We start from the raw sequence: 60,948 nt of genomic DNA on the forward strand, positions 1-60,948 counted from the left end.
TGTTCAATACTGTAATATTTTGAAGTGAATATTTTTTTTATTTATTAAAAATATATAATTTATAGATAATTGTTTTAATATAAGAGACAATTTGTTTCCCTTCAATAAGGAAGTAGTTAATTATTGTTTTAATAGAGATTATGTAAGAGAATCAATTAATTGTAATGTGTGGGAGGGGGTGCCTCAGCCAAAAAAATTGATGGGCCTTTAGTCCTTGTGGGGCCCCTCGGCTTCGGCCTAGTCAGTCTTATGAATAATACGGCCCTGCTCTCCCCTGTTAGCAGTCAGACCTGCCGTCATGCTAATAGAAGGCTTTTGAATATCACAATATCATAAGCCCCTCTCCGTAGGTGTTTTAAATACAGAAATGCTGCCTAGCAAGGCAGAAGAAGACTGCCAGATTTTGACCGGAAGCTGGAAAATTACTGACATGTGAGTCACTAGGAGAGACTATCTTTCAGCCTCCACACCCTCAGAGATGTGCACAGATCCTAAGACAATAGGATCTTCTATAGGGATGCCAGATCCCCACTGGCACCCCCACCCATCCCGCCCCTGCTTACCTGGCCAGCGGGAGGGAGCGTGCCTTCTGTGCGCACTCACCTGCGGCGCTGCGCACTCCCGTGCGCTGCTGCTTCCCGGACTGGGCCCATTTGGGCCCGGATCAGCGCCGCTGCAGAGTGCGGGAGTGCTCCTGCCCTCCGCAGGGGCCCAAAACGCGCCCGTTTCGGCCCAGATCCAACTCATTTCAGGCCCGTTTTGATGTGAATTGGGCCCATTTTGAAGCGCTCTGGAGTCCGAGAGCACTCCTGCACTCCACAATGGCTCAAAACGTGCCCATTTTTGCCTGGATTGGGCCTGTTTCGGGCTGCTGTGGAGCACAGGTGCACTCCCATGCTCCGCAGCAGCTCAAAACGGGCCCGATCTATGCCAAAACAATGAGCCCAGTCTGGGCCAAAATAGGTCATTTTGGGCCCCTGCGGAGTGTGGGCACATGCCATGGGCTGCATGATGATGTCACTTCCCAGAAGTGACATCATCATGCTTGCATGCGCACCCCCACCCCAAACAGGTAAGTGCCAGGCCCCAATCCCCCGCCGGGAGGTTGAGGGAGCCTGGCAACTCTTAATCACCTTAATACACCCTGCTGATCTTCTCCTTGTCCACTTTCCTGGGCTTTTCAGGGCTCTGATGGCCTCACGCATCCAGAGACTGCAAGTCATCAGTCATCACTGATAACTTCAGTTTTGCCCAGGAAGGTTTAATCAGACCTTCCCAGTTTCATTGTCTCACCCCAGAGATGGCTTCCCAATCCTTTGTCTCACCCCGGAGACAGCCATGAGGTTATTGTTTTGGGGCAGAAGATGTGATCTTGTCCCAGGGTATGTTCCACAGTATAATTGGACTACCTGTCCGCCGTAGATTGTGTGCATGCCCTCAGATCCCGCATCCACCCTCAGACTCCCGTCTGAGCATCTCGCTTTTCCTGCCACGAAATGCTGGTCTCCAACGCTACTCTCTCATGGACGCCCTCTTCTCGTCTGGTTGGTAACTACCACCTGACCCTTCAATTCTCTTTCCAGTGTTCCTCCCTGCTTTTCCAGTTACCTCTGTGTGTGCACTGTGTGTTTGATATGCAATTGATCTTTATTATTTTATAAATAAAAATCCTTTGGGCTGAACATCTGGCTATTTATTGAAAGAGTTCTGTTGAGGGACAGTCTTCATATACACAGGTGCGAGATCTCACAGTTACCAGCCTCCCGCTGCCTCTCCTTACATATTAATTCCCCCAATTCAAAAAGAGACCCTCCCCCAATTAGAGTAGCACACCCTCTACCCCTGCCACTGGGCTGGTGGGGGCGGGGGAAGGCGGGGGAAATGGGCCTCCGAGGATGCTCTCCTGGCATGGTGCAATGACATCACTTCCAGGAGTGAAATAATTGTGCAGGCCGCAGGGGTGCTCCCGTGCTTTGTGCCAGGCCAATTTGCATTCCTGTGGCCTGTGTGATGATGTCACTTCCAGAAGTGATGTCATTGCAATGTGCGGGTGCTTTGTACATGCATGCAAGGACCACCAAAAGGTGAGTGCCAGGTTCTCCACCCCTCCAGCTGGGACGGTAAGGGGACCTGGCAATCCTAAAAGAGTTCTGTTGGATCCATACCATTGTTCCCTCTAGGCCAGACTCTAGCATCCTATTTCCAGCAATGGCCCATCAGGTACCCTAGAAGGCCATTGGCTCCATCCCATGAGCAATTCTATAAACATCTATCATGTACACCCTCAGTCGTCTTTTTTTCTCTAAACTGAAAAGTCTTTCCTGGTAGAAAACGGCTCAGCAATCAATCAAAGGATGCTTTGATTGTATAAATCAATTGCTCATATATAAATATCAGGCCTGTCTACTGGGTTTGTTATTATTGTACTTGTGCTCCAAAATTACTGATCTCCCCAATAAGTGCTGTTGACGAGCGTTAATCATGGCCAGTCTCAGAAAGACTTCATACAGCCAGCCTTTCTATGGTGTATGTTCCACCAGGCAACCCTGTGTCCTCCTGCAAGGTGGACTGACTTCCATCTATTTTAATTTTAATTTAAAATCCCTGTGGTTTCCTGCTAGATTTGCCAATGCCAACCTCTAGGTGGGTCCTGGAGATCTCCCAGAATTACAGGTGATCTCCAGGCCACAGAGATCAGTTCTTTGGAAGGAAGTGGCTGTTTTAAGAATGAGCTCTATGGAATTATACCCTGCTGAGGTCTTTCTTCTCCCCAAATCTCACCCTCACCAGGCTCCACCACTAAAACCTCCACAAATTTCCCAGCTTGGCTCTGTCAGTTTCACCTCCCCTTTGGGGAGGCGAAGGTAAAATTTGAGAAACCCTCTGAGGAGCAATCTCTGCGGGCTCTGTCGATCTCTCATGTAGAGAGGTGAAATTGACAGAGACTTTGGCTCTGTCTTTTTAAACTATGCTTCCCAGCTAACATTGTATCTCCCTATACTTGAGCGTCCCCATGTAAGAAGTCTCGTGTAGAGAATCTCTAAGAAACAGCTTATGTATTAGCGAGTCACTTAAATGCTTAGAGGGCTTTCCTTTATTTATGTTTTTATATAGTATTGTTTACACCATGTCCTCCCGGTTAACGTTCTTGAGGTGACTTACATATTGTAAAAACATAGTTTAAAATACAGTATTACAGTCCAGACTGCATAAAGATCCACCAACTGCATAAACATCCACAAAGTATTGTCGAAGGCTTTCACGGCCGGAGAACGATGGTTGTTGTGGGTTTTCCGGGCTGTATTGCCGTGGTCTTGGCATTGTAGTTCCTGACGTTTCGCCAGCAGCTGTGGCTGGCATCTTCAGAGGTGTAGCACCAAAAGACAGAGATCTCTCAGTGCTACACCTCTGAAGATGCCAGCCACAGCTGCTGGTGAAACGTCAGGAACTACAATGCCAAGACCACAGCAATACAGCCCGGAAAACCCACAACAACCATCCACAAAGTAAACCAATAAAAACTATGGAAACATTTAAAAAAAAACGGGTTGGATCTAAATGGGAAGGAGTCCTTCTTCTAACGGACAGATGCCTTTGGATCCAACCCAACCATTTGGATCACAAAGCAAGAATATACCCAAGCAGCATAGCAAAAAAGAAAAGAAATCAATTAAAATTTGAAGCAACAAGATTATAACTCAACCTCCAAAACAAGGTGGGAAATAAGACTGGTTTCTTCTTCTGGTGTCTACCACTCGAATTTATGGAGGGAAGAAATCTCATAGCCGAGGCGAGAACATGTTTACCTGGGATGGAAACAACCCATGACCAGTCACGTCCCTGAAGCAGCAGAATCCTGATCGATAACAGCAAGTAGTGAACTTTCCCTTCCATAAAAACATATAAATTGCTTTACTGGCTCAAAAGGATTGAGCTTATGGCTCTCCAAGCAGCCTCAGATACCATCTGAGTATCATGACCATAGAGTGAGATGTGAGAAATAAAAGCTTCCATCTCTGCAGACCACTTTACCATCAACAGCTGCAAAAGCCGTTTGTGTGACCTGCCTCTGTTGTTTGTTCAGACACACTATTAGAAATAAGTATCCATTGGTCCCAAAAATCATCCCAGAGAAAACTTGATTTATAACCTTCGTAGCTGCTTCTGTATTCAAAGGACAGCCCAGTGAAATCGATGGCCAAGAGTGAACTGAAATATTGCCCAAGGGTGCTTGGCTGGATCCTGGCATAACCAGATGAATCCACACGCCCTGGCATAGCGTTGAACTGTCGGAATGATAGCATCTTCCTGGCGCTATTTCTGACATCATTGCACCACAAGAGCAGAATTGTGGTGCGATGATGTCAGAAATCGCGTCAGGAAGACGCTATCGTTCCAGTAGTTTAGCACTATGCCAGGACGTGTGGATTCAGCTGTGGTGTAGTTTTTAGTGTTTAGGAGGCCTGTGTTCAAATCCTCATGCTCTCAGGAAGCTCTCTGGGTAACACACTCTCCGCCTAACCTTCCTCACAGGGTTGTTGTAAGGATCAGATCGGAAAGGTAGAACCAGTGTCTATTGCTCTGAATCTCACTGAAAGAAGGATGGTATACAAATCAATAGAAGGATACCTCTGAGAAGCCCACAAGGAAGGCATCCCTGTGAATGCCTCTCCCTATCTGCTATTCAAAGGTATACTGCTTCGGTACATGGAGGTTCTACTGACATACCATGGCCAAAGAGAATTGCTAGAACTATCTTCCATTTATTTGTTTGTTTGTTTAGATTTATATTCTGCCCTCCCCACACCGGCAGGCTCAGGGCGGATTGCATTTATATACATTAAAATTACAGCCACAGTTTAAAACATAATAAATACCATATAAATATTTAAAACAACCACAAGCGGCACCAACAGTTCAATAATCCATTTCCAACCATCATTGAGAGATAATTTAAAAGGAAGGATACTTCTTTTCTGGACGTGGATGTTCTAATAGGGAGGGCCCCGTTCTACCCTATTTCGGCCGGCGGGGGCCCTACCCAGCACCAACCAAACGCCTGGCAGGACAGCTCTGTCTTACAGGCCCGGCGGAATGATAACAAATCCTGCCAGGCCCTGGTCTCATTAGACGGAGCGTTCCACCAGGTTGGAGCCAGGACTGAAAAGGCCCTGGCTCTGGTTAACACTAGGCGGGCCTCCCTGGGTCCAGGGATCACTGGTAGCTGTTTATCACTAGACTGAAGCATCTGCTTAGCATGGCATGCAAAAGGTCCCAAGTTCGATCCCTGGCGATTCCATTTAAGGGTCAGACAGGAAGTGATGTGAAATATTTTTTTAATGAAGAGCCACTGATCATTCTGAAAAGATAATAGTGACCTTGATGGACCAATAATCTGATTCAATTGAAGGCAGTTTCATATGGTCATGAATTTATTACTATTTATTCCAACCATATTTATATGCCACTTCTTCTCTGGATAGGTCTTAGAAGAGATGTATTTGATTTGATTGATTTAATTTATAATCTGCCCTCCCCACGAACAGGCTCAAAGCAGATAACATCAGTATTAAAACTTACAGTAAAATTTGCATTAAAACCAAAAATAAACATATAATTCAATAATAAAACCATTCCAATGGCCCATATTTTCCCACGCCCGGCCAAACATGTGAGATGAACAAGTATCAATGGTCCAATTAGTGGAAAAATCAGGGTGGGGATTACATGACCCTGCCCCCAACGGGAGACTGGCAAGAAGTCTCGCCCATAGCCCAGCCTCAACCAGCCTCAGTGTAGAGGTTAGAGTGCCAGACAAGGCCTGGAAGACCCGAGTTCAAATTCCTACTCAGAGCCAAGCTACAAGTGACGGATGACACTTGAACGGCAAGTGAACAGACTCGCGTGTATTCCTCCCTGTTCACTTGCGTGATCAAGTGTAGCGCAAGTGGAGCGCAAGTGAACAGGGAGGAATACATGCGAGTCTGTTCACTTGCCGTTCAAGTGTCATTCATCACTTGTAGCTTGGCCCTCAGTCTTGAAACTTCCTGGCAGCGATGGTGTCATTCAGCCTGACCTCTCTCACGGAGTTGTTGTGAAGATAAAATGGGGGAAAGGAGAACTGTGTCCACAGCCTTGATTTCCTTAGAGGGAGGAAAACGGGATGAAAATGTCACAGATATTTAGTCTTTGCTGAATTACCTTGCTAAAGGGAGACCAACCTAGCTAGCTCTTTGTAAACGGCCTTACGTTTATTGACCGGGGGTGTAAGAGCAGTAATGTGTTGATATAACCATTCTGTTCCCACCGAGCAAGATAGGATTTCCTAGAAAATCAGTGCGGAAGCCAAGAGGGAAAAAACGGCTTAAGGATTGAGATTCCCTTTCAGACTCCCCTCTCTGCCCCGAGAGAATGTCTGGAATTTCATTTCGAAAAGCAAAGAGAGCCTGTTTGCCTACTGACAAAAGGCCACTCGTCCTTTGCTGTGACAGATAAGAATTGTGTGCTTAAATGAAGCGGCTGCATCTTTCCCATTCGTACACCTTGAAGCTTGGAGGGGGAAAGAGTAGAAGCGACGTTTACACAGCTTTATGAAAAACTGACGTGTCAGTATTTGGGGAGATAAGCTGCTCTCCTCTGGACTTCTCTTGAGCCCCAGACTTTGCTGAGAAAATACTCCGTGAATGCTAATCGCCATCACTAAAGCCGGGGCAGAAAATCACAGCTTTTCAGAACTAAATTATGCCTTGACTGTCCCTGGTGTTCCAAGACAGGAATTATATTGGGGGCTGAGGGAAGGGAGGTTTCTTTCTGGAGCAGTGTATGTCTGAAGATTCGCCAGGTACAGATTGCATTGGACCCCACGGATCTATTCAAGTCCAGCATCCTTCCTCTGTTTGCACTTGTAGCATCTCCTGACTGGTTGTCCAAGAAGGCTCAAAGCTGGACCACAGAAGCCAAAACTACCTTCTGCTCCTGCCATCCAACAACTGGCATTCTCAGGCATACTGCTTCTGAAAATGGAGGTTCCATTTAGTCACCATAGCTAATAGCCATAATAATAATAACATTCTATTTATATACTGCCCTTCTGGACAACTTAATGCCACACTCAAAGCATTTTACAAAGTATTATTTTTATCCTCACGACAATCACCCTCTGAGGTGGGTGAGGCTGAGAGAGCTCTGAGAGAGCTGTGACTGACCCAAGGTCACCCAGCTGGCTTCAAGGGGAGGAGTGGGGAATCACACCTGGCTCTCCAGACTAGAGTCCTGCCGCTCTTAACCACTATACCAAACTGCTCCATTGGTGGACTTTTCTATGAATCAGTGCAGTCCCCTTTCAAAAGGCATTTAACTAGAGGCCATAACCTCATCCTGAGATATAACAAAAGCAGACAGCAAACGCCTGCAGCAGCACTGCAACTGGAGCAGGCTCCTAAGGGCCCTGGGCCACCCCCTCTCCCCCTTGCCCAGCAGGTACTATGCCATTGTAACAAGTGCACCCCCCTTTTTGTCTGTGAAAATGCATTGTTTGCGAGAACTTGGCTTTTGAGTAAGTACACTGCTGCAGAAAGTGGACAGAGGGCTACACCGTTATCCTTAGCCTATATTGCCCCCCGTAAGCCTTTAAATGTTTATTTTCCTAAGGGGTAAAAGCAAAAAAAAAAAATCTACCTGTTATATGGCTTTATTTGTTCTTCCTGGGAGTGAGCCACTGTTCAGCTGTTACTGTATCCCATGTGAATCATTCCATATTGTGGAGGCAAAGAGGTTTTCCTCCTCGAGGTCCCTTATGCGTAGTTTCAGGGTTGCCGAGGAGGTGGTTTTTGCCGTTTTTTCAGAGAGACACACACACACAGAGAAAGGCTTTTCTACTGAATCAATATCAGCTCTGTCAGACCTGAGGCAAATGGGCTCAGGGAAATTCAATACAGTTTACTACAGCGGAGTTCCCCCTCCGCCAGCAAAAAAGTTCCTTGATTAACTTTGTGGCATTTTTTCCAGCTCAACCGCTATGGATTCACAATAATGCACAGTCTACTATTTCACAGGACAGCATACTTTAGTCACCTTGAATGAGTCTATTAGATTAGGAGAGTAGACCCCTGTCGTTTGACCGTCTGCCCAGAGAGTCTCACCTTAACGCACTTTAATTAACTGTGAGCAGCAGGAAAAGTATATATCATATAAGGGAAGTACAAAATCTCACCTGTCGTTTCCAGGAACTTTTCCCCTAGGGGTTATCAACTCTGGGTTGGGAAATTCCTGGAGATTTGGGGGCAGAGATTTGGGGAGGGAAAGGTTTGGAGAAGTGAGATACCTCATCAAGGCCTAAGGCCACAGAGTCCACCTTCCAAAGCAGCCATTATCTCCAGGGTAACTAATTTTTGTAGTCCGGATATCAGCAATAATTCCAGGAGATTTCGAGGGCTCTACCTGGTCATTAGCAACCCTAACCAAAAATGAGGGCACCCGTTCACGATATCACTCCCTAAAGGTGGATTCGTACAATGTCAAGGTGGACTAACACCTTGGTTAGTCCACTTTAGGTTAAAAGTAAGATAAATTAGGGCCGTATGATATAAAGATAAAACACAGGAAAAATGATTGATTAAAAATTATCGATACTAAAGTGTGGGTCTAAGTAAGGAGAATGAGCAGAAGTTCATGGGTGCCATCAGAGAATTCATCATGAGCCAACTCGTTAAGCACCTATTCTGGCCATTGTCCCCCCCCCCCCCCGCCGGTCCTCCGAATCATACCTTACTGGCAACACTCACCTTGGTTCATTGGTCCTCTTAGATCCTGAACCCTGCCCCCATCCCCCAACAGCAGTACCAGGTCTTGAGAACAAACTATGGAGACTTTTGCTCTTATTACATAATCTCAAGACCGGAAGGAAAATGTGATGGATTTTCCCCATCAAAGTCTCGAGAGTGATGTCTGCACAGAAATTCTTGATTAAAGGAGATAGGACGGAGAGAAGCCAAGATGGAGACGATTATGGCGTCTAAAATTAGAAAGGGAGCTAAGCCATCAGTTGAGCATCAAATTGAAATCCATATCTCTTTGGAGTCTTCAGAAGTTTACATTTCCCTTCTATCTGTTCCCCTCTCCACTTTCATCTTGGGCTTTCTGATACGTCGCCTGTCTGGTCCTATCTTGAGCACAATTCTCACATGCAATTCCATCAAATACTTTTCTTGTGGGTTTCGGAGCCGTTCAGAATCAAGAGGCGGCAAACAGAGAGCATCTGTTTCAGATTGGTACAATGGCTGGCATTTGACCAATGAGAGAGAGGCATACTTTTCAGTCTTCTGTACATGAAGGGCCGCATTTTTGGTTCAATGACTTCACCTCCATTAGTAGTAAATGTTCTGAATGTGATCAGAATTAATAGTGTACACCAAAGACAAATGAGAAGCTATAAGGAGTTTTATGTTGATTTGGAATGGATATTGCCAATGAATTAAAAAGGAGAAAATGTAATAAATAGTTCATTGAAAACAATTTCTGGAAGCTCAGGTTTTGTCAGATATGTCTGTCTACATATCTGCCATGAGTATTTTCTGTGCTCTGTATTATGGGATGATCCTCTGAGAGTATGGGAAGTGGCTTTTGGGGGCCTGTCTACCTGAGGGTGCTTATCTCACAGGCAGGGCCAGTGCACCCACTGAGGCCAGGTAGGTGGTTGCCTCAGAGTGCAGGGTGCCGGAGGGGGCACCGGAGGAGGCGCTGGGGGTGGGAGCGAGCTGCAGCCTCCCAGCCCTCCTGCCCTGAGCTGCTGCTGCTGCCAGCTCACTCCCCTGGCCAGGCGCAGCAGCTGCGGGCAGGCGTCTGGGGCGGCGCAGAGCAACCGAGCGGGAGAGCTGGGAGGCCACCTGCGTGCCGTCCCAGCTGCCCACCGCAGCAATCGGGCCGGCTCGTGTGCACACCCGTGATGATGTCACATGTGATTTCATCATGCAGGCTGGTGTGCGCGTGCACGTGCGCACGTGCACACACGCCCAGCCGGCCACGAGCACCAGAAACCCTGGCACTGCTCCTGCTCACAAGTGCCTGCTGCAATGTCTACTTATTAATTTATTTATATCAATTTATATACCGCCCATCCCTACGGGCTCTGGGCGGTGATACGTCGGCGGTGATACTTTCATTTTTACAGCCACTTGGGAATGTGTCTTTGAGTAACGGCTCCTCCTGGGAACCAACAAGAACTTCATCGCTTCTACAGTTTTTCCCGCCTCCTGTCTTAAAACCCCTCCCCCTCCCCCTCTGGCTCTTTTGTGCCAGAAACACAACCGTCCCTGTCCTAAAGGCGGAAACCTTCCCTATAACTAACCCCTCCGACCTTATACACGTCACTTCTGCCAATGCCCTTGTCTGTGTTTGCTGATACTGATGGATCTCTAAGAAAGTAACTTTAACTCATACCTTGGAGTGTGTGTAGTGGAGTGCCATGGGGATCTAACTGCCAGAACCTGACAGGTTTTATCCCAGGAAATTGTTATTACTGGTTTCCTGGAAGAGTTAAATTTCTCACACTCCTGCAGGGTGAAACATGCACATCTCTACGTGCGCGTACATCTGTGCAGGGAAAGGACAGTGCCATTCGGGGGACACTAGGAACTGGAAAGCAACATATCAAGGGCACCCCCAAATCCGGATCTTACTCTTTTTCACATGCAATGTTACAATATAACGTAGCAGTGGCAGTTGACGGTCATATCATATAGGTCAAAGAAACTGTTATGGGGAAAAAAATGTTGGCAATTGAAGAAGAACCCTCTTGGGCTTTCCCACAGTTAATTATGGTGGCAATGTGCATCTCCGCACGAGTGTTTTAACGTATCACACAAACCCATATCTCACTGCATTCTTTCACATGCTAAATAATAAGGGACAGTCAGCAGAAAGTGAAATGTAACTCTAGCTGTTCTCGTATTGAGGAATTGTCTATGTGGGAATTTAAAATATGTCAAGTCTCTGCTAGAAACGATAATAAGGTGAGCAGAATGTGGCACGCTCGGCCCCCAGAAACGTATTTGTCTTTTGAATTACTCCCAGCAGGCACATGTGAAAAGTTTACCACCCCTATTATGATTTGCAAGGGGGAAAGGAAATCTGAAGACAACACCCAAGCCAAAGATTCTGGGACGTCAAGGCCTAGTTCTGGCCCCTGTCTGCGATCTCCTGTCTGCTGCTGCACTGGTTAGGTTACGATGGCAATCACTCACCTGCTGAAATTATCGACTTACCGACCCCTTAAGGCCTCATGTAATGAGCTTGTACGCTTTAATTGTTTTAATATGGATTTGTGGGGGGTGTGCCCCCCCTTCCTGGACTTATTAAAGCAGCAGTTGCAACAAAGTGACCGCAGAACACTGAGTGACAAGCCAAGTCACCATGTTGTGATAAAAGCAAAAGAGAATAGATCAAGCAGAAATACGACTTTTTGCTCTCGAATCGCTGACCTGAATTATGACCAGTGTGGAAAGCCCCCTTTTCTCCTCGGGGGAAAAAAAAATCACAAATATTGCTTACCTCGCTAATGAGGTCATTTTACGGCTGGCAGTAGAGCTATCATCCCTTATTAAGCTTTCCAGCTGTTCTAATTTGTTATGACTATCCAGAAATGACCCTCTATGATGTCCTATAGCCACAATGCACAGAATACAGTCTCCAAAGCAGCCATTTTCTGCAGACTGGAGATTAGTTGCAATTCCAGGAGAATTCCGGGCATCACCTGGAGGCAGGTAACCCTAGGTGGAGACCAGGTGTATTCTGGTTGATCAAGTTATTATGGGGTGAATAGAATATTTTTTTTAAAGCCCAGGTTAAAATATTGGGCTTATACAACAAAATACTTGATTCCAAGCCTGGTATTTTAAAAATATTTGATAGGTTGTAAGATCCAGAGGAGTTAGCCGTGTTAGTCTGTAGTAGCAAAATCAAAAAGAGTCCAGTAGCACCTTTAAGACTAACCAATTTTATTGTAGCATAAGCTTTCGAGAATCAAGTTCTCTGACAAAGAGAACTTGATTCTCGAAAGCTTATGCTACAATAAAATTGGTTAGTCTTAAAGGTGCTACTGGACTCTTTTTGATTTTGATAGGTTGTTAAGCTACTAGATAGCTGGCAACCACAGACATGGGTTTTTAACCTGATATCTTGGTGTCTGTTGCGTTTCATACTGTTTCCAGTTGGATGATATATACACTCCAATATACATAGGCTGGCTTTACAGGCTCTTTTGGGGGCTAGTGAAGTACATTATTTGCATCTCTGTGTGTGTGTTTATGTGTGCGTGTAAAAATATAAGCTTTACAGGTCAGTATCTGACAGCATTGGCGCATTATGTACAGGGCTTTTTTTCTAAGAAAAGAGGTGGTGGAACTCAGTGGTGGAACTCAGGACCGCATAATGACATCACTTTGGATCAGCTAGTACAAGGGGGGAGTTTTTTAAAGTTTAAATCGCCCTCGGCAAAAATGGTCACATGGCTGGTGGCCCCGCCCCCTGATCTCTAGACAGAGGGGAGTTTAGATTGCCTTCCGTGCCGTGTCGCAGAGGGCAATCTGAACTCCCTCCTATCTGGAGATCAGGGGGTGGGGCCTCCGGCCATGTGACCATTTTCAAGAGGTTCCAGAACTCCGTTCCACCGCATTCCAGCTGGAAAAAAAAGCCCTGGTTATGTATAACATGGCAATGGGTTAGGAGCATGATTCAGCGGAAGTGGAGCACTTTGGATTCCCATCAATTTAAGCATGTCTTATATCCTTTGCATTGAAATCAGTGGGACTCTCAATATTTTATTTTGGCTGTCTCACGTCTAATATGCTTCCCCCCTCCCCCCACCCCAGTGTACTGGGGTTTACTTAAGTAATTCAGCACAGTGTTCAATACATATCTTTCCAAATAATCCTTTGTTTGACTTACAGGTAACATGATTTGCAGGGACTCTGTAATGTCTTCAAAGTTAAATAAAATAAGATGTGTTTTGCAAGATCAGATTAATATTGCATTAGATCCAACTGTGCCAACTCTGATATTTTTTCCACTTTCTCTTTTCATAGTGAGTTAGAAAAATACAGGGCGAGGTTTTCCGCCCCCCCCCCTCCTGTTTTTTTGCTCATTTAATTTTACAACTTGCATGAAAAATAAGCCTTGGCCCCAAAGGCTCAGCCAACTTTACAAGAGGAACTGACCTGCGGAAGTCAACAATGTAAATTGCAGCAAAAGCTTGGGATGCGACTCCCTGTAATTCATACAAATTAATGCTTTGCAAAACGTAAAGAAGTTAATACCACTGGCAGAGAGAGAAAGGTTTATTTTAGCTGGGTTTTTTTTAGAGCAATAAAAGAACAGTTTTTCTGAGCAGGTACAATAAGGAGGAAGGATTTCAGGTTAATCATCTAACCTAATGCAGTCTGTATAAATTTCCGTTATAATGGGCTGAGAGATTCTCCCAACCAACAACAGCAGAGTAGCAGAAACATCTATTTAAGTTAAATTTTATGTTTATTCTACTTTGCTGTGGGAGTACGTTACACCTAGCATGGGTGAACTGATTTCACATTCATTCATGGAATCATAGAGTTGGAAGGGGCCATACAGACCATCTAGTCCAACCCCCTGCCCAGTGCAGGATCAGCCTAAAGCATCCCTGACAAATATTCATCCAGCTTCTTCTTGAAAACTGCCAATGAGGGGAAGCTCACCACCTCCCTAGGCAGCTGATTCCACTTTTGAACTACTCTGACAGTGAAAAAGTTCTTCCTAATGTCCAGCTGGTACCTTTGTGCATGTAATTTAAGCCCATTGCTTCGGGTCCTACCCTCTGCTGCCAACTGGAACAGCTCCCTGCCCTCCTCCAAATGGCAGCCTTTCAAATACTTAAAGAGAGCAATCATGTGCCCCCTCAATCTCCTCTTCTCCAAACTAAACATTCCCAAGGCCCTCAGCCTTTCCTCGTAGGGCTCAGTCTCCAGACCCCTGATCATCCTCGTCGCTCTCCTCTGCACCCTCTCGATTTTGTCCACATCCTTTTTGAAGTAAGGCCTCCAGAACTGCACACAATACTCCAGGCGCGGCCTGACCAAGGCAGTATAGAGAGGTTCATTCATTCATTCATTCATTCATTCATTCATTCATTCATTCATTCATTCATTCATTCATTCATTCATTTCCTGTTTTGCCCTCAAAGGGACCCAAAGTGGCTAATAATGTAGAATTTGATAGATCATTTCAGGCTGCTGTGGGAGGGAGGGGTGTGTGAAAGTCTCCATCCATGGGTGGAAATCCTTATTACTGTAGAAAAACTCCTGTGGATCTAAACCTCCACCTGGCACGAAGCTCTCCAGAGTCCCAAACAAAGGACTTTCCCAGCACCTGAATCTCTTTATCTAGAGATGCTACAGGTTGAACTTGGAAACGTCCACATTCAAAGCCGATGATCTATGAGTCTCTCCACACAAGACGCCTAGGCGTGTGTTCCTCAAGTTCCGGAAGATGCAGTGTTAGCTGGGAAGAATAGTTTTGAAAGACAGAGCCAGTGGAGATCGCTCTGGAGGGGATTGAGTCTCTCACAGCCTTCCGCCGCCTCCAGCATGCTGGACTGTCTCCCCTTCCGGAGCTTTTGCCCTGCTGCTCTCGCTGCTTAAAACTTTAATTAACTGAGTCTTGGCAGGGCAAATTCTCCAGAAGGGGAGACAGTCTGGCACTTCAGAGGCGGCAGAAGGCTGTGAGAGAATCTGTCCCCTCTGGAGCGAACTTTGCTGGCTCTGTCTTTTAAAACTACACTTCCCGGATGACATTGCATCTCCTGACATGAAAAACACCTGTTAGAAGTCTTGTGTAGAGAGACTCTAGTCTCTGTACACATCTCTGTAGAAAGGAAATGTGTGAATATGCCTTACACCATGTGTCAGCTTAGAACTTAGTTTGCCCTGCAGAAGGGAGCTGCTGCTTTAGCAATAAAGTTCACACAAGACTAGTTGTTTTAGAAAAAGAAAGAAAAACAGAAGTCCTTTATTATGAAGGAACTCCACGTGTTTGTGTGGTGCCTTTAAGTCATAGCTGACTTAAGATGGCCCCTGGTGGTGTTTTCATGGCAAGATACTATCAGAGGTGGTTTGCCATTGCTTGCTTCTGCAATCCTGGTCTTCTTTGGAGGTCTCCCATCCAATTACTAACCAATTACTGACCCTGCTTAGCTTCTGAGATCTGATGAGATCAGGCTCACCTGGGCTATCCAGGTCAGAGCAAAGGAAGTCCATCATGGATAGGAAAGTTATAAAAGGTTCTAGCTATCTCTCGGATCTAGGATGGAGAGAGTTTGCAGAGAGCACATCTTGGCCTCATGGTGGTTAGCGAGAAACAAGAAGAAGAGTTGGCCATAAAGAAGGAATCCCTAAGAATAGCATTCTGGGAGACAAAGAGACAGCAACAGAGCAAACAAAGAGAACTGACTTATTGAGGGCCAAGTTACGAGTGACGAACTAGTTACAAGTGGAGCACAAGTGAACAGGGAGGAATACACGTCAGTCTGTTCATTCGCCATTCAAATGTAATTCGTCTCTTGTAACTTGGCCCTTAGAGCCAAGCTACAAGTGATGCCTGACACAGGTTGGACACTTGTCAGCTTCCCTCAAGTTTTGATGGGAAATGTAGGCGTCCTGGTCTTGCAGCTTGGCTCTCCGACTGCTGTCCAATGGACTTTTCAACTGTCACCTGTCCAACATTCCGCCAAGCTGCCTACGTTTCCCATCAAAACTTGGGGGAAGCTGACAGGTGTCCAACCTGTGTCAAGCGTCACTTGTTGTTTGGCTCTTAGTCTTGCTAATTCTACTGCCCTTCCCTAGAGCGCCCATGCCCTCTATACAAAGGAACTTCACAGTCCTCCACTTCCAACAGATTGATTGATTGATTACATTTATAATCTGCTGTCCCTGTGAACGGGCTCAGAGGGGATAACCTCAATAAAATTTGCATCAGAACCATAAATATACAGTTCGGAAATCAAACAACTCTAGATGGCAGCCCCTATTTCCAGCCGCCAACCAATACCAGGTCTGGCCACCGTCCTGCAGCTTCGAATTGTATGCTCTGGCTAGCAGGAGCTGTGCAGCGTCTCAGGCAAAGAGAGATCTTGCTTGGCACCTCCTGCTCGATGCTTTCACTGGAGATGGCCAGGACTGAAACTACCGCATGCAAAGCCTAGACTCTCCCTGCCAAAGGTGGGTGAAGCTGTCTTCTGCTGAGCCAAACCATTGGCCCCACCAGCTCAGTTCTTACTACAATAACTGGTAGCAGCCCTCCAGGATTTCAAGCCGAGAATGGTCTTTCTCAGCACCTGTTACCCTTTAACTAGAGACAGCATTGGCAGGAAGTGAATTGGGACTCTTCGGCATTCAAAGCTCTACCGCTGAGCGCCAGCCCAGTGGTTGCTTGATTGTGGCTTACTTCAAGGTTTGTGCCGGTGACAAGTTTCCACCAAACCTGTCGATCTCCTCTTTCCAATCTCCCCTTCAAGCTGTTCAGTAAAATGTTGAGTCCTTAATACACTGATTCAGACCTGGGAGGGAAAGTGCTGTAATTAACAGGCTTCCTTGCCTCGACACAGACAAAGGGCATCTCTTTGCTCAGCATTTCCTGGCTCGTGCATATTTGACAAGGATCTCTCCACCTGTGCACGAGGGAACCCAGAAACAACTTTACCCCCCCCTCCCCAATCTCCTGGGGGTGGTAATTGCTTTTCCTGATAGCTGCAATCCTCATCAATAAATCATCTTTTTTAAAAAATGTTTCTCTTGTAGCTTCTCAAAGGAAGCATGCTCAGGATTCCCTCTTGCTGCGGGGGTGAAAAGTTTACCGGCAGATTTCTCCTTGTTTTTAAAAAGCCAGACTTTGGGGACAGTATTGCACAGCACCTGTTTGTGATAAATGTACAGTTTCCCCTCCTCCAAAACTCGAAATCTCTCTTTTTAATGCCAACTGCTGTTTTCAAAAACAGGAATCTGAGCTCAGCGTGGACGCAAAAGCTCAGAGGCATGGCAGGCAGTTTCTTAGGGCAATGCACAGTTGCTTCAGTATAAGCCCATTGAAACTAGAGGGTTTAGACTGGGGTAATTCTACATAGGATCGCACCACTAGTCTTTGGATTGCATGATAGTAAAGGCCCACTTTCCACTGCAAAATCCAGCCCTGAAAACTGTAGGATAAAGAAAAACCAGATCCAGCAAGCTTGCCCATCGTAATTTTTTTCCAGCTGTGCTGTTTCTTTTTGAAATTTGTTAAGTCTGTACCACTTCAGGAGAGAGACAGAGGCACACTTGGGTAGCTAGCGTCCCCGCTTCAAAATGCTGTTGGGTTTCAGTTTGCAAAGAAAGGGGAAGGTTTGATCCCTGTGCGACCACAAGGAGAGAGAGCCAAACCCAGAGACGTTAGAAAATCTGCCATCTATGCCAAGCTGACGGCATGTTAGGTGTGACATGATCGCCTGGGAGTTCTGTACTTGGCTAGTTAATCAGCTGGTATTGAGTGATCCGAAGTTCCCTATCTTAATCCATTAAAATCCTTTGGATTTAACGGCCAAGCAGCAAGTAGGTGTCAGGAAAAAACATCAACACATAGGGTTGCCAAGTTTGAGTTGAGAGATTCATGGAGGTTTGGGGTTGGAGCCTGGAGACGGTAGGATTTGAGAGGTCCTTCATCAGAGTATAACACCATAAAGTCCACCCTCCAAAGCAGCCGTTTTCGCCAGGGGAACTGCTCTTTCTGTCTGGAGATCAGTTCTAATTCCAGGGGACCTCTGGAGTTGCCTCTAACTTGTCACCTTCAGCTCTCCAAGGAACATCTACTGCTTGCTAGATGACAGGAACTTGTTAGAGGCCAGTCCGCGGTTCAGCCGGGACCTCAGTTCAAGTCTACCATTCCATTAGCCTTCCTTTGCTGAACTTCTTTGCTTTTGGCATCTGTTTGTAGACCTTCACTGTTCTTGCATTGTCAAAAAGAATTTCAGCTAAATCCATTTGTTGTAATTGCTTTTTTTTAAAAGCACAAACACTGGTTTTCTCTGCAATTAAACATAAAACAAGCCTTCGAATTTACCCTTCCTCTCACTAAAAAAAAGTTCTTATAGGATCTTGCTTACCCCTCCCACTTCCACTCTTCACAACCCAGCCAAAGGTGTCTACGAGACATGCAGGAATCTGCTTCTGGCCCAGCTAACACGTCCAATTTCACACAGTTGCTGATGCTTTTGCTGGACTCGCAAAACCAATCTCCCAACCTGTCATAGGTCAGATGGCTTGTTAAAAAAGGAGAAGAAAAACAAGGGTGGGGGGAGAGAGAGAAGAACTCTTACTACCTCCTGAACTTTTTCTTCAGTTCTGTTGGGGTGTTTGCTTGCTTGCTTTTATTGCAGCGTCTTCTATGTTTGCAATCCGCTTTCTGCATTATGGTATGTCATGCTTTAGGAGCCTTTGGGGGGTGCTATTATGTTCTAATCTGTAATTGTAGTCCTATTGTATTGAAACCTGCAGAAACTTTTGGCAGCTGTTGTTAAGTTACACGATAACTAATTTTTTGGGTTCTCCTCCTGTGGGGTGAGGGTTGCTGTTTATGACTTATGTTGTAAAAACAGTAAGAAATAAAGTCCTATTTGTATCATTCGTTGCATGCCTTCCGCTGTCTGATTGAACTCTTTTTTAAAAGCATAATTTGACTGAGGAAGGCGGGCTATACATTAAATAAATAAATGTGTGTTTGTGTGTGTGTATGTGCTTTTCTTTGTGTGTGCTTTCCTTTAGCAAACGTTACGAAGGTTATTCCAAGCACGGAAGGCCCATGAGGCCCTGCCAGGCCAAATGGCTTCCTGAATCTTGCCAGAGAAGCCATAAACACAGACCCAGACAAATGTTCCAAAGGTAGAACCAAATAGGTCTCCTCCTAGACAGCATATAGATGGAAGCCCCATTAATGTTTAGCAAAGGGGAAATGTATACTCATGAAACAATTCCTTCCTGGTGAATTTTAAGACTATAAAATTATGTACCAGCCCGCCCACGCTTTCATTCTTTCATGATTTACCAATTGCTAATCAATTTCCAATTCAGAGAGTTCAGAACACACAATCCCCCTCAAGTTGGGTCTGTGTGAACGTGGCTCATTTTTGAACTGGAACTTGAATACACATGCCCCAAGAGTAAAAAAGCTTGATTATGAACAACTGGCTAAAAGAAACCCTGAAATTTTGGTCATCTCCTATATACCTTCCACAACCACAGAGCCAATATGGTGGTAGAAGTGCTGAACTAGGGAGACTTAATAACAATAACATTCGATTTATATACTGTCCTTCATGACAACTTAATGCCCACACAGAGCGGTTTACAAAGTGTGTTATGATTATCCTCATGAAAATCACGCTGTGAGGTGGGTGGGGCTGAGAGTGTTCCGAGAGAGCTGTGACTGACCCACAGTCACCCAGCTGGCTTCAAGTGGAGGAGTGGGGAATCAAACCTGGTTCTCCAGATTAGAGTCCTGCCGCTCTTAACCACTACACCAAACTTGCTTTCCATCAGAGGACACGGCATCTTCCAGTTACATTGTAAAAAAAAACAGATGAATGTTTACACTTTAAGATTAAGCAGCGGGAAAGAAAGGGAAGTTCTTTAAAATGAAACTTCTAGAATCTGACATAATCCACAATGGAAATTTAGAGGAAAGAATCAGAAGAATATATCTTGAACTTATGCAAGAAAGTCTGACTTCAGAAAATGTTCTTTGAAGATTCTTCACCATGCGATAATTTCATTACAGTTCTTTCTCTGCCAGCTACGGAGAGTCTTCAAGGGCTGCCTTATACCAACCACATTGCAGTAGCCCAGTTTGGGACATACAGAGTTGTGAAAAACATCCACCGAACGGCCTTATCCAGCAATAGCTGAGAAAAGTATCATCATGATGTGTTAAATCAGTTTTACCTGTCATCAAAGGTCAATTTCTTATTAATTTTGTCCCAGCTAAAAATAACTTAATTGCTTTCATTTTTCAAAACATTTGCTAATTATTGTGAGAACGGATGGAACGTGGATGGAGTTTTGTGAATTTGGGTTTCGGTGGCATTTTCAACCAGAATTAAATATTGATCTCCCCTGCAGATAATTTATCGTTTAATTTAGAAAAAAATGAAGAGTTTTCATGGGTTCTGAATGACACATCCATTTTTACTCCATTTAAATACAGGAGATAGACCTCTCATAATTTGTGGGAGAGAGGGGTGCAAATTGACTTCTCAGAAATACTGGTCTTCTTTTACTACTACTTTTTTTTTCTGAGCACAGTTCAAAGTACTGTTGCTTGGTTTCCAAACCCCAAAAGGCCTGAACCTGGTGGCTGACAAACTCTGTTTGTGTGCCATCTGGACTTGCCTGTCTCAGAGGGCAACAAAACAAAGAGGATATTATGGTTTGCCTTGATTCTGGAGTACTGACGGTACTGGCAGTGGAATCCAAATCAGAGTAACATCTAGGGTTGCCAACTCTGTGTTGAGAAATTCCTGCAGATTTGGGGGGTGGAGCCTAGGGAAGGCAGGGTTTGGGGAGGGAGTTCAGTGGAGTATAAAGTCATACAGCCCCCGCTCTAAAGCAGCCATTTTCTCCAACGTAGCTGATCTCCGTCACCTGGAGATCACTTGTAATTCTGGGAAACCTTTAGGCCCTCAGTCCAACGAAATCAATGGGCTTTGAAAGGAGTATTTTTTTTTTTTTTAGGACTGCACTGTTCATGAGTGAGAGCCCCGTGGCGCAGAGTGGTAAGCGGCAGTACTGCAGCCCAAGCTCTGCTCATGACTTGAGTTTGATCCTGGCGGAAGCCGGGTTCAGGTAGCCGGCTCAAGGTTGACTCAGACTTCCATCCTTCTGAGGCTGGTAAAATGAGTACCCAGTTTCCTGGGGGTAAAGTGTAGATGACTCGGGAAGGCAATGGCAAACCACCCCATAAACAAAAGTCTGCCAAGAAAACGTTGGGATATGACATCCCCCTATGGGTCAGTAATGACTCGGTGCTTCCACAGGGGACTATCTTTACCTTTTACCTTTCACTGTTCATGAGATAAATTAGCCTTTTGAGAGGGGTTATTTTAAAAATACATACACAATGCTGAAAATGCCAACTTTGTTTTCTTGACATACTATTTATTTAAGATTTAAGGCATTAAAGGAGGCTTATGTGATTCTGCTAAGGAGCTGAAAGAGCGAAAAAACTTTCCCCATCCTCTGCAGAGAGAAGCACGGTTTTCTAGAATGGATCGAGCAATGGAGTTCTTGGATTCTTGTGGTCCCCAGAAAGAGACCCTCAAGGAAACAGAACAAGTTCCTGATTTCATTACAGGCACCCGCTGATAGATAGGTAGAGGGAGGGGGAGGGAGGAAGGGAGAGTGGGAGAGAGAAGGCAAGAGAGGGTGAGACAGAGACAGACATTTTGCAAAATTTGTGCAAATTCATATACAGTGTAGATTGCTGAAATATTAAGCCCCTCTCAAGTGACTTCCGAGACACTTGTTTCTAATTCTTCCATCCTTCAATTTCTAAGACTAAATAGCTTATTTAATTTGCATGCTGCTGAAATGTAAAGTCCTGTCTTGCTGTGTCTCCAAGGATCCCAGCAGATACAGAAGTTGGAATGAAGGAATCCTTTGGGAGCCAAAGTTTCTTCCAGTCTTAGAATGAATGAAGACATTCCCCAAACAGGATTACTCAATCAGTTAGGATGTCTGTCTAAAAAGTGGTACCTAGGAGACCTTTTTCGGAAAGGATGCGTTTCTAGGGATACAAACTTGCATTCCTCATACAGACAATTTGTTTTCCTTTTTCCAGATTTCCATTGTTATAAAAGGAATTATAGTCAACCATGACAGCAAACAATGTTATTTTTGTATTCAAACATTACTATTAGATGCAATTCAAGGAAACATTGGTAGTAATTCTATCAATCTCCTGATGATAAGAATTGCTTTGGTTGTGCCGTCTCCAGGATTTTGGTCGGTTTGGGAGTGGGGGCGGGGGAAGGATGGCAATCCACTTTATCTTGCAAGGGCTGAGAGTTTGTTTCTTAAAGATCCATAATTAGGGAAATGCTGAAGGCAGCAATCCTATGTTCTCATGTGGCAGTAAGCCCCACTGGATACAGAGAAACACACTTCCAAATAAAAGTGCAGCAGATAAGAGAGCTGATATGGTATAGTGGTGAGACCAGAGAAACATGAGTTCAAATCCCCACTCTCTTGCACCAGTGACTCTCTCCAAGCCTTATTTACCCCACAGGGCTACTAGGAAGGAAAAGAAGAACAGGGGACAACATGTGCTTTACCCTGAACTCCTCAGAGGAAAGGATAATACGGTAAATAGGATTTAATTGTAAACAGGTTCACAAAAAGGTACAAATGAATCCATGGGGATTTGGGGTGAAGGGAGTATATCATCTCCTCCTATGAGTCCCAAACGGAGATGGACACAAACTGGGGAAAAACCAAACCATACAGTTCATGGTTCATTGCATTTCATGAACCACGAACTTTCCGAACCTGCCCCGGTTCATGAACTGGTTTGTTTGGGTCATGAAAACATCACTTCTGGGTCAGCAGAAGGTCACTTCTGGGTCAGCAGAAGGTCTGCAGAATCTCATCCCCCATTGCCTAGGAAACTGATTGATCGGCGCCAGACTGTCTGCAAAACAAACCAAATGGACCAGCCTAAAATTCGTGGCAGTTCGTCAGAAATGGGCTCTAACAAAGCACCGGTTTGCGAACCACAAACCGGCCCGGTTTGTGCTGAACTTTGGTTTGTATTTCGGTTCGTGCCCATCTCTAGTCCCAGAGTTTGGTGCCCATGTGGCACCAGTACACTTCTCTTGACGATGCCATAAAAAGAAAGAATCGCTTCAATAAGCATATTTAACATTTTAATCCAAATTGCTGAAGAGAGTCTCTGTTCCTCATAGTTTGTGTCCATATGGTAGTACATAAAAGAAATCCTTCCTGGGATTTTGATGTTACGTGACGAAGCACAGCAAAATCTTACAACAGCATCAGAGATGACGAGCGTTAGGAAGTGCAGTGTTTAATCGAGTATTGCAAACAGTGCTTAATAGATTAAACAGGGTGTGAACAAAGTCAGCTGTTTAATGAATGCATTTTGAAAGAATTCAGATGCCACCAAAATGCATATTTTTTTTAAAAAAAGCTGTCTGATGATGATTGATTAGAGTAGGACAGCTGATTATTAATTAAACTGGCTCATAACGTTCACTGGATGACTTCGTGGATTCCAGTGTTTATTTTGCAGCCTAATGAAATGTCAGAATCGCCTACGTATCAATTTCTTTGTTTTTGTTCATTACCAAATAAATGTAAATGTAACCATTATAAATATTCAAGGGGGGGGGTCTTCATTACAAAAAAAGAAGGGGGGCTGGGAGTCAGACAATTAGCCTCAAGTATACTCAAGGTGAAGCAGTGAAAATATTGTGTCATTTGCCAACTCATGTATTCAATAAAGCTAATTTCTCATATTCAATCTAAATCTTTTCTGGCTGAAAAGAGGTGCCATTTAAGGAAAATTCACTGGGAGTTCTTCATCTTTGAGATATGCCTGGCTCTCATCTAGTGTTCTGTTGTTTACAGATGTGCAGGGCTTTTTTTCAAGGAACGCGGTGGAACGGAATTCCAGAACCTCTTGAAAATGGTCACATGGCTGGTGGCCCCGCCCCCTGATCTTCAGACAGAGGGGAGTTTAGATTGCCAAGCGGCACGGAGGGCAATCTGAACTCCCTCTGTCTGGAGATCAGGGGGCGGGGCCACCAGCCATGTGACCATTTTCTCTGCGGGCAACCCGCTGAGATCCACCACCTCTTTTCCCAGAAAAAAAGCCCTGCAGGTGTGTATGTATATTAGTCTATTCTTTCCTCCTAAAGGAAAAAGAATCAAGCCCTTGAAATAAAGCTGCAGAAATGGTTGAAAGGAAACGCAAGTTCATGATGTCATGGACACCAGCCAATAGGTGCCTTCTGTTCTACTGTTATCCTGCTATTTCTCCAAAAACTCAGGATAGCCTTTGCTCACCACATTTTTAGCTAGGTTGGCTTAGAGAAAGTGACTGTTCACAAGCTTACCCAGTAAACATTATAGCTTAGAGGAGATGGCACTCCAAAGGTACACAGGATTGCACTTAGAAAGAAATATGATCATTAAAAACTCCACTATTGTGCTGCCACAAAAGTTTATCAGTCCGTCATCTGTTGAGAGCCAGACCAATCCATTCAAAGATTCCCAACCATAAAGGGGAAGATCTTTTCACTACTCCAAAATATTAAGGGAAAGTCAACACATACAGCGCATTTTGCCATGTGAAAAAAACTTTATCGGTCCTATTAGGTTCACACGTTTGGACTGTTGGGCGTCTACTGTAACCTGCTGGAGGGGGTTTCTTCAAATTTAATGAAAGAAAACTTTCTCCTGGAATGAATGACAACCTTGTAGGCCTTTTGATGATATGAAATGTAGCAGAGTATAAGGAAGGGCTGGCCGCAGGACTGGAGAAGGCTTTTGTGAATTAAATAACTCCCAAGGCCAACCAGAAATTGTCTGCAAAAAGCTGGGGTGGTGGTGGTGATTCAAACCAGTTGAAAAACTCCTGAGAGATGCCTCTGGGATTGACAGTTGCCCTGTTCTACCAGAGTTATACATCTGACTTTCTTTTAAAATTGCTTTTATTTCCTTCTTCCTTCCTTGGTGAAACTGCCCTCCCCTTGTGCCCAGAAGGTCATTTCATTTCTCATCCTGCTTCCCAGAGCAGCCTGCTTTTCCTTAATTTTATTTAATTGATTATAACTAATTGGCTCCCACTATAGGGACCAATGTCATCGCAACCTGCCAGGTTTTTAATTTTTCCTCCCTGCTAAGTTGGGTCTCAGGTGGAGATCTGGAAATTAAAACCTCTTTCCTTAAAAAGAAAAAAATTAAAAAGGAAGGGGAAAGGTTGAAATGAAGGTTATTAACTGGATTTCAGGGTTTGCCTTGCCTTTGGATGATACCCATTTAAAAGGCAGAGTCCATCATTTTGTCCCCATGGCTAATACTTGCCTTGTTTCTTTCTATCACAGGAGTCAAGAGGGAGAGAGGCAAGGCAAAAAGCTAGGCAGTCTTCTGTTATGCCTGGGTTCCACTCCAGTGGAGTACACACTTGTTACAAAACAGTAAAGCATCCAGTAGCGCTTTTAACACTAACCAACTTTATTGAAGCATAAGCTTTCGAGAGCCACAGCTGTCTTCGTCAGAAGCATCTAAAGGTCTTAAAGGTGCTACTGGACTCTTTACTATTTTGTAACAAGTGTGTACTTGTTACAAGTAGAACAGAGAGAGCTCTTCATTGGGCCTGGATCTAGGACCATAGAAAGGTACTTGCCTGCTTCTGCCATCCCTTAATATCAGAAGGAGTCTGCAACAAGTGTTTTCCATGGCCATAGATCCAGAGGAGTTAGCCGTGTTAGTCTGTAGTAGCAAAATAGTAAAGAGTCCAGTAGCACCTTTAAGACTAACCACCTGTATTGTAGCATAAGCTTTCGAGAGCCACAGCTGTCTTCGTCAGAAGCATCTAAAGGTCTTAAAGGTGCTACTGGACTCTTTACTATTTTGTAACAAGTGTGTACTCCTCACTGGAGTGGAACCCAGGCATAACAGAAGACTACATCTGACGAAGAGAGCAGTGGCTCTCGAAAGCTTATGCTACAATACAGGTGGTTAGTCTTAAAGGTGCTACTGGACTCTTTACTATTTTGCTACTACAGACTAACACGGCTAACTCCTCTGGATCTATGGCCATGGAAAACACTTGTTGCAGACTCCTTCTGATATTAAGGGATGGCAGAAGCAGGCAAGTACCTTTCTATGGTCCTAGATCCAGGCCCAATGAAGAGCTCTCTCTGTTCTACTTAAGTTGCCATTCATGGGAGAATTTGACAGCTGGAAGAGCCAGTGGAGTGTCATGGCGAGAGCGTCATAGTAGGACCTAGAAAGAGTGGGATCAAATTATCACTCTGCGATGAAGCGTGCGGCATGGCCAGGGCCCGGTCACTCTTTTCCAGCCTAACCTACCTCGCAAGGTTGTAGTGTAGGGTTGCCAGCACCAAGCTGGGAAATTCCGGGAGATTTGGAGTGTTAAACCTGGAGAAGGCAGGGTTTGGGGAGGGAAAGGATCTCAGCACAGTACAATTCCACAGGGTTCACCTTACAAAGCAGCCATTTTCTCCAGGTGCAAAAGCAAGAAACGGCTGTTCCTGCAAAAATACCGATTGGAGAAAAGAAGGGAAAATTCCCTGCAGGAAACAACAACACTCAATGTGCAAAATATCTCTTATATTAATAAATATTTGATTTACAAAGTGCACGTGCCTCTTACTTCTTCAAACATTGTTACAATTCCATTCGTACCCGCAATTCCTAAACATACAATAATACAAAAACAGCGCAGTATACAAATAAATTTAAGAGTAGGTGGAAACTCAGTCCAGCTTAAGTCCTTCAAGTACTTTTTTAGTAAGTTTGTTCATTCTTCTCATAATGCTGTTTCAATCCCAGGTTCTTCCAGGTAGGTGATACCGTTCTCAAAGTAAAGGGGAAAGAGGGGCCGCCACGCTCGATCTGGGGCCGGCTACGAACACAGATTTCGTAGCCGGGTAGGAATGGAATTGTAACAATGTTTGAAGAAGTAAGAGGCACGTGCACTTTGTAAATCAAATATTTATTAATATAAGAGATATTTTGCACATTGAGTGTTGTTGTTTCCTGCAGGGAATTTTCCCTTCTTTTCTCCAATCAGTATTTTCTCCAGGTGAACAGATCTCTGTGGCCTGGAGATCAGTTGTAATTCCAGGAGATTGTAGGATAAAATGGAGAAGGGAGAGCCACGTACGTTGCCTTGGAGGATAGAAAGGCACTCGATAGATAGGGGAAGCAGTTGGTAGGAACATCTACATTGGGCCTGGATCCAAGTCCAGCTAAGAGTTGGCACCGACAGGGGGCAAAAATGACCCAGTCCTCCCTTTCTGCCATTCCTGTGCCTGTTAAAAGTCTCCTTCTCTCCAGCTTCCAGCACCCATCACTGAGACCTCTGTGAGAAGGCTATCCATGTGCTTCAACCTGATACAAACTAAGACCCTCCAGCTTGCAATTGCTGTCCATTGGGTCCTTCCATTATGTCAACATCACTGGGCGTATCCAACAGCACCGGCTGGGATCCAGGAAGTATAAGAGCAAATCCTTGCAGCGCCATGATGCAACTTGCTAGGTAAACTCCGGGCCGTCATTGTCTCCCAGGCTAAATGATATTGCAAGCCCCGTGCCAGCGTGATGACATCACTTCCAGGAAGTAACGTCATTGCACAGGTGTGGGGATGCATGTGCACCTCACAGCAATAATAATAACAACATAATAATAACAGGCCTGTTTGGGGCCAAATTCAGCCCACTGCAAACTATGGGCGCTCTCTCGGGGTGGCGCAATGACATCACTCCCGGGAATAACATTGTTGCACCACCCCAGGAGCAAGCCCAGGACACCCGTTCCGATGCCTGCCAGCCAAGTAAGTGGAGGCGGGGACAGAGGATGAAAGGGGGGCTCTTCCGCCTCCACCGGGGGAATAGGATTCCTCGGTACAACTGAGTTTCCACTGCATGCAGCTCACAGATTTTGTTTTGTCCTGCCTTTTCTGGCTTTGATCTGTCACCATTCAAGGGCGTTCTAGTTTATTTCTCAGGCCAAACGTTGCTAACTCTTAAAACCAAAAAGTTCTGGTATTTCTTCTCAGCAGCAGATTAGATTTCAGTGCTGAATGTAAAATGATTATTGATTTTGTTTAAAATAAGGAGATGGTTAGTAACATTGGCATTTGGTTAATTGTACAAATGACATTTCGATAACCAATTGGGACAGAGCCCAATGTTTTCAGTTTTCAAATAGCCTGAAAGACCCTTTCCCACACCCAGCTGCTTTCTTGTAGTTTCAAGTGTCATTTTTCTTTTGTTCAAAAGGTTTCTTCTTTTGAAGAAGATGGCATCAGGCAAACAACCAGATTTGACTAGCGGATGACATTACCGAGAGGAAATGATGTCACTCGTGGCTTCCTGTATAGGTCTCTTTGGATTAGCTTTGTTAGCCCTTAGTGCTGTTGTCCCAGAGCCAAATCTGATTGGTTGAATGATGACATCATGCAACAGATAAATGGGTAGTTTTGAGCCAAACAGAAACCAGTGCCGAAACTGCAGCCTAGAAGAGCTTCTACATTGCCGCATTGGGATGACAGCCTCATTTGTGGCCAGTCCTCCTCCGTTTCCACCCAAATCCCCTTGAGAGATTGCTAAAAAGGATGCCTTGCTTTCTATAGCAGTAAAAAAGAGCAGAAGCGCTTATAAGACAAAATTTGTGGTAGATGGTATCTGAAGAAGAGAGCTGTGATGCATGAAAGCTCCTACCCTACCACAAATTTTGGTAGTCTTATAGGTGCTACTGGACTCTTGCTCTTTTCTACTGCTACAGACTAACACAGCTACCCATCTTGATTTTGCTTTCTATAGGGAGAGATCACGTTAATAAAATGAACCCACCTTTTGCTTAAGCCCTACTGAAAACTGGCGTCATTTAGAAAGAATAATTCGACCTTATTAGGACTTTTATTTCTTCATAAAAATTTCCCGTCATTTTTTTCTCCTCCTCCTCCACCCCATTGCTTCCTTTGTTACAGTAGAGTGGCCTGTAATTATGCCTGTTTGAACTTGGTATTCCTTTTAGGGTTTTCCAAAAAAAGGCTTCTTTTCTGTGCTGCCTTCTATGCACTAATCTGTTTGTTTTCCTCATATGCTCCTTTCTGCAGCTTGCACGGTGAGTAAGCAGGCGAGCTGCTTGGTTTCGTTTCTGAATTAGAAGTAAAATACGTGGCTCCTTGCCACTGTGGAAGAGCTGGAGGGTTTTTTCCCTAGTTTTAAAGGGGGGGAGGCATTTTCCTATGTGAGTGTGCTATATAGTTGGATCGGTAATTATGAGTTGCACTAGAGCACCATCTGCTGTCAGTCATTATGTAGCTCTTTAAGACGTTTGACATGGCTGCTGGTGGCTTTTCTAAGTGGCATTCCTCCACTGATATCTGAAGATCTCCTGCTTTAAAAAAAGCAAACACCTCTCCATTGTTCACTGCTGCTCCTGGAACGGGTATGAAATGCCGCTTCATTTTTCTCCATTCCTTCCCCCAAACCCAATTCTTTATAAAGTCTTTAGCCTAACCTCTGAGCTTGCTTCCACAAAACTCAAACATCATGCTATAACTAGCACGTTTCCATTATTTTCCATTCTCAATATCCCTGTTACCACTTTTTCTACCCTGATCTTTTTGGAAATAATGCAGTCCAAGTGCACTAGCAACCTGAGCTGGATAGCCCAGGAGAGCCTGATCTCATCAGATCTCAAAAGCTTAGCAGGGTCACCCTTAGTAATTAGACAAAGGTTGCAGAGGCAGACAGTTGCAGCCACCTTTGCTAGTCTCTTGCCATAGAAACCCCACCAGGGGTCGCCATAAGTCAGCTACGACCTGAGGGCACTCTCCACCACCACCAAGTTCATTAGCACACCATTTGTAGGGAATTTTTCTGCAGTCTAGAAGCCCCCTCCTCCTTTATTTCAGTGTACTTTCCCTGCATCTATTTCCTGCCAAACAACCAGAGGGCTTTTTGAGGTTGTTTTAAAAAATTGGTGCTTTCCACAGTCATAGATCCAGAGGAGTTAACTGTGTTAGTCTGTCGTAGCAAAATAGTAGAGTCTGGTAGCACCTTTAAGACTAACCAACTTTATTATAGCATAAGCTTTTGAGAACCACCGCTCTCTTCATCAGATGCATGATGAAGTGAGCTATGGTTCTCGAAAGCTTATGCTACAATAAAGTTGGTTAGTCTTAAAGGTGCTACTGGACTCTCTACTATTTTAAAAAAATTGGTAATTGCTATAGCACTATAATACTCTTTTGTCACTTAACTGTTTCAGCATAGAACCACTATAGCACTATAATGCTTGCCTAAAGAAAAGAACAAAAAAAGGGGGGATGGTGGGTTATCATGGCAGCCGTGAGGCCACACATCTGAATGGCAATGCAGTAATGGCAGAACATGTATGCAAGGAAAAAGTTATAAACAAAAACTCTGGAAAGTGAGAAGAAAATTCTCACACTTGGAATCTCTGTTTCCCACATTGTTGCCTATGCTTATGCAGTGGCAATGAAAGCCGCATTAGAGAATCTCTTTAGTCCCTCAACCATCTTAAAGCATCTTCTAAATGCAAAGGGCCACTTCATAAATTACAAAGTACACCGGTTGAGTCTGAATTGCAATTTTGAGTCAGCTGTAACTCAGGGTAACCAAGGAGGTTGGAACAACAGAAATAAATATATATCAAATTGTTGAAAATAACTAAAAATGTAAATTAAAAAATTAAAGTAAAAGCATCATATAGTTGTACATATATGTACTAAAATTAGATTAAAAGCATCATATACTTGTACATATATGTACTAAAACCTTGTATATACATAAAATAAAATTGTTAATATACAGGTATAATAGTATACCTAATAGCCATATGTACAAAACAAATTAAACCAGATGCATTTCAGCCCAAAGGCCTTCCACAATGGCACATAAATATCAAAGACAGCACTCCACCATTAAAACACCTAAATAAAACATACATGACCTAGCACATATTAAATCTGAAACAGAGAGGAAGAAAGGTGTGTATAGGGGGTGGGGGGGAGTATAGTGGTTAATATCAGCATGGTGAGGGTAAAACCAATACAAACACATACATTTTAATAAAAATTACTGTTGGAAATGTTTAGCCGAGTGAATAAAGCACAGCAGAATAATACAGCTCAGAGTCAGACACGTTTGTGTTTATCTTCTAAGAAAAAGGTTTACTTCTAGAATAAAAAGGGGGAAAGGTTACATGGAAAACAGCAGCCTAACTAAACTCCACCTTGCTTCTTTTGTTCTCTCTTTGTCTTTCTCTGCTGCTCTAAGAAGAAGAAACTGGGTTTTCCTCAAAGTGATTTTGGAGGGAAAGGTCTACTCTACTCCGAACTGGCTCTATGTTAAACTTGCTATCATTAGCCCACAGAAATGTCAGCTTAACTCTTTCATGACAGAAGGGGTGACACAGGGCAAAACCCAACCATTACTCACGCTGAGATGACAGCTGTAACACAACCACATGTGAGTTGTGGGTTCTCCTCAGTTCCCATTCGTGCTGTGGACAATTGGGATCACAACCACTCGGCGTGCAGAGAAGGGGCTTTCCCCAGCTTGGAATGGCCTGGGGATGCTACTGAGGGTCATGTGTTTCTCCAGCAGGCCCAGCAGCACACCCAGCCCCAGAACTGGGAAAATGGTACAAGGGAGTAGGCTAAAGTTTCTTCTCCACATGCACCATGGTTCTGACCCAAATTGGGCACCACCCTATGTTGCTCCATGGAGCCAGTTTGGTGTAGCAGTTAAGAGCGGCAGGACTCTAATCTGGAGAGCCAGGTTCGATTCCCCACTCCTTTGCTTGAAGCCAACTGGGTGACCTTAGGTCAGTCACAGCTTCTATAATAATAATAACAGCAACAACAACAACATTCAAGTTATATACCACCCTTCAGGACAACTTAACACCCACTCAGAGCGGTTTACAAAGTATGTTATTATTATCCCCACAACAATCACCCTGTTAGGTGGGTGGGGCTGAGAGAGCTCTGAGAAAGCTGTGACTAGCCCAAGGTCACCCAGCTGGCTTCAAGTGGAGGAGTGGGGAATCAAACACGATTCTCCAGATTAGAGTCCCACACTCTTAACCACTACATCAAACTGGCTTTCTCTTCTTCCAGGTGGGTCCTAGAGAATTGCAACATATCTCTAGACTGCAGAAATCAGTCGTCCTGGAGAAGATGCAGCTTCGGAGGGTGGACTCTATGGCATTGCGCCCCGCTAAGGTCCCTTCCTCCCCAAATCCCACCTTCCTCAGTCTCCACCCCGACCCCCCCAAATCTCCAGGAACTGCCCATCCTGGATCTAGAAACCCTGTCTGGAGTACTGCCATTCAGCAGGTGTAACAGGGTCCACTAAACCCTTCCTCAATGAATTTTGGAAGTTGTAAGGAGTTACTTTTGACTACATTCATGACTTATTGGAGTCACATAGGAGCTGGATGCCAACAGTTGTCCAACAGGACCCTTATCAGCTCATCAGATGGAAGCGTTTACATCGACAGCCAAATGTTCCTTGCAGATGAGAGATTGTTACCATAACTGCCGCAAAATGGGCTCTCAGTTTATTTTAAGCCGCGTAATGCACTTGCTCAATATCCTTCTGATTATGGCAGAGATCTGAGCCTTTGCTTGAAGAGCACAGCCTTGCGTGTAAGTCTTGTTGATGTGAGTGTTGCAAATGTATTATTTACGCTCTATATGGGTCTCCCCCTCCTTTCATCATATAAGGCTGCACGGACTCTTTCCCAGAGAGCGCACAGCTTCAGGAATGACTGCAGCTCCACCTAAAGGTGAGATATGGTGGGCTCAAGCTGCATCCCGCTGCTACCCATTTTTCATTTTGCAGAATCATTTCTGGGTTTTCGGGATGCTTGGTAGACTGCTGTAATTTCTCTGAACACATTTATGGCATTCTTTCTTGGAAGCAGAAACTAGAGTGTGTGGTACATTTTGCAGAGAACTGAGAAGTGCTTGAGGAGTTCACAGCAGGTAATTTCGTTCTCCCCTGTTTTTTTAATCATAATTATAAGGAATAATAATTGTTCGGATGTATTAATTATCTATACAAATGCCACTGCAAGGAGGAAAAAAAGAGCCGAAAAAGCTAGTGACTCAGAGCGCAATCCTAAGCAGAGTTACTCCAGTCTAAGCCCATTGAAATCACTTGGTTCAGACTGGAGGAACTCTGCTTAGGATTGCACTGGCTGGGCGTTAGTATTTAGAAGAATGCGGCAGTTTTCAAAACCTGCCAGTTCTCAAAGATTGAATCAGATGAGATTTCTTGAAAAGAAAAAGACCAGGCTGCAGATCTTGGGACTTGCAATAGACATGAGGAGTTGGCATGCCATAATGTGGACTCTGGAACAGTGGTTAGAGAGGAGGCCCTGCTCACGGTCCCTGCTGGATCAGCGGATCTGGGTGGAAGCCCACTGCTCCATGTCTGGGTTCATTCTATGGGACAAGGTACCCCCTTCCACTATCGCTCCAAGCATCCCAGAGCAAATGAGCCCAGATAGAAGTCAACATCTGGCAGAGGGCTGGTGTGGCTGCAGGGGATCTCCTTTTCACAACCATTGATCCTAAACTTAAGTGTTTCCAGGGTCAGGACCAACACTGGTGTGCCAGTAAGTACACAGCTTCAAGACCTGCCTGAAGGCAATCTCCAGAGCGCCTTAGCCAGTCCTTGATCTCTGTTGTTCAGCTTCTTGTTCCAGCTGTCTGGCTGGACAGCTTCCTTGGTGTTCAGCAACTTTGCTCTAGAATCTGGCTCTAGCGCTTGTCTCCTTTTCTCATCCTACCGGGTAGTTTCCCATGAATCCAATGTTGCCGTTGGAAACAGCAGCGGCACAGAGGGCCATCTCAACTCCCCTCTGTCTGGAGATCAGGGGGCGGGGCCACCAGCCATGTGACCATTTTCTCCGAGGGCGACCCACTGAGTTCCACCACCTCTTTTCCCAGAAAAAAAGCCCTGATGGAGATGGATCAGTTTCGGCATCTCAGAGCTAGACAAGTTGCTACAAGGCAGTGAAAGTAGATGTGTCGGTACCTGGAGGGTGAGAGGAGAATAGAAAAGTGGCCTCTCTGAGTTCATTAGAGAGGTCGATTTAAGTTAAGTGTCAGGAAAGGCTTCCAACAGCCAAGCTCTGTGGGTTCTTCTTCCATTTCAAAGACTTAGTGAATTTGTAATATAAAAGTGCTGCTCCTTTAAGAACTCAAATTACCCAGACTAAATATTTTAGTTGGAAACAAGCAACATTTTTATAGTAGTGAGGTGCTACAGAAAACCTTTGCTGCATTTAATTTAAGCATAACTCTTCTCCCCAGAACCGACTCCTGATGACAACAAACACCTGGTTTTGCAATTCTATAGCACAAGCTGGTTGTGTCAAGGGATTGATGGGATTGTGCCCATGTTGTCATTAACCCCCCCCCCCAAATTTTAGACATGGACAGAGATTGGAACTGTGGCTCTCAGTTCAGCAGAGATTAAGTGACACGAGAAGCCAGTAGGGTTCCACCTGGCCTTGGAAGGTGGCTGCCACTAACTGCTCACTAGACTAACAATAACAACATAGGATTTATATCCCGCTCTTCAGGACAACTTAACACTCCGAGTGGTTTATAAAGTGTGTTATTATTATCCTCACAACAATCACACTGGGGATGCCAGACCCCCAGTGGGGGCTGGGGATCCCCCACCCCCACCCCTGCCCCAACTTACCTGGCCAGCAGGGAGCGCACACCTTCCATGCACACTCCAATGCAGCACTGTGCGCTCCTGTGCTCAGCCACTGCCTGGATTGGACCCATTTTGGCCTGGGTCGGGGCTGCTCCACAGCAGCCCAAAATGGGCTCTTAACCCCAAGAGGTAAGTGCAGGGAGCCAGTCCCCCCTGCCAGGAGGTTAAGAGGGACTGGCAACCCTAAATCACCCTGTGAGGTGGGTGGGGCTGAGAGAGCTCTGAATGACCCAAGGTCACCCAGCTGGCTTCAAGTGGACAAGTGGGGAATCAAACCCGGCTTTCCAGATTAGAGTCCTGCCGTTCTTAACCACTACTCCAAACTGTCTCTCTATTTGTTGCTCAGGTACAGTCCAGTTTGCTCAGAGATTTTTTTCCAGCTCTGTTATGCCTGTCTCCAAACCACGAGCCAGGCGACTGGTAACTATCTTCCTAGGCAAATGGCCCTCATAAACCTGCCATGGGGCATGGGATTAGATCCGTCCAACGCCATCCAGTCCTCTGATATTCTTTGCATCTTCCCACTGTCTGTCTTGCATGTGCAATACTAGAATGGAAAGTAACTTCTGGCACCATCAGGATGTAGAGACAGATGGATCTCAGGCTCTGTTCCCTTGTGCGCGTGTGTGTTTGTGAAGAAATCTGATTTTTTCAGTAGAGATTGTTTCAAGTGAAGCTGTTTCTTCTCACCAGGGAACCAAATGCTGGTGGGCCTCGGTCCAAACCTCAACAAATTGCCTTTGTTCTTCCAATTAATTTTGCCTTCCACTTAGTGTGCAGCAAACGTATAATTAGCTATGAAATGAGACTAGGAAAAAATGTTATTCTAAGAAGGCCTAGGAAATACCCTAAAGAGACCTTCAAGTGGGCTTTACCCGATGCTCCATCATCTCTGCTCCAGCTGTAATTACCATCTAACCTGCCTCGTTTAAGGCTGTTTTATGGCGTCGGGCTTCCTTACCATTCAAAGAGCTGTGGGAAAGTGTCACAAGGAGGATTTCTGCAGTGTGAAAACAGAATCCGGGACTCCAGGATGGCAGCAAAATGGGAGCCTCTCCTTACTAGCTAGCTCTAGCAGGTGTCATGTATGCCCGCCTGCGTATATGCCAGGAATGCGTTTCGCATTTTGTGCTGATCATAAACGTTTGCTGAAGTTATATTCTGTGCACTGTCCTAATCATCTGAGAGTGTGTAAACTGCTAACATGAAATGTACAAAAGAGCCAGTAGGGGTTCTCTGTTATCTGTAGAAGGTATTTACTTTCACTTGTACAATAAGTGTCCTTGAATGCAAGCTGCGGGCAGTGAGCAATGTATCTTTTCTCAGAGACTGAGATGATTTCATTCTGTACTATGTCTAGCCTAAACTAATCAGTTCCCATGTAACTCTTTGGGGTTTTCGTGCCAGAATGTTAACGGACCCAAAGGGCGGGAAGTTTCCCTATAATTAACACTACCCCTTTTTGAATAGTCACTTCTGCCAATGCTTTCGTATAGATCACTTGGACTGTATAGATCTCTAATAAAAGTTACTTCAACCAATGCACCTGAGTGCTTGCTGTGAGGGACTTGGGGGTCTACCTGCCAAGGACTGACAGCAGATCTTACAGTTTCAGGATCTCTTTTGTATGAATGGCCAGATACAATTATGTAATGAAGGGATGAAGATTTCTATAGTTGGATTCTATAGTTTACACAGTCACTAACTCCCCTTTTCCAGATTCAAGATATTGCATCCAGGCAACCCAAATTCTATTAGTTATATTGTATCCCTCTCCCAATTTCCATCTGAAATTGTGAAGTCGAGAGAGAGAGAAAAGGAAGTGGCCAAGTAGCCCAGCATCATGCCCGAACCTAGAGTATGCTAGAAAAGAGCAAGAGTCCAAGAGCACCTATAAGACTAACAAAATTTAAGGTATGGTAGAAGCTTTCGTGAGTCACAGTTCACTTCTTCAGATGCAGTGAGCTGTGACACACAAAAGCTCATACCCCTACCACTAATTTTGTTAGTCTTATAGGTGCTACTGGACTCTTACTCTTTTCTACTGCTACAGACAGACTAACAAGGCTACCCATCTTGATCTGTCTCTAGAGTATGCTGTGTGAACCCTTCCTTCAAGCACCTTAACTGATGCCAATTGTTTTGTCTGCCAATTTGGGACCAAAAGGAAAAACACAATCAATTAATTCAAAATGCTACACCAAGAGAAGGGAGAACCTGTGACCAGGAGACACTTTGCTTGTAGCCCGGAGAGCTCTGAAGCAATGGGCGTCCATGTACACAGCATCTTCCCTTACAGTAGCCTTTAGAGTCCACTTGCAGAATTCAATATCTAGCTTCTTTTCCTAGCCACCTAACCACTCTTTCAACACCTTTTTAAAACCTTCCACCCTCAACACCACAGCTAGTATGTTTCTGGCTAATTATTCAAGAACTGAGCTGGCTTTCCTTAATATTCACCAGTTTAGCTTGGAGCCTTGCAGTATGACGGGGCCCTCCCGTGTCTCTGGTGGGCACTGGGATGAACTCTTTACTTTTTGTGCTTCGTTTAGTTTGCATGTTTGCCACTCGACATCACAGTAGGTGAGAATATTGCTTGATGACCTGGTAAGCACTGAATGGGAAAAGCTATCAGGTTTACCGAATAGCTTTGATTAGGGTAAATGGGTAAGGGGAGGTATAGGGAGGCGTTGATGAGCTTAGACAGGGATTTTCTCACAAGCCTCATTATCTCCACACCTCTCCAGGGTGTGGAGGGGCAGTCAGTCAACCAACCACCTTTGACTCGTGTTTGGGTAGTTTTCAGGCTCCTGCCCAGTTGGCATGAACTCTGCCTTCGGCCAAACGGTGTCTTGGTCTTATGGCATAGGAGGAAGGGGTTTATGATATTCCATCAATAAACTGCCCTCTCAGTATGAAAAGGGGACGGGGTCTGACTGCTAATGGGGGGGGGCTTTTGGTGGCCTGCGCCCCAGCCCTCAGAAATTCCAGAAATATCCTTACCCAACTGTTAATTCTTCCTCTTCGAAACCTTCCAACATTAGCAGCTGAATTACATTAGCACAGTTACACATGTGAGCGTTCTCAGCAAAGATGCTTGGCTATGCGAGAGAGTGACGGCAAACTGCAAGCGTGACTTAATTGTGCAAGATCATTACCGAGCATCAAATTAACCCCACGGAGTGTAATGGAGAGCCACATGTGCTTGCTGGCAGCACGTCTGTCCTCCCCCCAGGGGAATCGCTTAAGTGCTTCACACTTCCTTCCACCAGCCTGAAACGTAGCCACCGCTGGGATCAGCGCTCGGTGTCCAAATTCCCAAATCGTTTAGAGCAAGAAATATATTTGTGCTTGGCTCCTGGGAAGGCAGAAACATACGCATCAGAATTAGAAATGGGAAGCTGGATGAGCAGATAATAACATCGAGGGTCCCAGGTGCTATTTACCAAGCATGCTGCACACATGATTTATGGATAACTGCAGCTAAAACGCCAAGGGAATTTACTGGGGAAGCATCAGGGTGGTTGCTCCCAGTACTGGTACAGGAGAGTAAGGGCCAATTTAAAGGTGATGGAAATTCATGTAGATGCTTCAGACAGCTAATAGAATATTTTTAAAGACTCCTGGCCCATGAGTTGGAGCATCAATCATGCCCAGCAATGCCTTTGGACTCCAGATTACAGCATGTATCACCAATCAAATTGAGTTAGATTTTTTTTTTCATTTTGGTTTCTGGTGCTGGATTCAGCTGGGTTTCAAGACTTGAGATCTTGTTTTATTTTGGGCTTGAGCCACACTGCCACAGATTTTTTTTTCCTTGTTGCTCCACCATCTGTAATATGGGTCAGTGCTAGAGCTTCTGCCTTGCAGGGAAAAGGCTCTGGGTCTAACCTCTGGCATCTTTAAGAAAAAGATATCAGGTGGCAGGTACTGAGAAAGACCTGTCTGTCCCTGAGACCTTTGAGATTCATTGCCGGTCACAACAGACTATACTGACAGATGGGCTGACTTGGTATAAGGCAGCTGCAGGTTAGGGATTCACTAAAAAAATGCATGATCAAATGCAAATGATCAAAATGTGAACTCGGGAACGTCCATACACAAATACCAGAAATGCTCTGGATCCAAGAAAAATAAATCTGGACATTCAGCAGTAGTTGGAAACTTCCTAATTTTGCCATTTGTTTTGGCCCCTGGTCATCTAGCTTCATTTTCTAGGTTGTGGGAAGGTTGGGTTAGCAAAGGAACGGAGTGGCAGAGCATCAGCAGATACTTATTTGAAAGGGACATAAGGATTGTCCTGTTTGGCTTTTGGTGGGTGTGTGTGCTCCGCATAGACCAACCTGCCAATCATTTCTCATCATCATCATCATCTTTATTGCGATAGCTCACAGCTCTAGCAATTGGCATCAACAACATCAAGACAGCCAGTTTAGTGCAGAGGTTAAGAGCATGGGTCTCTAATCTGGAGAGCCGGGCTTGATTCCCCACTCCTCCACTTGAAGCCAGCTGGGTGACCTTGGCCTAGTCACAGCTCTCTCGAGCTCTCTCAGCCCCACCCACCTCACAGGGTGTTTTGTTGTGGGGATAATAGTAACATACTTTGTAAACCACTCTGAGTGGGCATTAAGTTGTCCTGAATGGCGGTATATAAATCGAACATTGTTGTTATTATACAACAATCACAATAACAGGATTGTCTTGCTTCGCTTTTGGTGGTTGTGAACGCTCAGCATAGACCAATCTGCCAATCATTTCTGCCAAGCATCACACCATCATAGTGGTCTTAAGAGGACTTTCCGATTCTATACAAACACGGTTCTTGGTTCCTAGCTTTGCTTGTACATCCTGGCAGAGAGGCAGGACCAACAAGAGGTAAAGAAACTCCCCCCCCCCCCCAAGACAGGTAAGCAGCAGCACCGAATGACCAGTTATCTGCCAACAGATCCAAGGAAGCATTTCCCTCTGTCCCATGCAGGGTGGCCAGGGCTGCAGAGATTGGGGTAAGGGGAATACAGACAGGTGCCTGGACTTCTCTCACCTGCTCTGCCCCACTCTTATGGCTTCTGAGAGAGAGCAACTATTTATTTAATGTAGCTGTATTCTGCAATCTCACCAAATATCCTAACATCGATAAAGAAAGAGGCTAAAGCTTTGCTCCTTACAGCTTTAGGTACACACACACACACCCCAAACCAGATACGATCCAAAGACTGCAACCCAAAGTCCTTTTCTGGAAAGGTTGACAGGAATTCTCCCCCTGGTAGAAGTTCAGATTTATTTCAAAGCTCCTTCAGCCCCTGCTTGCTACTGGAGGGGGCAGGACAATGGCCTTCTTATCCAAGCCCTGACTCCTTTCCTGGCAACTCAACCGGGATGTACAACTGATTCATTTCTCTTTGGCTTCTTCTGCCCTTTGCTTTATTTTTTTAAAAAATTTTTTTAATTAATTTCCATTTTTTAAATATAACAATAAAAACATATCACAAATAGCAAGTAACAATAAAGAATCTACAATTACAACTTGTAACTGCCCTTTGCTTTATGAATGACTTTGTTTCAGATTAGTTTCAGGTGTGTAGCCGTGTCGGCCTGCAGTAGAACAGCAGGATTTGAGTCCAGAGGCACCTTAGAGACCAACAAGATTTTCAGGCCATGACTAGGCTTTCAATAGGATAGCTTACAGATGGATTTGCTAAGCCTTTTTAATTCCTTCGTGGTAAACACACAGCCTTGTGCAGCAATCACCTTCCAAAGATGCACATCGGCCCTTTTAATAGGGTAGCACGGAGGCTTTATGTTTGCATGGCATCTGGAGGAGAACTGGATTTTAATAATATGGAGTAAAATAGTAAAGAATCCAGTAGCACCTTTAAGACTAACCAACTTTACTGTAGCATAAGCTTTCGTGAACCACAGCTCTCTTTGTCAGATGCATCTGACGAAGAGAACTGTGATTCTCGAAAGCTGATGCTACAGTAAAGTTGGTTAGTCTTAAAGGTGCTGCTGGACTCTTTACTATTTTGCTACTACAGACTAACATGGCTAACTCCTCTGAATAATATGGAGTGTGCACTAGAGGGCAGTCTCTGCCATGAAATAACTATCTGTTGCCCCGCTAATTCTAGAAGATGACAGGCATAAGATAAGCTGGTGCCAAGAGTAGCGCGAGATGCTCCTTTCCTGCCAGCAATCCCATTTAGCAGGCACTGGAGAGGGCACAGGGTCTCCCTCCCTCCTCCCTGTGAAGTTATGGGCCCCTCAGATTAATGGGGTATTCATAGAGTCTGGGAGATGATGGCAGAGCTAAGAGGTGTTCGAGGAGGGAGGAAAGAACAGAGAAGCAAGTGCAAGAACCTAAGCAGTCAATTAATAAACCAGGGCCAATACTAGAGGCAGAGCTGATCAAGCAGGAGGGAAACATTGCTCAATGCAAAACTGAGTTATTCAAAAAAGGATTTTTACTCAGATAGGTGGGCTGTATTGTAGGGAGGGAGTCTCAGAGCCGAACCAGACGAGACAAATTACATGAGTCTATGCGACTGGCCAGATTCATTTTTTCGCCTATGTCTCTTTTACCCCCAATGAACTCGTGTCTGTGGCACTGCTCTGTGCATGCCCTGCTCTGTGCATGCCCTGCTCTCCCTGCCCTGGATAGGACACCACTGGCAACTTTGCCAGTGGTGAAGAGTCTGGGTGTGCTCCTGGATGCCTCCCTGTCGATGGAGGCCCAGGTCACGGCGGTTGCCAAGTCTGCATTTTTCCATCTTCGTCAGATCAAGCAACTTGCCCCCTACCTGACGCCCCAGGACCTGGCTACAGTGACCCATGCAACGGTCACCTCCAGGCTAGATTACTGTAACTCACTCTACGCTGGGCTACCCCTGGGCCTGATCCAGAAACTACAACTGGTCCAGAATGCGACAGCGCGGATCCTGACTGGTATATCCTACCAGTCACATATCACACCTGTCCTGCGCCAGCTGCACTGGCTTCCGGTTGAATTCCAAATCAGGTTCATGGTATTGGTTCTTACTTTTAAAGCCCTGAGTGGGTTGGGACCGTCATATCTTTGGGACCGCTTCTCCCTGTATGTTCCCCGGAGACCGCTTGTATCAGCGGATGTTTACTGGTGGTCCCCAGCCCTAAGGAAGCCCGCCTCGCTTCAACCAGGGCCAAGGCCTTTTCAGTCCTGGCCCCAGCCTGGTGGAACGCTCTGTCAATGGAGACCAGGGCCCAGAGGGACATATTATCGTTCCACTGGGCCTGTAAGACAGAGCTGTTCTGCCAGGCGTTCAGTGGTTGAAGGAGGCAGTGCCATGTTGGCCTCCCACCTTGGGGGGGGGGGTTTCTCCCCACCATTGCACGTGGTTAATTTATTTCATTATTGTTTTGTATGTTGATTTTAGTATTGTTGTTTTCTTGTTTTTATTGATTTTAACTTGTTCACCGCCCAGAGCCCCTGAGGATGGGCAGTATATAAATTGAAATATAAAATAAAAAAAATAAAATGTGTCTGTTTGTGTGTCATTTGTATCGTGTAGTTCAGCTCTCAGATGCTTCACTAATAAATTAGGTACCATAGACTTTACCACTATGTTGCCTTACATACTATCTGTTGCTTTAAATATGTGCTCCTAAGTGCTGCCTGTGCTTCATGTTGCATAATGATAGTCCTAGAATTGCTTATGTTCTGTTTCAGCATTTCTTCAACTCTGTATTGGATTCTTGCTAATGCTATGTCTTTGTAAACGTGTATTTATTTACCCTATGGCATTGCTTATGGAAATGTCCTTGATACCGACTGTACTAATCCCACACTGTGTAATCCGCCTTGAGTCTCAGTGAGAAAGGCAGACTATAAATGATATAAATAAAAATTAAAAATATACAGGGTTTGCTTCAGAGAGATTTTCCAAGAAGCCTAAAACTGAGTTCTGCAGAGATGGAACTTTTTCTCCAGAATCCACGACTCCCTGATCCAATGCCCTCTACCCACACTTGCCATGATTTCTGAACAGCAGTGCTTACATGCACTTCAATGATGCTTACTAGAACACCCTTTTGAAGATCAAGTAGTCCAAGTCCAGATATTGGCTGTGTCAATCAGAACTCCAATTCTGCTTCCTTGTATAATACCAAACAGCTGCGGGGCAGGGGTAAGGAAAAGATGAAGAAAGCCACGTCTTGTAACAATCTAATTCTAATCTTTATCGATTGCCTGCCTACAACCCAACATTCTGTTTTACACAAAGTTCTAATTCAAAGAGTTTAAGTAAACAGAGAGAGAGAGAAATGGTGGAATGGCTGAGACGAAATTCTCACATCACGAAGCTCAGCAGGTTTCTCCCCTGGAAAAATAGCAGCTCCATATGGGGCATGCTTAAGCTCTTTCTCTCCGCATACCATGGTCCCACTGCTAATCAGGGGTCTTCACATGCCAGTGGTGTAGTGGATAGAGCAGTGGGCGAAGATTCAGGGAGACCCAGGTTTGAATCCTTGCTTCAGCCCAGGAAACTAGCCGGGTGACCTTGGGCCCATTGCAAACTCTCTGCCCGGCCTCACAGCATCGGTTTTGTGGGGAAATGGAGGAGGGGAGAACGGAGGCCTCACTTCAAAAAGGATGTGGACAAAATCAAGAGGGTGCAGAAGAGAGTGATGAGGATGATCAGGGGTCTGGAGACTGAGTCCTACGAGGAAAGGCTGAGGGCCTTGGGAATGTTTAGTTTGGAGAAGAGGAGGTTGAGGGGAGACATGATTGCTCTCTTTAAATATTTGAAAGGCTGTCATTCGGAGGAGGGCAGGGAGCTGTTCCAGTTGGCAGTAGAGGATAGGACCCAAAACAAAGGGCTTAAATTACATGCAGAAAGGTACCAGCTGGATATTAAGAAAAACTTTTTCATGGTCAGAGTAGTTCAAAAGTGGAATCAGCTGCCTAGGGAGGTGGTGAGCTCCCCTTCACTGCCAGTTTTCAAGAAGAGGCTGGATGAATACTTGTCAGGGAGCTTTAGGCTCATCCTGCACTGGGCAGGGGGTTGGACTAGAAGGTCTGTATGGCCCCTTCCCACTCTGTGATTCTGTGAATGGTGTTCTAAGCCACTTTGAATGTCCCAGCTGAGGGAGAAAGGCAGGATATAAATAAATAAAAGGAATAGAAATAATTTTTTTTAAAGCCTATCCCAAACGCATCTTGTTGCATGGACTTTGTAGCATGAGAATTGGTCCTGAGTTATGAAGCAGGAAATCTCTTACTCCACTGCTTTGACATACTTACTCAATGTCTGTAGAGAAGCCACCTTGTCAAGAGGCTATAATCACATACACAGACACACATCCCCCCCCTCCCTGCCCAAATTTGGGGCTCCAAAGCAGCCATTTTCTCCAGAGGAACTGATCTCTGTAGTCTCGTGATTAGCTGTAATTCCTGGAGATCTCCAGGCCCCAACTGGAGGTTGGTAACTGTCCACCTCCCCATGTAGGTTACAAACAGGAGTGTGTGTGGAGGAAGAACACAGTACGGGGGGGGAAGCTGGGCCAAGTGATGGGAACAGATGCCCCAAGTACCTATAGAGAGCAGGGGGAAAGATGGATCTACATGGATTGTCATGAATCCTCTGTTTGTTTGTTTTTAAAGAAAACACTTCCAGATCCAACATGAAATCACATATCATAGCCAAGTCCATAGACTGAACGCAGTGTTTCATACCAAGGGTTTTCTGAGGTTATTTTTTAAAAATTGGTAATTGCTATAGAGCTATAACACCCTTTCCTAACTTATCTGAGTAATTAGTTGGAAGAGAATTGGATTCAAATAATATCGAGGATTCACTATGCAAGATTTGCTTGCATTTCGCCGGGCCTGTAAGGCATAGCTATTCTGCCAGGCATATGGTTGACGTCGGGCGGTACCCCCCCCCCCCGTGGAGGGGGGGTTAAACTATTCCCCCATGTGAACGCAGATGCTGCTGCCACACTTATTATTACGGAATGGATTTGCTCTGGTAACACCACTGTGTGATACACTAAACTTTTGCTATGTGCTGCTTTTTAAATTTTTTTAAATTATTTATATGTAATAGATGTAGATGAGATGATTGTGTTTTTAAGGTGTTTTTAATGATGTGTATTCTGTTATCCGCCCTGAGCCTGCGAAAGCGGGGAGGGCGGAATACAAATACAATAAATTAAATTAAATTAAAAAATAAATCACTAGAGGGCAACCTCTGCCATGAAATAAGAATCTGTCGCCCTGCTAACTCTAAAGATGAAAGACATAAAACAGGCTGGTGCCAAGAGAAGTGGGAGATGCCCCCCCTTGTACCAGCAGTCCCATTCAACAGGCACTGAAGAGGGAACAGGGCTCCCTGCCTCGTCCCTGTGAAGTTATGGGCCCCTCAGATTGATGGGCTATTCACAGAGTCCGGGAGATGATGGCAGAATTAAGGAGGGAGGGAAGGATAGAGAAGAAGGTGAAAGCAATGAATGCAAGAATCTAAGCAAAGCCTTTCCTTGTTAGCTCAAAGCATCATGTATGGGGTCTCCCCTCCTTCCAGTTTATCCTCACAACAACCCCGTAAGGTAGGTTTGGCTGAGAGGTTGCCCAAAGAGTTGAGCTCATTTGCTTAATACTGAGCCAGCCCTTTGGTCTGTGAAGGTGGGTATTGTCTGCTCTGATCAGCAGCAGCTCTCCTAGATCTTTCACAACATCTTCTACTGGACCCTTATTACTGGGAGATGCCAGGGGTCGAATTTGGGACCTTCTGCAAGCTAAGCAGATGCTCTGCCTCTCAGCCACATCCTTTCCCTATGAAGGTCACCCAGTGAGCTTCAATGCTAAGTAGGGACTTGAACTCGCATCTTCCTGCTCCCAGTTTGACACTCTGACTAGTCCACTGGCTCTGGTACCACAGGCAAAGGTAGAATGAATTCCCAGTCCAAATTACAGGTAAGTGGGATCACTTACGACAGCTCCTCCTCGCTATTTTTTAAAAAGCTCCCTGCAACTTGACAAACTAATACATCAGGGAAAAGGTTCTAGCCCAGCCTTTACCTGTGCTGTTGGTTTTCTGCAGGCGGGGAGTTTTTAATGTAGGGGAACTTTCACATGTAATCCATTCTACCATGTTGATCTGCTATCACGTAGGCCAGGCAGAAGTCTATTAACAGTCCTAAGGGGAAAGGGTAGAGCAAGACAGAGAATATGTTTGCACAGATTCCAATTTATATCCCCTAAATCTAGTTTTAGGGTTCCATCTCCCAAGAATTCGGCACTGAGGTTGTGTTTTGATTTTAGCGACTTTAGGGAAGACAAACTGCAAAGTGGTTAAGCTTAGGAAGCTGATATTTCGGATTACTCACATTTTCCGCTTGAGCACACTATTTTCCAGGGTAAATAGCTGACGTATTCAGCAGAGCAAATCATCCAGTGCTGAGTAACAGGAGAGTTCGTGATGTGCACCGTGATGCGTAATGCGAGATATCATAGGAATCAGGCCTAACTACAGACAGTACCTTGTTAGAATTGGGTATTTGTCACCAATCCCTTGCAGTCTGCTAAAAACATGACTTGTAAACTGAAAGAAAAATCATCTGTGAACTTGTAATTGCTGGTGGGGGACAATATAAATTGCAGTCTTTACTATACCTTCAGTGCCATCCTAAGAATGCTTTCCTGGGAGTAAGCCCCTTAGAATAGCCCCTAGAATAGAATTCCAAGCACCCCCACTTAGGATTGCTCTCAAAGGGGCAAAGACTAACAAAGCTATTTAAAAGAAAAGTTGCAGGCAGTGTCATCCACAGCATCAAATCATGTTCTGTAACACTGAATCATGGCGAATACTGGGTTATCTAAAACAACTTAAAAAGAACTCAGTGCCACATGCCTATTTATTCACAACTTTTATCTCGCTCCTTATTGTTTTTAAAGGGGTAAAAAAAAATCAAAAATGGTAGTAGAGCTGTTCCAGGGATAGTCTGTGTCTTACAACTGCACAGGTCTTAACCAATCAGTGAATTGGATATTGGATGACAGAATAGTGAGATAAAGAAACCAATAAATAATTGAACAATGCTTTGTTAGAAGTTCGTTGGAGTGGCTCCTATGCCTACTTTTCCACTCCACTAAGCAAAGTTTTGAAACATTTTTCCAGCCTAAGAAGCCTTCTTCCAATGCTAAGTGGCTTTTCTTCCAATGCAAAGACCACGTAAGTTGGAGGAAGGCTCCTTAGAAGAAGGTTGGATCCATGTCAGTTCCTTTATATATGCAAAAACACGCGTGTTATCCTAATTTCTATTTTTCCCTGCATCAAATGAGCTCAGGGCAGCACACGTGGTACTTTCATTTATCTTCATAACAGGTCTGTGAGATTTGGCTGGGATTGTTTTTGGCAAGGAGGTATTTGAACCCATGTATCTCCTCATCCTGGTCTGCCACATTAACAACTCCACCATGCAGGCTCTGTGCCATTCTGCCTTTTCAACTTCGGCCATCTGCTCTTTCTTCCTTCTGAATGACTGCATAACCTCCCCTGCACCAGGGGACTTATAATGAAAAAAAGATGGCAGAATTTCCCTTGGCAAGAAGATGCATGGTTGCTGCTAATATGAAATATCCAGAGCGTGATGTCGGATTGTAAATTAGAGAGGCAGCTCCGAGAGGAATAAACTCCTCATTTATTATTTGATTGGTTAAATATTTGTGCTTTCAGCTTTAAAAAAGGAAAATTAGTTGAGCTTTCTTTCCGCTCCTTTCTCCAGCAAGCATTGTTCCTTGTTCCGTGTCGATAAGCAATGAGTAAATGGAATACTAATGCACAGTCTTCATTTTAAAAGAAGACAGACTTGGGGAAGTTAGAACGTGCCCCCCGTTGCAAAGTATAAACATTCTTCTTCATCCGTAACTTCTGTGGTCTTAATCAGAGACTCTCGGAAGAAGAATTGTAGGCTATCTAGTTCAACCTCCTGATTAACACAGCAAACCCAAAGGTAGGGCATTCCTGGTAGACAACTATCCAGTCTATGAAGACCTCCAGTGAAGGAAGAGTCCTGTCCCCCCCAGTAACTGCTTCCGTTCTCAAACAACTCTTACCACTAGGGTTTCTCCTGAATTTCAACCAAAATTGACCCTCTTGTAACTTAAGCCCATTAAATCTAGCATTGACCTCTCCGGAACAGCAAGAACAAGTCCTGGACTTCCACCAGATGAAAGTTGTTCTGGCATTTGAAGAACACCATCATGCCACCCTCTTCTCCAGGCTAAAAGCCAGTTCCTTCCACCTTTCCTTGTAGGACTCATTTTCCAGACCGACATCTCTTTGTCATTGGCCTCCTGCTGATCGTACTGCAATTTGTTTATCTGTCTTGGCAAAAGTCGTTCAGTTTTAGAATTGTGTAACGACAAAGCGGATTTGCTTGGTGTAGGAGGAGGGAGGAGGTTGGAGCAGATCACCATCCAAGTCCTTCTCCTTATAATGCTATGAGTCAGAGAGTATACGGCCTCCACTGTCAAAACACAACTGTTTCACATCATCGAAGGAGCCTCATTGGATCGGACTGAACGCCCACCGACACCGTTCTGTTTCCAAGAGCTGCCTCCCAGACACTTTCGGAAGCCTACAAGCAGGACACGAAGTAGGACAAGCAACCCAGAGTTTCTCTACACAAGACACCTCGGCATGTGTTTGTCAAGTGTAGGGAGACGCAATGTCAGCTGGGAAGTGTAATTTTAAAACAGAGCTTCAAGAGACAGATCTGAGAGTCTCTATATGCAAGACGTTCGTCCAGTGGCACCTAAGAGTTTCTCTACACACGACGCCTCGGCACGTGTTTTTCAAGTGTAGGGAGACGTGATGTCAGCCGGGATGCGTAGTTTAAAAAGACAGAGCTGGCAGAGATCGCTCCTCAGAGGGTGTGTTAATTTTATCTTCGCCGCCCTGAAGGCTCTATCAATTTCACCTCTCCAGCCAGCGAGGAATGGAAATGGGCTGGAGCTGCCTTCCAGAGCCGGGCTTGGACCTGGAGAGTTTCGTATGGGCTGCAGTTTCCCTTCTGGCATTTCAATCACTTCACACAGCTCCAGTGCATAGCAAAGCCTTTGCCCTGCTGCCGGTTCTGTCTTTTTAAACTATCCTTCCCAGCTATCATTGCATCTCCTAACACGTGTTCTTCACGTGCCAGATGTCTTATACAGAGAGACTCCCAGTCTTCCTTGCTCCTGCTGACAGCAGTTGGCATTCGAAAGTATGCTGTTCCTAAACAAGGAGGTTCCATTAACAGATCTGCCTTCCGTGAATTTGGATACTCTTTTTCTAACCGAGTATGTGACCGTATCTTGGGTCAGTGAATCCCATAAAATTCAGTCCATCTTCCACAAAAAAATTAAAAACGCATCCCTTCCGTCTGTCCTGAACTTACTGGCGATCATTGTATGACAGCCAGTGGGGTGTAGCTCTTATTGTATCAGACTAGGAGTGGGGAAACTCAGGTACAAACCCCCTCTCCTAAAGTTTGCTGGGTAGCCTTTGTCCAGCCATTCTTCTGGACAGCCTAGCCTACCTTATAGAGTCGTTGTGAAGTCAAAATAGCAGAGAGGGAGATCCATGTAATGCTGCCCTGAGGTCCTCAAAGAAAGGATGGGATAAAAAAATTTCAGACACATGTAGGGACAGATATGCAACATTATGTGCTCTACATAAAATCCAACTCTGTTTTAGTGGCATTTCAGTTTTTATTAAGAGTGTTTTTAAATGAGACGATCAGAAAGTCTAAGGCTGGTGGTACAAGGACAGGTTTGTTTTGTTTTTTTTTACACAATCCAGCTTTGCTTTCCTAACACAACACATTTTGAGAAACAACTGTCAATATACATAACCTACGCAGCAGCAAATTTTTACGAGTGGCATGCTTTCCAGTTGTGGCTGTTGGAAAGTGGCGGGGGGGAGCATCTTTCGTACAAGATAAGGGCTGCGAAATTCTAGGCTATTCACACATTTCTGCCATATTTTATGGAGTCCAAAAAACCACTCTCTCTTCTTACTTTTCTCACCCTTTTAAGCAAATGCTCAGCTTTGAGTCGAAGGAAATAAAACAAGTCTGCTATAGCAGAGAACACAAAAACAACCTAGACGGCATCAGCAGCCTACCGAAATACTGGCCACCCACTGCTGCAATGATCTCTTAAGGGCCGAGATGGGAAACCTGTACCTGAGCTCTACCATTCAGACTACAGGTGGGGGCTCACATGACCTAACCCCACTGTGTTTAACATTACCTGCACAGGGGTCCTAGCCAACCCTCCCATGACAAGCTCTTCCATGTGGAGGGGTTCTTTTTCGTACAGAGAAGCAATCAATGAGATCGGCCTCTCCCCTGCTCCCTAAAATGGCACAGTCCAAGCCCCAAACACAGGTTCATCACCTCTGTGAGAATGAAGCCTGAGATGAATGGCTCTTCCCATTATACCTGCATACATGGGATCCTAGCTTATTTCCGCAGCTGCTGGAAGGACAAGATTAACTTTCCACCACCTGCAGATTTCAGTTCTCAGCTATGTGATGATGCTCTCCGTGACGATTTATACTTGCATGAAAGCTCCCTTACTGGCAAGGAAATCTTGCCTGGAAGGAGTTCCTCATGTAGCTTAAAACATCGAAGTACTTAACTTAGGAAAAAGGTGACATTATCTACCCCGGGGTACTGGCCGTCTGCTACACAGTTATGTGGGGGAGGACTGCAGGCATCTTACTGTATCCACGTTCAAGAAAAATGACTCCACTTTATACATCTAAGGGCCTACAGGGATTGCATTGTCCGTCAACAGCAACCTCTATTGACTAGCAATACACAAGCTGTGGGACTGAACCTCTTTCAAGGTTGTAGAACACGTCTTTGTGGGTAAGGGAAGGAACTGGGGGCAGGTGAAACGTTCTCCTCCATCCACCCCCCTTCCCAATCCTTGACTTCAGAGGATTGAATGGTTCTTGCTAAAGAACCCTCACTGATCCATATGGGTTTGACGATCGTAAGCACCTTCCTAAATCATCCCCTATGCCCCCCATTCATAACCTGATTTAAGAAAGAGGAGAACGTAGGAAGAGCTGTTGCTTTCTTCTAACGACGAGTCCTCTTTTTGCAGTTTCAGAAGGAAACTCTCTCCTGATGCCAGTGTTGGTTTAGCACCCCCGTTTCCCCAATTCTCACGTGCAACAGCAGACTGCTCCCCCACTAGGCAAGAGAATCTCAGCCCGTTCATTTGTGGGGTGGATAAACAAAATACAGAAAATGATCCTCTGTTCTCCAAGTGTTCAATCGGTCAAGGAACACACTGCTCCCGACTGATCCACCTACACTAAACCTGTCCAATGCTGGTACATAAACAATGGTATTTTCTTTCCCAAGATTCTCTTGCCCCCAAAGGAATCACAGGAGTCACGTCTGCTGGTGGTCGCGCTTCCTATTAAAAAATGATCTTAAAATGAGCTGGGGGAAATATCTGCATTTTTTTTGTCTAGAGCAGCACTACAAGAAATCCAAAGCTAGTATAACTTTAGATTTAAAAAAGCAATCGGTACAGTAAAGAGAGAAGGGAGAGAGGGGATATAGGACTTACCCAAACTTGGCCACTCTGCTCTGCTTCCACTTATCTCCCTAAGCTGAGGTTTTTCACAGCAGCTCATGTGGGTAATCTTTATGATAAGCTACCTTTCTTAAACGAGTCTCTCTCACACTCCAAATTATTTCTCTGGCAGTGGCAGCTGCAATTTATTGAAATACAAGCTTAATATTTATATTATCTATCTAAAGTCACTAGATGAAATCCCAAAATGTTTGGACTGATGATAACAAAGAGCGATGGCTCATAGTGGCCGAATGCCCAAAGCTGACTGCTTGTTGTGTTAAATTGAATGGCGAATGTTGTACTCGCTGATTTTAGAACACTGAGTTTTCATTCTTGTGCCTGACTCCACAAAAATGCCTCATGCACATATGACAAATATGTTGTTCAGATTGATTAGAAATTTTAGCCACCCAAGTGAGAAGAATTACCAAAAGAACTAAATGCAAAACTTCGTATGAGGAATTTTTTTTAAAAAAATGTGATTTCACAAAAATCCACTCAAATATTAGTATTTTAGTTGAACTCCATCAAACTGAGTTTTTAATAACTGAAGCATATAGAACGTGACCATTCAAAAAAGTGTGCGAAATCCACAAATATGCAATAAATCAGAATAGAAACTGTTCCAAATCTAGCTATACAATGTATATTAGGAATGCAAGTTCTACAGCTGTAGAAAAATGCTTTTACACACAGTATTTGAAAAATAAAAGCCCAACAAACGCCGTCTTGAAATCCCTGTAAGCTTGTAAAAATTTCTCTTTCCAGCACCCATCCAAGATTATTGGCAAGCTGTTAATGAAAATAAAAGATAAGGTGTAGATTAACCAGTTCAATACCCGAGAAACCACCTGTGTTCACAAGGCATGTTAGGAACAGTCCAAAAAACTTCTGACTAAAATGCTTTTCAGTATGCAGTTTATAACATGAGAAATGGCCACTTTCAGATTTGAAAGGCTGCTTAGCTATTTCATTCGAGAAAAAATAAAATCTGATGAGAAAGTCCGGCAAGTTCAGTGTTTGAGGACAGATATTGTGGAGGCACTTTCTGTCAGGCAGGAAGAGCCTCCTCTTGGCAAGAAACTCTTCTGAGTCTAATGTATTGTCGAAGGCTTTCACGGCCGGAGAACGATGGTTGTTGTGGGTTTTCCGGGCTGTATTGCCGTGGTCTTGGCATTGTAGTTCCTGACGTTTCGCCAGCAGCTGTGGATGGCATCTTCAGAGGTGTAGCACCAAAGACAGAGATCTCTCAGACACTGAGAGATCTCTGGACACTGAGAGATCTCTATCTTTTGGTGCTACACCTCTGAAGATGCCAGCCACAGCTGCTGGCGAAACGTCAGGAACTACAATGCCAAGACCACGGCAATACAGCCCGGAAAACCCACAACAACCATCTTCTGAGTCTCTTGTGTCAAACACAGGCACCTTCCACTGAAGAAAAACACCTCTGGAAGCACAATAATTTGGCAGGACTGAAACTTCTGCTTACAAAAGTGGCCAGCCAGATTCATCAGACTACTTGCAACTTACAGACAGAAGGTGGTGGTGTTCCTTGGTGTCTGTTTTTCTGAAATATACTGTTTTTGTTCATAGAAGTTCATGGCCAGCAGCCACTGACAGAACTATATTCCGTAAATAATGTCCTTTAAGCTGGCAGCCATCATTACATCTTGGGATAATGAATTCCCTAATGTTGAGGAGTGGTTGGGACAACCACAAAGCATCCCTTCTCCCTGGCACTCTCCGGCACCAAATCCAGCATCCACCAGGCCCAGACAGGCCATGAACACAGACTCTAAAGAACCACATGCCAGTCATGTGATCAGGGGAAACTGGTCTTTTAAAGAGTCAGCCAATCAGTGACAGTTCACCCCTTAACAGCTGGTTGTTTTACAGTCAACTGTCCAATGGCTCCACCCTCAGGATGGGAAAGGGGGAGTGGCTGGGAGAACACAGCTACAATGCCACTACTGGTCTCCCATGGGCACAGCCATAGGGCTTCTGGGAAGCGCCTCAGGTATGGTTAAGGCTTTAAAAAGTTGCAGAAGTTGGACTGAATCCATGCTGTTCACCCTTTTCAGACCCATGCAGAAACACAGGCCTCACTTTTACTTTCTTTAGAAAAATGTATATTTATTTTTCTCCTATTGCAAGAATGAATGGAAGGAGGAAAGGAAAAGACAGACAAAGTGCTGCTACTGGGCAGCCCTCTTTAGGCCAGCATGCAACCCCACCCCCCATAATGACTAAGACCCAAACCACTCTGTTTTGCCTGTACTCTTCCATAGCCTAGACACTGCAGCCATGACTCAGGACTGGCTGGGCCTGCCCACTTTGGCCTGCGGGCATCAAATTGTTTCAAAGTTGCTCTCACTTGAAGTCTTGGTAGCAGCCTTGTTCTCACTTTCCAGCTCTTCCACTCCAGCTTGAGTCATGAGATCTGCTATGTTCTTCTCCAGGTCATCGATGCGACAGCTCATGTCGTCGAGTGAATTCCAGTTAAAGAAAACAAGTAGAAGAAAAGCAGTTTCCAAGGACAATGAACTAACAAAGAAGTTCTGGCATCTGAAGCTAGCAAAATCAGCAAACTAATCTAACTCTTAAAGCTCAAGACTGAAAACATAAGTAAGGTTTGAATACAGCAGGGTCTAAAATAAAACAACTATTAAAGGAATGCTAAAGCTGTAGCATCTCACAGACTTCAGCTATCAACCAGGATCCACCCACCCCAGTTCAAGTTTTGCCTGATGCAATTGGGATAGTAACACTGACCTACTTTATAGGGCTGTTGTAAAGTGTGCCAGAAAAGCACAAGGTGACGAGAATGTATTATCAGTTGTTCAAACAGGTCATAAAAGACTTACAGAAGACAAAATAAGAAGTTCAGGGATTCCTTTACAAACTAACAACCTTGATTTCGATATAAGCTTTCAAAAGCTCATATTGAAAATAAACATTCACACGGTCTTCAACGTGCCACTGGACTCTTATTTTGCTACAACATGCAATTGCGGCTACACCTCTGCAATCACAAAGGAAGACAGTCAGGGTCTGTCATATCTCTGGAGACAGATCCAAAGCTGGGAAGTGGACCATCAAAGGTGTCTCACCAAATGAGGCTTCTTTCAGCAGGTCACTGAGATTTCAACATCTAAGAGGAAGGAGGAGACCCGCTCTGGGAGCAAAGCACTCGGGTGTGTTGTAGGTTGAAAAAATGACAGCCAAAGGATATTCCGGCCAATGATCTGGTCAGACATGGTTTGAAACTTGTCCTGCATCTGCTGGAGCAAGGTTTGCACCTGATGGGAAAAGAAAACCTTTGCTCTACACAGAAATCATTAAAGTGTATGGGAATCCCAGCCCCGCCACACGTTCAACTTAAACACAGTGTAGATCCAGAGGAGTTAGCCGTGTTAGTCTGTAGTTGCAAAAAGGCTTATGCTACAATAGTTTCAAAAGCTTATGCTACAATAAAGTTGGTTAGTCTTAAAGGTACTACTGGACTCTTTACTTTTTTAACCCAGTGTAAGCATTAATAATAACAATATTTCATTTATATACCGCCCTCCAGGATGACTTAACACCCACTCAGAGTGGTTTACAAAGTATGTTATTATTATCCCCACAACAAAACACCCTGTGAGGTGGGTGGGGCTGAGAGAGCTAGAAGCTGTTACTGACCCAAGGTCACCCAGCTGGCTTCAAGTGGAGGACTGAGGAATCAAACCCGGTTCTCCAGATTAGAGCCCCATGCTCTTAACCACTACACCAAACTGGCTCATTGTGATCAGAACAACAACCAACACTGGGAATTTTAGACATTGTAACTTTTTATTTATTGTTTTAAATTTTAATTAGAGCTGATCTTTTCACCTTTAGAAGTCCCCAAGACCTTTGAGCAATATGGTGTTTAAGGAAAGGGCTGCATAAATCTTTTTGAAAAATTAATATTGTAATCCTGGGTTTTAGTGCATTGTTCTCTTATTTTGTTTGTTGCAAGTAATATACTGTTTATACCGATTTGTTTTTATTTGTAAAGCACCTTGATTCTCAGAGAGAAAGATAGACTATAGATGAAGTATAAATAAATAAATATTGCTAGTTTGTTTTTCACTGAGACGCAAGTGCACCAGATAACTAAATGACCAGAACCTTTCCAGGCTACCAGAAGGCACTTTGCCAGTTCAAACTGATATTATTAACACCACTGTTCACGGACATTATTTAAAGTTTAATTTCATGGGCAAAAAAGGGACTCCAAATGTGTACTGGGGAAGAACAGACTTCTTCGCTTGAGGGGTGAGAGTACGACGGGCAGGAACCAAGACAAGTTATACTGCAACTCATCAGTATTCAGAAGAATCAAAGTCATTTACTTTACTGCAAACAGTACAAGAGCAAGGAAAGAATATTAGATAACTTGTTTGCTCTATTTCCAATTAATACTCTCTCATTCCCTAAGAGCTGAAATCTAATAGGATCATAGTGTGCATACCTCTAACAGTTCTGGGGCACAAGAACCTTGAGGAAAAGAGTGGGGGACATGCGAAGGTGACCAAATCCAGTGACTGAATCTGGTAAACCGCTCTGCAGTCTTCCTCTGTGCTGTTAAGAACAGCCTTGCTGGATTGGACCTAAAACTCAACCTAGTCGTGCTTACTGTTTCAAACAAAGGTAAGCAACATGATGCTGGGATGTTCACAAGGTGTTCACCACCCCTTCTTTGCTGCATGACCCCCATACCTGACATTTAAATGTATTGGGGAGGTTCTCTATGGTTTGTCACAGCTAATATCCATGGGAAGCTCTGGCCCCGATGATTTTTTTTTTCTTTAAGATCTGTTAGGACAAGACTCCATCATAAAAGAGAGAAACAGGAATGGGAAACTACCTTCCAAGCCCTTACTCCCCTGTAATCAGTGCAGCTGAGAGAAGTATAGTTCCTGGAAATTTCAAAAGGGCAAAAAACCCCATCATTCCCTCTGTATTACCCCCCCCCCTTCCAATTTTTCCTGAAAAAAATTATATATCAATTTCATTATCAGAGCAAACGGATGGGACTTAAGATCATACAAAAAGTCTTCCAGACCTCTCAGTGGCTCCCAGTACTATTAACAAAAGGGATCTTTCTGGAGGGACTGGTAAGTTGGGAGTGGGGGATGTTGGTTTTGTTTTTCCTTGGATGTCAGGTTTCAGAAGGTGGTGTTGGGGAGGCTCCTTTTTACTCTCATGACATTTGTGATACTGGGGGGGGGGTTACACCAGGATCTACCTTGTCCCCCATGCTATTTACCGTCCCTGTGAAACCGCTCGGAGAGAACATCCAGGAATTTGGAGCTGACAAGTTGGTTATATCTACCCCGCACAGTTGAGTAGCAGTTATCCTTACACTTTAAATGGCTTTCATCATGGCTAGCTGCTATAGTTAAGTAATTTGGATGCAAATCAGCACTCTGCTGGTTCGAATCCCACAACTACCATGAGCTCAGTCGGTGGCCTTAGGAAACCTACTCCTCTCAGCCCTAGCTGTATTGTGAGAATAATAATAACACTTGTTCACTGCTTTGGGTGAGGCACTAATCTGTCTCGAAGAGCAGTGTATAAGCGTAGTTATTATTATTATTTTGTAAAGTTGCTGCAAAGCATTAGAATAAAATAAAAAGTAACTAGAACAATGTTTAGAAACCTTGTCTAAAAAAAATCAGCCATCGTTCCAAAATATTCAATAAGAAGGTTCCCTCCATCTCCCCCCCCCCCAAATTTTGTTGGACAAATTAAAGAAGTCCTTGATCATGGGCGGAAGGGAGGAGGAAACAGAAAAACCTGTGGTTTTTTTTACAACCTTTCAGATGTCCCATAGCAGATAATTTAGCAGTGGGCTGCATGGGGTGGGGGGATCTTCCTTTTACCCAGGAGGCCTGGGGGTTAGGGTTGCCAGCCTCCAGGTGGTGGAGATCTCCCGGAATTACAGCTGATCTCCAAGTGACAGAGATCAGTTCCCCTGGAGAAAACAGTTGCTTTGCAGGGTGGACTCTGTAGCATTATACCCCTCTGAGGCCCCTCCCCTCCCCCAAACCTGCCCCCCTTCGGATTCCACCCCCCAAATCTCCAGGAATGTCTCAACCTGGGCTTGGCAACCCTACTGGGGGTGGGAGGAGGCAGGGTAAAAACCACCGATTAAGTTAGATCACAAGCCCCCATTAGGATTGCCAGCTCCAAGATGGGAAATTCCTAGAGATGTGGGGTTGGGACCTGGGGAGGGCAGGGTTTGAGGAAGGGCGCCACAGGGTATAATGCCACAGAGTCCACCCTCCAAAGCAGCCATTTCTTCCGAGGAAACTGATCTTTGTCATCCAGAGATGAGTTGTTATGCCAGATTTCTCCAGCCCCACTTGGAGGCTGGCAACCAGACCCCACCCATCTCCATAGCAACCACTACCCGTCACGCTACCTCTCTCCATCTCCATAGCAACCACAGCTTCCCACCTAAAGCCTCCTCCTGGCCCCTCCCGTCTCCATAGCAACCAAGGCCTCGGCCCCTCCCCTCTCCACAGCAACCGCCGAACCAGCCGCGCCCGTCCCCCGCCCTCCCATCTCCCTCACGGCGTCTGCCCTCGAGCCGCCGGGGCCGCCTCACCACGGCGGTGAGGTCCTGAACGGTCTTGGGGTCCGTCTCCGCCATTCTCGCTTGCTGCGGTTTCCCTCCGGTCTCCTGGGCAAACCCGCCTCCCTACCGCTTCCGGGCCTCGCCTCGCGACTTCCGCTCTCTCCGTGTCCTGGAGGATCTCGCAAGAAAAACGACCTTTCGACAGGGCGGTGACGTCACAGAGCAAAGGCCTCTGGGAAGTGTAGTTTTTTTTTTTACTACAAGTATCCTTTCAGATGAGATCGGGTGACAGCTTCCTTTTTCTCTTCCTCACCTTTATTGAGAAGGGAGGGAAAAGTCGGCCGCCTGAAGTGACCTCTGGCCATGAAACTCTATGGCGACACGCTCTAGGCATCAGCGTCTTTGTGGTAAACCTGGCCTATATTCTCCCCATCCTCTCCCCATGCACCGGAAGTTGCATTACGGAAGCGACCTTAATAACCCACCTGGTTCTCCGTCCATCTCCGATCTCTGTACCAGAGCACTGTGGGAAATGTAGTCTTGGGGAATAAAATAATAAATAAATATTAAATAACTATAATTTATTTAACGTTTATTTAACGTTAAATGTTATGTAATGAACAATAACATGTTTAATAATTATTAATATAAATGTTAATATTAAATAACAATGGAATGTTATTTGATAACATTAATGTAATTATTTAATAATTATTTAATAAATAGCAATGATAAATATTTAATACCTATTATTATTTAATAATATCAATGTATTATTTATAATTATTGTCATCAATGATTATTTTATTATTACTCGTAATTATTAATATATCAATGCTCTAACATCATTAATATTAATATTGATATCATTTTATTATATGATAATAAAAGGGGTTCCATACAGCATCATATCCCAGTTAAGTAGCAGCTGAGGATTTAGGGTTGCCAACCTCCAATTAGGGCTTGGCGATCTCTTGGAATTATAACTGGTCCTCAGAGTTCCCTTGGAGAAAACAGCTGCTTTGCAGGGTAGTCTCTGCTATTATATACCCTGCTGAGGTCCCGTCCCTCCCTCTCCTCCCCACACCCTGCCCTCCCCAGGCTCCACCCCAAATCTCCAGACTCCAGGAGTTTCCCAACCCAAGCCCATGGCACAATATATTGGGGTGAGGGGAATGACCTATAACTGACACTATGCTATTGCATTTCGGAACATGGGAAACTGTGCACTGAAAGCCATGAGCCACGTAGTATTCATGCATTTGCAGTTGTGAGCACCAAAGGAGCATCCCCAGATGGCAGCGCTAGAGACCCTGCGGGAGTGGACTGAATCCTGAAGGAGGAATAGGGCTGCCAGCCTCCAAGAGGTAGCTGGAGATCTCCTGGAATTACAACGGATCTCCAGGCAACAGAGACCAGTCCCCCTGGCTCTGGTGAACTCTATGGCATTATACCCCACTGAGGCCCCTCCCCTGCCTGAACCCCGCCCTCTCCAGGCTCCACCTCCAAAATCTCCCAGAATTTCCCAACCTGGACCTGGCAACCCTAAAGTTCTTACCGCTGACAAGCATGAAATTTCAACAAAATAGAGAAGTGGCTTACTGGGGAGAAGTAACCAGAAAGGGTGGGGAGTATCTCTGGGAGACAAAGACAATTGGATCATGCGTGATTATTATTTCTCATATGTGCATCTTTCCCACAATGGCCACAATGGTTTTTAAACATTGCTGTGCCTTAAGAATGGAAGCTGTTTATTGCCACAGTTCACACACAGAGAAGCAAAGTAATAAAGACAGCAAGGCTTTCACGGACAATGGCCCAGAAAGGCTCTGGATTACCTTCCCGCAGTCCGGAGAAGCAAAACAGTCTTCTCTCAGCACGTTCTTGCCCTTTTCTTCAGGTGTTTAAAGTTAGGGCATCCAAAACTCACAGCTTCACTAATTCGATGCTTCACTAATAGGGATGCTTGGTCCAAGTTGGGAAATTCCTGGAGATTTGGGCGGGGTGGGGGGTGAAGCCTGGAGAGGGCAGGGTTTGGTAAGGGGAGGAGCCTCAATGGTATAATGCCACAGAGTCCACCCTCCAAAGCAGCCATTTCCTCCAGGGGAACTGATCTCTGTCATCCTGAGATCAGTTGTAATTCCAGGAGATCTCCAGCCACTACCTGGAGGCTGGCAACCCTATTCACCAATGAGTTAGCGATACACTTATGTTGCCTTACGTTCTGTTGCTCTAAGTATGTGCTTCTCCTTCTATGTACTACCTGTTGCTTTAAGAATGACCCTACTGGGTAGTTCTATGTTGTTTAATGTCAGTCCTAGAAATGCGTATACTCTGTTTCAGCATTTCTTCAACTCTGTATCGGATTTTTGCTAATGTTATACGTTTGTAAACTTGCATTTATTTACCCTATGGCATTGTTTGTGGAAATATGCGAATGTGTATTGACTGTACTAATCTCACACTGTGTAATCTGCCTTGAGTCTCAGTGAGAAAGGCGGACTATAAACGACATAAGATAAGATAAGATAAGATAAGATAAGATAAGATAAGATAAGATAAGATAAGATAAGATAAGATAAGATAAGATAAGATAAGATAAGATAAGATAAGATAAGATAAGATAAAAGAGAAAGATGAATAGTTCTTTCAAGCAGTGGCAATGTTCCAGGAAGGACACAGTCCCAACATTGAGGGTTGCCAACTCTGACTTAGGAAATTCCTGGAGATGTGAGGGTTGGAGATTGGGGAGGGCAAGGTTTGGGGAGAGGTGAGACCTCAGCAGGACATAATGCCATAAAGTCCCTCCTCCAAAGCAGCCGGTTTCTCCAGGGGAATTGATCTCTGTGGTCTGGAGATCACCTGTCGTTCTGGGAGATCTCCAGGTCCCACTGGAGTTTAGCCAGGCCAGGATTTAGGAGGATTATGTGAACTGTGGTTTTGCCTTAGACTCTTTATTTTGCCTTGGAAAAGCATTAGGTTTGCAAAAGAGGTCTGTGTTGCATTGCAGTTGCTTTTGAACTCAAAGCATTCTCCTCCAGACTGGAAAAGGACTGAACTCAGTAAATGAGGTTCTGCTTATTGGGGCTGCAGATCTCTTGTTGCTGAAAGGATATTTTTTCTCTCCCCCTCTC

The 60,948-nt window shown here is 44.7% G+C and overlaps 1 protein-coding gene across 1 annotated transcript; it reads right to left on the reverse strand.

Moving 5' to 3' along the window:
• Positions 1-49,294: 49,294 nt before the first annotated feature.
• On the reverse strand, positions 49,295-57,987 carry HSBP1 (heat shock factor binding protein 1). The gene is made up of 4 exons (XM_055000579.1): positions 57,845-57,987; positions 54,440-54,506; positions 53,582-53,695; positions 49,295-51,996 (listed from the first exon to the last, which is right to left on the reverse strand). Exons 1-4 carry the CDS (start codon positions 57,887-57,889, stop codon positions 51,986-51,988), a joined length of 237 nt encoding a protein of 78 aa, XP_054856554.1. The 5' UTR covers positions 57,890-57,987; the 3' UTR covers positions 49,295-51,985.
• Between the last annotated feature and the right edge of the window lie 2,961 nt (positions 57,988-60,948).

Source organism: Eublepharis macularius, chromosome 16 (genome assembly GCF_028583425.1).
Source record: "Eublepharis macularius isolate TG4126 chromosome 16, MPM_Emac_v1.0, whole genome shotgun sequence".
NCBI classification, from domain to species: Eukaryota; Metazoa; Chordata; class Lepidosauria; order Squamata; family Eublepharidae; genus Eublepharis; species Eublepharis macularius.

Coding starts and splice junctions, on each gene's coding strand:
- HSBP1 (XM_055000579.1), bottom strand. CDS start 57,889: ATGGCGGAGACGGACCCCAAGACCGTTCAGGACCTCACCGCCGTG. Junction 54,507..57,844: donor TTCAGGACCTCACCGCCGTG/GTGAGGCGGCCC, acceptor TTTTCCCATCAG/GTGCAAACCTTGCTCCAGCA. Junction 53,696..54,439: donor TGACCAGATCATTGGCCGGA/ATATCCTTTGGC, acceptor ACTGGAATTCAC/TCGACGACATGAGCTGTCGC.